At 36.3% G+C, this 70,189-nt stretch overlaps 7 protein-coding genes and 1 long non-coding RNA gene across 11 annotated transcripts; 5 read left to right on the top strand and 3 right to left on the bottom strand.

The window, feature by feature from the left end:
* Positions 1–19,126: 19,126 nt before the first annotated feature.
* LOC110618520 (beta-glucosidase 12) lies at positions 19,127–22,679 on the bottom strand. 3 transcript variants are annotated; one of them, XM_043958552.1, is made up of 13 exons: positions 22,452–22,679; positions 22,293–22,362; positions 21,554–21,612; positions 21,374–21,464; positions 21,208–21,285; positions 20,859–20,946; positions 20,516–20,771; positions 20,321–20,436; positions 20,010–20,224; positions 19,887–19,918; positions 19,678–19,780; positions 19,478–19,577; positions 19,127–19,396 (listed from the first exon to the last, which is right to left on the bottom strand). In XM_043958552.1, exons 1-13 carry the CDS (start codon positions 22,599–22,601, stop codon positions 19,201–19,203), a joined length of 1,554 nt encoding a protein of 517 aa, XP_043814487.1. In that variant the 5' UTR covers positions 22,602–22,679; the 3' UTR covers positions 19,127–19,200. The 3 variants fall into 3 exon arrangements, with proteins under 3 accessions (XP_043814487.1, XP_021617355.1, XP_021617356.1); XM_021761663.2 differs by having other exon boundaries at positions 21,374–21,449; positions 22,452–22,678; XM_021761664.2 differs by lacking the exon at positions 21,554–21,612 and having other exon boundaries at positions 21,374–21,449; positions 22,452–22,675.
* Positions 22,680–25,133: 2,454 nt separating this feature from the next.
* LOC110619175 (probable serine/threonine-protein kinase DDB_G0276461) lies at positions 25,134–30,046 on the top strand. The gene is made up of 8 exons (XM_021762448.2): positions 25,134–25,384; positions 26,364–26,854; positions 27,547–27,712; positions 27,802–27,852; positions 27,930–28,112; positions 28,254–28,347; positions 28,617–29,332; positions 29,424–30,046. The coding sequence occupies exons 2-8, from the start codon at positions 26,391–26,393 to the stop codon at positions 29,760–29,762; spliced, it is 2,013 nt and encodes a 670-aa protein (XP_021618140.1). The 5' UTR covers positions 25,134–25,384; positions 26,364–26,390; the 3' UTR covers positions 29,763–30,046.
* A 330-nt stretch (positions 30,047–30,376) lies between these two features.
* Positions 30,377–33,111, top strand: LOC110619543 (G-type lectin S-receptor-like serine/threonine-protein kinase LECRK2). Its single transcript, XM_043958303.1, has 2 exons — positions 30,377–31,400; positions 31,480–33,111. The coding sequence occupies exons 1-2, from the start codon at positions 31,349–31,351 to the stop codon at positions 31,974–31,976; spliced, it is 549 nt and encodes a 182-aa protein (XP_043814238.1). The 5' UTR covers positions 30,377–31,348; the 3' UTR covers positions 31,977–33,111.
* A 792-nt stretch (positions 33,112–33,903) lies between these two features.
* Positions 33,904–36,566, top strand: LOC110619107 (G-type lectin S-receptor-like serine/threonine-protein kinase LECRK3). Its single transcript, XM_021762361.2, has one exon. The coding sequence runs from the start codon at positions 34,053–34,055 to the stop codon at positions 36,435–36,437; it is 2,385 nt and encodes a 794-aa protein (XP_021618053.1). The 5' UTR covers positions 33,904–34,052; the 3' UTR covers positions 36,438–36,566.
* A 3,324-nt stretch (positions 36,567–39,890) lies between these two features.
* On the top strand, positions 39,891–42,752 carry LOC110619160 (myb family transcription factor PHL5). 2 transcript variants are annotated; one of them, XM_021762424.2, is made up of 7 exons: positions 39,891–40,651; positions 40,757–40,976; positions 41,071–41,147; positions 41,238–41,277; positions 42,036–42,084; positions 42,195–42,264; positions 42,339–42,752. In XM_021762424.2, the coding sequence occupies exons 1-7, from the start codon at positions 40,157–40,159 to the stop codon at positions 42,525–42,527; spliced, it is 1,140 nt and encodes a 379-aa protein (XP_021618116.1). In that variant the 5' UTR covers positions 39,891–40,156; the 3' UTR covers positions 42,528–42,752. The 2 variants fall into 2 exon arrangements, with proteins under 2 accessions (XP_021618116.1, XP_021618117.1); XM_021762425.2 differs by having other exon boundaries at positions 39,899–40,651; positions 42,354–42,752.
* A 3,743-nt stretch (positions 42,753–46,495) lies between these two features.
* Positions 46,496–48,667, bottom strand: LOC110619729 (protein SRG1). Its single transcript, XM_021763280.2, has 4 exons — positions 48,400–48,667; positions 47,937–48,184; positions 47,426–47,756; positions 46,496–47,342 (listed from the first exon to the last, which is right to left on the bottom strand). The coding sequence occupies exons 1-4, from the start codon at positions 48,643–48,645 to the stop codon at positions 47,103–47,105; spliced, it is 1,065 nt and encodes a 354-aa protein (XP_021618972.1). The 5' UTR covers positions 48,646–48,667; the 3' UTR covers positions 46,496–47,102.
* A 3,804-nt stretch (positions 48,668–52,471) lies between these two features.
* On the top strand, positions 52,472–54,137 carry LOC122724092. Its single transcript, XR_006351366.1, has 2 exons — positions 52,472–52,593; positions 53,375–54,137. It is a non-coding gene; the product is annotated as an uncharacterized LOC122724092 (long non-coding RNA).
* Positions 54,138–62,303: 8,166 nt separating this feature from the next.
* On the bottom strand, positions 62,304–64,153 carry LOC110618751 (homeobox-leucine zipper protein HOX11). The gene is made up of 4 exons (XM_021761987.2): positions 63,769–64,153; positions 63,279–63,589; positions 63,088–63,167; positions 62,304–62,973 (listed from the first exon to the last, which is right to left on the bottom strand). The coding sequence occupies exons 1-4, from the start codon at positions 64,088–64,090 to the stop codon at positions 62,574–62,576; spliced, it is 1,113 nt and encodes a 370-aa protein (XP_021617679.1). The 5' UTR covers positions 64,091–64,153; the 3' UTR covers positions 62,304–62,573.
* Between the last annotated feature and the right edge of the window lie 6,036 nt (positions 64,154–70,189).

The raw sequence follows: 70,189 nt of genomic DNA, 5'->3' as shown, positions 1-70,189 counted from the left end.
CACTGTACACTGAACCTGCAAAACTGGGGTTAAGGGAGTGGGATGAGCTCTATAGCCCAGTGAGTAGAACAGGAAAACATCTCATTAAAATATGATCTCATGGAATGCGTCATAACACAGACAAATCACATCAAGAGTAAACCTGTCACCACATAGTCCCAGTAACTCTGTACCAGGGCGTAGAATCGAGCACCTGGTCTTCCTGTCATATATGTATATGTGTATATAACACCTCTGTACTTACCATTGCCAGGGCGTAGTCAAAGGCTCCTGGACTTTGCTATACCTGCCAGGGCGTAGTCAAAGGCTCCTGGTCTTTACTATACCTGTCAGGGCGTAGTCAAAGGCTCCTGGACTTCCTGTCTGAGACTATTGGATCATTCAGCATTCACCCACATCAACAATAACTATGCAATGCAACATATTCGTGGATACTAATGCAATCAACCTTTTGCATAATCATGATGCATGAGATATGCTAAAACATTCCATTGTGCAATTTAAAGACTTAAGTTTAGTTCCACTCACCTCTAGCTAACTGGACTGACTCTGCAGGCTCTGGAGCAGAACTCACTGCTGCTCTCTCTGGTTCCTCTGGTCTGTATAGGTACAGATAAACTCAAATGAGGGACCAAACTAACTTATGAACAACTCTATTAAACTCCCCCAAGAATCCCCTTAAACTCACTCTAACATCCATGCAAAGCATGCAAAGAAAAGCTGGACAGAACACTTTCGGCGGCAAGTTCGGCGGCCGAAAGTCCTCTCCAGAGACGAAACTCAAGCACCTTCGGCGGCCGAACTTCCACTTTCGGCTGCCGAACCCTTTCGGGAGCTAGTTTCGGGGGCCAAAAGTCACTCCAGAGACGAAAGTCTCTAACCTTCGGCGGCACCTTCGGCGGCCGAACTTCCCTCCAGAGCCGAAAGTCCAAAAGCTCGGGGGCAAGCTTGGGCAGCCGAAGCCACCTCCTCTCATCTCCTCAGGGGTTCGGCGGCCGAACCTGAGTTCATCAGCAGGGCAGAAACTTGCCCTGCCTCTCGCCAAATGCACCAAACTCCTCTCCAACTACACACCACACTTCCTCCACTTGCATACACTCATGTATATGCCTAAAGGGGTCAAAAACTACCTAAAAACCCCAAACACACAACACAAACAACACAGAAATAAGCTGTACACATAAAATCATCAAAAACTCTCAAAGAACCCTATTCATGCAACTCTCTCCATCAAACCCCATAAAACCTTCAGAAAACATAAAAACAAGCTCAGGATCTTCACTTACCTCTTGAAAACAAGTAGATGAAGGATCCTAACGTGGAGTTTTGGACTTACTCTTTGTTCCTTTTGCTCTATCTCATCTCTTGCTGCCTGACGTGCCTGAACTAGGGGCCTTAGAACCCGAAGCTTGTGCCCTTGACGGTTAACGACCCCAAAATGGACAGCCACCGGCGCTAGGATTCAGGTCGGCTTAAGGCCGCCAGAACCCGTAGCAAGCCTGCTATACTCTCTGTGTACCTGTAAAACTCATACATAATCATACATTTTTCTGTGAAAATAAAAACTCTTTTCTCTGTACCAAGGCTTAACCTGTGCATGCACTATCTCTGTACTCTGTACTCTGTACTCAGTACTCTGTACTCTGTACTCTGTACCCCTGACTCGAAACAACCTGCTCCAGCTAGCTGGTCAAATAGATCATCAATCCTAGGTAGAGGATACCTATTCTTGGTAGTGACCTTGTTCAACTGTCTGTAGTCGATACAAAGTCTGAGGGATCCATCCTTCTTTCTGACAAAAAGCACTGGAGCACCCCAAGGTGAGGTACTAGGGCGGATGAAACCCTTATCTACCAAGTCCTGCAACTGCTCTTTTAACTCTTTTAACTCTGCTGGCGCCATCCTGTAGGGAGGAATAGAGATAGGTCTGGTACCTGGCAGCAATTCAATTTCAAACCCTATCTCCCTATCAGGTGGGAGTCCTGGTAAATCGTCTGGGAACACATCGAGAAACTTTCGGACTACTGGTACTGCGGCTGGTTCCCTCACCTGACTGTCTAGCTCTCTCACATGAGCTAGAAACCCCTGACAACCCCTCCTAAGCAAACGATGAGCCTGAAGGGCTGAAATCATACCTCTGGGTGTACCTCTCCTGTCTCCTCTGAAGACACACTCTGACCCACCCTGGTCTCTGAGACTCACTAGCTTCTCTCTACAGTCCAACGTAGCACTATATGCAGATAGCCAATCCATCCCGAGAATGACATCAAAATCTGTCAAGTCTAGAACCACAAGGTCAGCTGGAAGGCATCTACCCTCTATGAACACTGGACTGAAACGACAAACTGACACTGCCACTGATGGGTCACATCTAGGTCCACTGACCCAGAGAGAATACTCTAGACTTACCATTGCCAGGGCGTAGTCAAAGGCTCCTGGACTTTGCTATACCTGCCAGGGCGTAGTCAAAGGCTCCTGGTCTTTACTATACCTGCCAGGGCGTAGTCAAAGGCTCCTGAACTTCCTGTTTGAGACTATTGGATCATTCAGCATTCACCCACATCAACAATAACTATGCAATGCAACATATTCGTGGATACTAATGCAATCAACCTTTTGCATAATCATGATGCATGAGATATGCTAAAACATTCCATTGTGCAATTTAAAGACTTAAGTTTAGTTTCACTCACCTCTGGCTAACTGGACTGACTCTGCAGGCTCTGGAGCAGAACTCACTGCTGCTCTCTCTGGTTCCTCTAGTCTGTATAGGTATAGATAAACTCAAATGAGGGACCAAACTAACTTATGAACAACTCTATTAAACTCCCCCAAGAATCCCCTTAAACTCACTCTAACATCCATGCAAAGCATGCAAAGGAAAGCTGGACAGAACACTTTCGGCGGCAGGTTCGGCGGCCGAAAGTCCTCTCCAGAGACGAAACTCAAGCACCTTCGGCGGCCGAACTTCCACTTTCGGCTGCCGAACCCTTTCGGGGGCTAGTTTCGGGGGCCAAAAGGCACTCCAGAGACGAAAGTCTCTAACCTTCGGCGGCACCTTCGGCGGCCGAACTTCCCTCCAGAGCCGAAAGTCCAAAAGCTCGGGGGCAAGCTTGGGCAGCCGAAGCCACCTTCTCTCATCTCCTCAGGGGTTCGGCGGCCGAATGTACCTTCGGCGGCCGAACCTGAGTTCAGCAGCAGGGCAGAAACTTGCCCTGCCTCTCGCCAAATGCACCAAACTCCTCTCCAACTACACACCACACTTCCTCCACTTGCATACACTCATGTATATGCCTAAAGGGGTCAAAAACTACCTAAAAACCCCAAACACACAACACAAACAACACAGAAACAAGCTGTACACATAAAATCATCAAAAACTCTCAAAGAACCCTATTCATGCAACTCTCTCCATCAAACCCCATAAAACCTTCAGAAAATATAAAAACAAGCTCAGGATCTTCACTTACCTCTTGAAAACAAGTAGATGAAGGATCCTAACGTGGAGTTTTGGAGCAACTTGCCTTCAAACTCTCCAAACTTCACAACTTTGAGTTTTTAACTTAAAACCTTCAAAGAATCATGAAAACGGATCAAATCGTTGCATGATTTAATGAAAACATGAAAGAATACTCACAAAGGACAGAGTTTCACCTCAACAAGTGAAAGAAACGATGCTCTGACCGCTTCAACCGACTGAGGGCCATTTATAGGTGGCTGGCCAGACCACCTTTGGCGGCCACACGTGAAACCGAAAGCCATGCATGTTCGGCGGCCGAACCTCAACTTCGGCGGCCGAACCTGGCTTTTCTGCCTTGGTTCATTTCACTGAAAAACTCAGGTCTTTATGCATAAAACTTAATGAACAGATCAAAACATTTAAGAAAAACATAAATCTAACCCTTCTAGAGACTTCCGACATCCCGGACTCCACCGGAAAGTAGAATTCCGATGCCGGACTCTAGCCGGGTATTACATTAGGGTTCTTATAAGTCAAGCTTCTAGAGAGAGAGAGTTAGCTGACACCGCTCATACCAGGAGAGAATCCATAAGATTTTCGGCCTATTCCTGACGTCGCACCATTGTTCCGATCACGCGCGTGACCTGATGCGATACCACAGTTTCTGTGCTCTTTCCACACGCCGACACGTGGGTCACTCTCCTGCGCTCTTCGTCAATGGCACTTCTTTCCGGCGGCCTCCTCTTCACGTCACACCTCTGACTAGCCCATATCTGTGCTTTTTTGCTAGTGAACAATAGTTCTTTCTTTGGTGAACTGTAATTTTTCACTGTTTTTGTTGGACAGAAAAAGGGTGTTCTTTTTCTTGAAATGGCAATGACTTATGTGAGTAATATAAAGACTTTTGATAATACTTTTATTTTGTTTCTTGATTCTGCTCCATAGATTATTGATTCTGGTGCAAATAGACACATGACGGGCTCTTCTGAAAACTTCCTTAATTATCTTTTATATTTATAAAAAGAATTGCAGATGGTTCTTCCGCTCCTATCTCTACCACCGGTTCTATTATTTGTACTCCAAATATCAAACTATCCTCTATTCTTCATGTTCCTTTTTTTCCTATTAATCTTTTATCTGTTAGTGCTCTCACCAAAACACTTAACTGTAAAATTAATTTTTTCCTGACCATTGTATCAAACTGGAAAGAGGATTAGTAATGGTAGACTGCATGATAGCTTATATAGGTTAGAAGGGAATTTGAGTTTGAATTCACCTCAGTCTCTTTTTGAAAGAAATTAGGATGTTAACCAAGAAACCATACAGTGGCATCGACGGTTAAGGCACCCATCTTTCTTTATTTTAGATAAACTTTATCCTGATTTATTTTCTAAGGCTCAGTGTGATTCTTTAGTTTATGATGCTTGTGAGTATGCTAAGCATACAAGAATCTCTTATCTCTCAAATAACAATAGGAGTATGATCCCTTTTGTTACCATCTATTCTGACATTTGGGGACATACTCAAACGGTCTCACTATCTGGTAATCATTGATTTATTATTTTTATTGATTACTGCACTCATATGACTTGGGTTTATTTGATAAAGGCAAAGAGTGATGTATTTTCTTGCTTTCAATCTTTTCACAAGATGGTTTGTACTCAATTTAATGCTAAAATAAAAGTTTTGAGAACTGATAATCGCACAGATTGCATGGATGGACGTTTTTCTACTTATTTGGAGTCTCATAGGATACTATATCAAACTAGTTGTCCTTATACTAGTATTCAAAATGGTGTTGCTGAAAGAAAAAATAGGTACCTATTGGAAGTAGCTCGATCTCTCCTTTTCACCATGAACCTTCTAAAAATCTATTGGGGAGATACAATCTTAGTCGCACTTTATCTCATTAATAGAATGCCTCTCAAATCTCTTGCCTTTAAAAGTCCTTTAGAAGTGCTACAAGGGAAAAATGCTTATATTATTTCACCAAAGATGTTTGGATGCACTGTGTCTTATTTATACTAGGACAGCTGGGAAGCTCGATCTAAGAGCTCTTAAATGTGTGTTTATTGGGTACTCTCCCACATAGAAGGATTACAAGTGTTACCCACCCTCCATCTATAAAATACTTTATTAGTATGTATGTTACGTTTAGAGAGACCGAATCTTACTTCAGTACTACCCCATCACCTCTTTTGAGGGAAAACAATAAGAAGAAAGATGATTTCTAGTCCTATAACTCTAGTACATTTTACTCTAGAGGAGACTATTATACAAAGAGAGACTAATAGTGATCAGGAAAAGATAATTGAGTGTTTGGATAAACCAGATTTAAGGAGATACTCAAGAAGGAAAAAAAGTCATTGTGCAGCCCATTCAGTGTCATGAATCTTCCTCTTCTCTATCTGGTGAGTCATCCCTAAACCTTGAGCTCATTAATGATTTAAATAAACCAATTGTTCAAAGAAAATGAGTTAGGTCTTGCATGAAACTTTATTTCTAATTTTTTCTCTTATAATTCTTTGTCTCCATCCTATAAAGTTTTTATCTTATCTATTTCCTTTGTGTCTATCCTACAGGATTGGAAGGAAGCTCTCAAAGATTCTAATAGGAAGGGAGCAACAGTTAAAAAAATGAAAGACTTGACTAAAAATGAGACCTGAGAGTTGATGTCTCTTTTACCTGGAAAAAAACCAGTAGGCTGTAAATAGGTGTTCACTGTGAAATACAAAGCAGATAGATCAATTGAAAGATTCAATGTCAGACTAGTTGCCAAGGGATACACTCAAACCTATGGAGTGGATTACTAGGAGACATTTGCCTCTGTTGCCAAAAAGAACTCAATAAGAGTATTGTTATTTTGCGCCGTCAATTTTGATTGAGACCTACAACAATTTGATATAAAAAATGCATTCCTCTACAGAGAATTGGAGGAATGAGTATATATAGAAATTCCTCCTGGATTTACTGATGAAAAAAAATACAAGAAAAGGTGTGCAGGCTAAAGAAGGTTTTGTATTGGTTGAAGCAGTCTCTTAGAACTTGGTTTGATCAATTCAACAGAACCAGGGGAGAGCATATTTCGGTCTAAACCGAAAAACTGAACCGAACCGGTTGATTTCGGTTTATCGGTTCGATTAGTCAAAATAATCGGTTTGGTTCGGTTAATATATTTAAAATTATTCGGTTTTCGGTTCGGTTCGGTTTAAACATGTTAAATAACCGATCAAACCGAAAAAACCGATTTAGTGGCTAGGCCCGAGCCCGAGCCCGAGCCCTGACCTCTCGTACCCAACCCAGCACCCCAACCCCCTCCATCCCTTTTGGCCCAAAGCGTTCTCCATATTCTCTAATCTCCCGATTCCACCTCCGAATCCCTATTCTCCCGATTCCTCCCCTCCCCTGGCCTCTCCACAGTCCACACTCTCATAGTCGAATCCCTAACAAATCAATCATCAAATCCCACCAATCTCTTTCTCTTTCACGTCGATCGTAGATCGTCGATCTTTAATCTCTTTCTCGTCGACCGTCGACCATCAACCTCTTTTCCGTCGATTTGCTGAGTATCGCCGCCGCCGTGGACTGTCTGTCCTCTTTCAGTGTCTTCTTTCCCGTCGATCTGCTGAACAAATTCACGAATCGCTCAATCTCTTTCCCTCCCTCCCTATTGATTTGCTGAGTTTCGCCGCCACATGAGCCCAGCTGCTACATGGGTCAGAACCAGACCATCCTAAATTTGATGGATTGCCGAGGCTGTTTCTGAGTTTAAGCATCACGGCAGCATCCTCGCTCTACTGAGAGCGCACAAAAGAGACAAGTCAGAGTAGGAAAAAAGGAACAACTGTATGACCCCGATGATCTGATTTTTAAATGTGAAGTTAAAATGTATTTAAATAACATTTTTAGTTTCCTGAAGTTTCTGTTTTTTTCTTTTTTCTTGTGTGGTGTTGTAAAATTAGGTTCAATGTATAAATTTTAAGCTTTTTTTGCAGGAATTTAGCAACTTCAGTGTTTGGTGTTATAGAAATTTCTTGCTATTTAATTTACAGAAACTAATAATTCCTTTGCAGATTTGGTTTGAACCGAACCGAATCAAACTGAATCAATTTTTATCGGTTCGATTTGGTTCGGTTATATCTTCATAATCGGTTTTTTCGGTTTTTAAAATTTTAACAATTCGATTTTTGGTTTTATCAGTTCGGTTTGGTTCGGAATCGAACCGACCGATTGCACAGCCCTAAACAGAACTATGATTTCCTTTGGCTATCAACAGAGCAATACTGACCATACTCTATTTATGTAACGCCCCGGAAATCCGGACCGCTACCGGCGCTAGGGTCCGGGTCGACTTAAGGCCGCCGGGACCCGTAGCAAGCCTGACATATAACCTGTAAACCTGTATAATCCCATACATGATCAACAACATGCATAAAAATTAAAACTTTTCTTCATACATACTGTCATCAACTAACTCAACCTGTGCATACTCTGATCATATACATAACATAGTCCCTCTGTGGGATCTCATCAAGCCTTAAAGGCAAAACAACCTGTATTGAGTTAGTTTACATAAACATCATAACATAAGATCATGTATATACAAAAGGGATTAACAATATATTATGGTCAAGCGCAACTCTATCCTCAATAACCTCATTACATAATATCCTGAATGTTTTTACATCTCATCATAATACAATTGTCATGTCCACAAACTAACTATTACATACATATGACTTTTTCTCGTCTTGCCTTCTCTATCTATCCCGTACCTGCAAACCTGGGGGTTAGGGGAGAGGGGTGAGCTAGATACCCAGTGAGTAGAACTATAAAAGAAAATATTTAAAACATGCTATCATGAAATGCGTCACTGCACAAACAAATCACACCACGGATGGACTGATTCAAAAATCCCTCAACTCCATGCCCGACCCTATTATGGGCACCACAGGACTTCGTATTGCCCGGCCCTATTATGGGCACCACAGGTCTTCGTACTCGGAGTTATTGCCCGGCCCTATTATGGGCACCACAGGTCTTCGTATTGCCCGGCCCTATTATGGGCACCACAGGACTTCGTATATAGAAGGCTAATGAATCATCCTAATGTCCATCCACTATCATCTATCACAACAATACAATGCGGCATAGTCGTGAATTCTAATGCAAACAACCTATAATATGATCATGATGCATGAAGCATGATAAAAGCATTTCATTTCTTAATTTAAAAGGTTAAGCTTAGTTCCACTCACCTCTGGCTGACTCTGACAAACTCTGTAGCAGCTGGCTCACTGCTGGGGTCCTTGGTTCCTCGGGTCCGAACCTACACAGGTGGACTCCAATGAGGGACCAAACATACATAAACATAACTCTAATATATTCTCCAAAAACCCCTAAAACATCCTGAAAAAATCACATAGAGATATGCATGAAGTGGCTGAACAGGGCACTTTCGGCGGCACCTTCGGCGGCCGAAAGTCCTGGACAGAGACGAAACTCAGGTAGGTTCGGCGGCACCTTCGGCGGCCGAAAGTGCCAGACAGAGACGAAAGTCTCTTTTCGGGGGCAACTTCGGCAGCCGAAAGGCCTGCCTCCCCAGCCATGTTCGGCGGCCGAAAGTGCCTTCGGCTGCCGAACCTGGTTTCTGCCAAAGGGCAGAAACTTGGCTCCTTTGTTCATTTTCGCCTCCAAACCCACAAATCATGCATACCACTCAATCAAAACATGCATACAAGCTCCTAGGGGCCTCAAACAAGCATATACCCCAACTACAACACTTCAAACATACTCAAACATGTCACATTGCTCAAAAATCACATAAAACCTAACATTTACTTAAAAACTCATACAACCCTATACATGTCATTCTACCCCATAAAATCACTTAAAACTTACTTAAAACATACATGGGGCTTAAGATCGGCTCTTACCTCTTGAAGATCGAGAGAGAGACGACCTAAACTCGGAGATCCAAGCAAATGAGCTCCTGAGTTCCCAAAGCTCCAAAACTTGGTTTAAAAGCTCAAAACCTTCAATGCAAGCTTAAAACTCAAGAAAAATGGTAGAGATTTGGAGGAAGAACACAAGAGTTGCGAAGGGAAGGTCGGAAGCTTGCTGTGGCCGAAAATGGGAGAAAGCTCGCCCATTTCGGCTAAGTGCCCCTTTTATAGTTGGCTGGCCAGGCCACGTTCGGGGGCCGAATGTGCCTCCGCATCCATGCAATGTTCGGCGGCCGAACTTGACTTTCGGCGGCCGAACCTGGGTTTCCCTCCAATGCTATTTTCATGCAAAAACTCATTTAGTTTCATACTTTAAAACCATTAAAAACATGAAAACATTTTATGAAAGCATGGTTCTACCCTTCTAGAGGTCTCCGACATCCGAGATTCCACCGGACGGTAGGAATTCCGATACCGGAGTCTAGCCGGGTATTACATTCTCCCCCCCTTAAGAACATTCGTCCCCGAATGTACCTCAACTAACACACATAGCATGGCAAGGAACATAACACATAGAACTAACCTTAAAAGAGATGAGGGTACTGCTGGAGCATAGACTCCCGTGTCTCCCAAGTGCATTCTTCCAAGTTGTGGTGGTTCCACAGGACTTTCACCATCGGGATTTCCTTGTTTCTTAACTTTCTGATCTGGGTGTCTATGATCCGTACTGGCTGTTCAACATAGGTGAGATCCTCTTGGACCTCCACATCAGGCTCACTAAGAACCTTGCTCGGATCTGACATAAACTTCCTCAACATTGAAACATGGAAAACCGGATGGACTCTTTCCATCGAAGCAGGTAAATCCAGCTTGTACGACACATTCCCAATCTTTTGCAAGATTTCAAAGGGTCCGATGTATCGTGGGGCTAGTTTACCTTTCTTCCCGAAGCGAACCACTCCCTTCATTGGAGACACCTTGAGCAATACCAGATCCCCCTCCTGAAACTCTAACTGTCTTCTGCGGACGTCTGCATAGCTCTTCTGTCTGCTTGCAGCAGTCTTGATTCTTTCTCTGATTATGGGTACCACCCTGCTGGTGATCTCTACTAACTCAGGCCCTGCCAAGGCCTTTTCTCCAACTTCCTCCCAGCAAACAGGTGATCTGCACTTCCTTCCATACAAAGCTTCATATGGAGCCATCCCGATGCTAGCATGATGGCTGTTGTTGTAGGCAAACTCCACCAAAGGTAGATGCTGCCTCCAAGAACCGCCAAAGTCTAGCACACACATTCTGAGCATATCCTCGATAGTCTGGATGGTCCTTTCTGACTGTCCATCAGTCTGGGGGTGGAAGGCAGTACTGAAATCCAACCTAGTACCCATGGCATTCTGCAGACTCCGCCAAAATCTGGAGGTGAACTGGGGCCCTCTATCTGACACTATCGAAACAGGAACCCCATGCAGCCTGACGATCTCATCGACATACACCTGCGCCAACTTGTCCACAGAGTAGCCACTCCTGACAGGAATGAAGTGAGCAGATTTGGTGAGTCTGTCCACAATCACCCATATGGAGTCCACTCTGTTGGACGCCGCCGGTAACCCCACTACGAAGTCCATAGCTATATTCTCCCATTTCCATTCTGGGATAGGTAGCGGGTTAAGCATTCCAGCCGGCTTCTGATGTTCCAGCTTCACCCTCTGACACACTTCGCAGGCTGACACGAACTGTGCCACTTCTTTCTTCATCGCTGGCCACCAATAAACTTTCTTCAAATCTTGATACATCTTGGTGGCTCCGGGGTGAATGCTGTATCTTGCATTATGAGCCTCTCTCATAATGTCTCCTTTTAGCCCAATGTCATCTGGTACACATAGTCTGCTCCCATAGCGGAGGATCCCTTTACTGTCGAATCTGTACTCGCTATCCTTGCCTGACTGAACAGTCCTGGCAACCTTCACTAACTCCGGGTCCTCATGCTGTTTCTGAGCCACCTGCTCCAGAAACACGGGTGCTACTCTCATCTGGGCCACTAAGGCACCTGTACCAGACAACTCCAACTGTAGACCTTCCTCAATAAGCTTGTAGAATTCCTTCACCACTGGTCTCCTCTCTGCCGCGATGTGGGATAGACTGCCTAGTGACTTCCGGCTTAGGGCGTCTGCCACGACATTCGCCTTACCCGGATGATACTGAATCTTGCAATCATAGTCACTCAGCAGCTCCACCCACCTCCTCTGCCTCAGATTCAGATCCCTCTGACTCAAGATGTACTGCAGGCTCTTATGATCTGTAAAGATCTCACATTTCACCCCATAGAGGTAATGCCTCCACATCTTGAGTGCAAAGATTACTGCTGCCATCTCAAGGTCATGTGTGGGGTAATTCAACTCATGCTTCTTCAGCTGCCTAGAAGCATAAGCGATCACCCTCTCATTCTGCATCAGTACACAACCCAGTCCCACATGGGACGCATCACAAAAGACTGTAAAGTCCTCATCACTAGATGGCAGAGCTAACACTGGTGCTGAAGTCAACCTCTTCTTAAGCTCTTCGAAACTCTCCTCGCACTGGTCGGTCCACAGAAACTTCTGATTCTTCCTGGTTAGTCTGGTCAGAGGAGCTGCTATCTTTGAGAAGTCCTGAACGAACCTCCTGTAGTAACCTGCCAAACCCAAGAAACTTCTGATCTCTGTTACTGAAGTGGGTCTAGGCCAGTTAGCCACAGTTTCTGTCTTTTTGGGGTCTACCTCAATACCATTCTCTGACACTACATGCCCCAAGAACGAAATGCTCCTCAGCCAAAACTCACATTTAGAGAACTTGGCATACAAGCCATGTTCCCTCAAAGTCTGCAAGACCAACCGCAGATGATGGGCATGCTCCTCTGCATTCCTGGAATACACTAAGATATCATCTATGAAGACAATAACAAAGTGATCCAGGTACTGGCTAAACACTCTGTTCATGAGATCCATGAATGCTGCAGGGGCGTTAGTTAACCCGAACGGCATCACAAGGAACTCAAAATGCCCATATCTGGTCCTGAAAACCGTCTTTGGCACATCTTCCTCCCTTATCCTTAGCTGATGGTACCCCGATCTTAGATCTATTTTGGAGAAACAACCTGCTCCGGCTAGCTGGTCGAATAGATCATCGATCCTTGGCAATGGGTACCTATTCTTGGTAGTGACTTTGTTCAACTGCCTGTAGTCGATACAAAGTCTAAGGGATCCATCCTTCTTCCTCACAAACAAGACCGGAGCACCCCAAGGTGAGGTACTCTGTCGGATGAAACCCTTTTCTACTAGCTCTTGCAATTGCTCTTTCAACTCCTTCAACTCGGCTGGAGCCATCCTGTAGGGAGGGATAGAGATCGGTCTAGTTCCAGGCATCAATTCTATCTCGAACTCTATCTCCTTAGCAGGTGGTAAACCTGGAAGCTCATCTGGAAAGACATCCTGAAACTCTCGGACAACTGGCACCGAGGCCGGCTCCCTGACCTGACTGTCTAGCTCTCTCACATGAGCCAAGTACCCCTGACATCCCTTCCTAAGCAACCTACGAGCCTGAAGAGCTGATATCAGGCCTCTAGGTGTGCCCCTCTTGTCTCCTCTGAAGACGACCTCTGACCCGTTCTGATCTCTGAACCTGACTACCTTGTCCCTGCAGTCCAAGGTAGCACCATGGGTAGATAGCCAATCCATCCCTAGAATGACGTCAAAGTTTGTCAAATCTAGAACCACAAGATCGGCGGAGAGGCATCTTCCCTCAATAAAAACTGGACTGTACTGGCAGACTGACACTGCCACTGACGGGTCACACTTGGGTCCACTGACCCATAGGGGACACTCTAACCCAGAGACTATCAGACCTAACCTCTCAACGGCTCTCGGAGTAATAAATGAATGAGATGCACCCGGGTCCATTAATGCATACACATCAGAACACCCAATGACGAGATTACCTGACACCACGGTGTTGGATGTGTTAGCCTCCTGCTGAGTCATGGTGAAGATCCTGGCTGGAGCTGATGGACCTTCACCTCGGGAACCAGAAGAAGAGGCTACCCCTCTCCCTCTACCTCTGCCACTGCCCTGAGTTGTGGCTGGAACTGCTGGCTGTACCACACTACCAGAAGCTGTCTGCTGGGGCTGGCCCATAAAAGGCGCTCTAGGACAATCCCGAGCTATGTGTCCCTCCTGTCCACATCTGAAACATGCATTAGTCCCAGCTCGACACACTCCCCTGTGCGGTCTTCCACATCTCTGGCATTCTGTACCATCTGAGCTTGAGCTCGAGCCACCGCCGAATCCCAGACCGGATTTCAACTTGTTCCAAAACTTATTCTTCTTCGGCTTCTTGGTGGTGCTATCCCACCTCTTCTTACCTGAGCTCTGAGAAGAGAAACCTGGTCCTCCTCTGTTTGGGGTCTTAACCCCTGAAGACTGGGTCACTGACTGCTTCACTGACCCCTCAACTATAGCACTTGCCTCCATTCTTCGAGCCATATCCACCACAGTGTGGAAACTTTCTCTCTCAGCTGACTGAACCAACGAGGAGTACCTGGAATGCAACTTCATAACATATTTCTTGGCTTTCTTCGTATCTGAATCTAGAGCTTGCCCTGAAAAAGGCAATAGCTCCAAGAATTTATCCGTGAACTCCTCTACACTCATGTACTCTGACTGCCTCAGTTGCTCAAACTCAATCATTTTCAGTTCTCTAGAACTGTCTGGAAAAGCCCATCCAGCGAACTCATTCACAAATTCTTCCCATGTCATACCGTCTAGTCTCGGGTCCACATAACACTTGAACCATTCCCGTGCCTTCTTGCACTTTAAAGTGAACCCTGCCATCTGAATGGCCCTGCTGTCACTTGCCCCTAGCTCATCAGTTATTGTCTTCACTACTCTCAGATACTCAAAGGGGTCATCCCCTGACTTGTATTTGGGAGCATCTAGCTTGAGGTAATCTGTCATCTTTACCTTGCTCCCATCGACTGAGCTAGGTCTAGGAGATTGAGTAACTGGGGCTGCTGGTTCTGTAGGTGGTGGAGGTGGAGGTGCAGCATTCCCCAAGGCAGGGTTTGCCGGGTTTGGATAGAAAGGTGAGGGTGGATAAGCTGGGTATTGTGTGTAAGGTGGATAGAAAGGTGGATAGGGCATGTAGGTAGGGTAGGGGTTAAAGCTGGAGTAATCCGATGTACCTCCCATCGGATACCCTGAACCCTGTGGGAAGGGTGGATAATGGGGTGGAAAACCATACCCCGAGGCCTGAACGCCTCCCTGTGACTCCCCTGTCCCTTCTTCCTGCATGCTCACATCCAGGTTCCCATCCCTCCTCTGATCCTCTTCCAAAACTTCCCTCACATCTGAAGAACTTCCTCCTCTATTTGTCCCCCTTCTGCTAGCATCAAAAGACCTCCTAGGGTCCCTTGACACTCTTTCTCTGTTGGCTCTATAAGACATTGCCCTAGGCAATGTAGGAGGACGGGCGCTCGTGCCCTCATCCTCAGGTGGCACTCCAGTCAATCGCGCAGATCGACGAGTTCCTCTCATCCTATTCTCTGAAAAACAGCTCATAACAAGCAAACATTAGCATCATATGGTTCATGTGGGCACACATGAACCCTCATCACATACATCACATAGCAGAACATATCATGTATGCACATGCATATAATCATGGCATATCACATCATCATGTAAGACAGGACTCCACATCCTATCCTAGTGGACATGACCTTTCCTATTGTGCTTGACCTGCTATAACCTCTATGAGCCCGACACTCTAGGTCCGACCATATGAACCTAGGGCTCTGATACCATTCTGTAACGCCCCGAAAATCCGGACCGCTACCGGCGCTAGGGTCCGGGTCGACTTAAGGCCGCCGGGACCCGTAGCAAGCCTGACATATAACCTGTAAACCTGTATAATCCCATACATGATCAACAACATGCATAAAAATTAAAACTTTTCTTCATACATACTGTCATCAACTAACTCAACCTGTGCATACTCTGATCATATACATAACATAGTCCCTCTGTGGGATCTCATCAAGCCTTAAAGGCAAAACAACCTGTGTTGAGTTAGTTTACATAAACATCATAACATAAGATCATGTATATACAAAAGGGATTAACAATATATTATGGTCAAGCGCAACTCTATCCTCAATAACCTCATTACATAATATCCTGAATGTTTTTACATCTCATCATAATACAATTGTCATGTCCACAAACTAACTATTACATACATATGACTTTTTCTCGTCTTGCCTTCTCTATCTATCCCGTACCTGCAAACCTGGGGGTTAGGGGAGAGGGGTGAGCTAGATGCCCAGTGAGTAGAACTATAAAAGAAAATATTTAAAACATGCTATCATGAAATGCGTCACTGCACAAACAAATCACACCACGGATGGACTGATTCAAAAATTCCTCAACTCCATGCCCGGCCCTATTATGGGCACCACAGGACTTCGTATTGCCCGGCCCTATTATGGGCACCACAGGTCTTCGTACTCGGAGTTATTGCCCGGCCCTATTATGGGCACCACAGGTCTTCGTATTGCCCGGCCCTATTATGGGCACCACAGGACTTCGTATATAGAAGGCTAATGAATCATCCTAATGTCCATCCACTATCATCTATCACAACAATACAATGCGGCATAGTCGTGAATTCTAATGCAAACAACCTATAATATGATCATGATGCATGAAGTATGATAAAAGCATTTCATTTCTTAATTTAAAAGGTTAAGCTTAGTTTCACTCACCTCTGGCTGACTCTGACAAACTCTGTAGCAGCTGGCTCACTGCTGGGGTCCTTGGTTCCTCGGGTCCGAACCTACACAGGTGGACTCCAATGAGGGACCAAACATACATAAACATAACTCTAATATATTCCCCAAAAACCCCCTAAAACATCCTGAAAAAATCACATAGAGATATGCATGAAGTGGCTGAACAGGGCACTTTCGGCGGCACCTTCGGCGGCCGAAAGTCCTGGACAGAGACGAAACTCAGGTAGGTTCGGCGGCACCTTCGGCGGCCGAAAGTGCCAGACAGAGACGAAAGTCTCTTTTCGGGGGCAACTTCGGCAGCCGAAAGGCCTGCCTCCCCAGCCATGTTCGGCGGCCGAAAGTGCCTTCGGCTGCCGAACCTGGTTTCTGCCAAAGGGCAGAAACTTGGCTCCTTTGTGCATTTTCACCTCCAAACCCACAAATCATGCATACCACTCAACCAAAACATGCATTCAAGCTCCTAGGGGCCTCAAACAAGCATATACCCCAACTACAACACTTCAAACATACTCAAACATGTCACATTGCTCAAAAATCACATAAAACCTAACATTTACTTAAAAACTCATACAACCCTATACATGTCATTCTACCCCATAAAATCACTTAAAACTTACTTAAAACATACATGGGGCTTAAGATCGGCTCTTACCTCTTGAAGATCGAGAGAGAGACGACCTAAACTCGGAGATCCAAGCAAATGAGCTCCTGAGTTCCCAAAGCTCCAAAACTTGGTTTAAAAGCTCAAAACCTTCAATGCAAGCTTAAAACTCAAGAAAAATGGTAGAGATTTGGAGGAAGAACACAAGAGTTGCGAAGGGAAGGTCGGAAGCTTGCTGTGGCCGAAAATGGGAGAAAGCTCGCCCATTTCGACTAAGTGCCCCTTTTATAGGTGGCTGGCCAGGCCACGTTCGGGGGCCGAATGTGCCTCCGCATCCATGCAATGTTCGGCGGCCGAACTTGACTTTCGGCGGCCGAACCTGGACTTCCCCAACTCATGCTTTCGGGGGCCTAACGTGCCTCCAAAACGCATGCATGTTCGGCGGCCGAACTTGACTTTCGGCGGCCGAACCTGGGTTTCCCTCCAATGCTATTTTCATGCAAAAACTCATTTAGTTTCATACTTTAAAACCATTAAAAACATGAAAACATTTTATGAAAGCATGGTTCTACCCTTCTAGAGGTCTCCGACATCCGAGATTCCACCGGACGGTAGGAATTCCGATACCGGAGTCTAGCCGGGTATTACAATTTATCAGACATCACAAGGATAAAATTATTTTTCTTATAATCTATGTTGATGACATAGTAATGACAGAGGATAACACTAAAAAGATCACTCGACTGAAAAAACTTTTGGCTCAAGAGTTTGAAATTAAAGATATAGAAAAACTTCAATATTTTCTAGGAAATCGAGGTTGCAATATCAAAGAAAGGAATATTTATTTCTCAGAGAAAATACAGTCTGAATCTTTTGAAAGAAACAAGTATGTTAGACTATAAACCAGCAGAAACTCCCATTGAAAGCAATCACAAGTTACAAGTAGGGATTGGTGAATCAATAGATATTGGCAGATATCAGAAGTTAGTAGGCAGACTGATTTATCTTTCGCATACCCGACTAGACATAGCATATGCAGTCAGCTTAGTCAATCAGTTTATGCATGGTCCTTGTGAATCTCACATGCAAGCTGTTTTTTGCATTTTACGATACTTGAAATCTTTTCCTAGAAATGGTCTCCTATTCTCTAAACACGGTTATCTCATTATACACACATTCACAATGCCAATTGGGCTGAATCCGTTAATGATAGGAGGTCAACTAGTGGTTACTGCACATTTGTAGGAGAAAACCTTGTCACTTGAAGAAGCAAAAGCAAAGTATTGTTACTTAATCAAGTGCTGAGGCAGAATATAGAGAGATGATATAAGGTGTTTGTGAACTCTTATGGTTGCAGAGATTGTTGGAGAAATTAAAAGTGTTGGAGAGGGACAAACTCCTCTTGTACTGTGACAACAAAGCTACTATTAGTATAACTCACAATCCAGTTCAATATGACTGAATGAAATACATAGATTGATCGGCACTTTATTAAAGAGAAATTAATAAATGATATCTTGAGATTAGACCATGTGACTTCCGGTGAAACTGATGTGTTTACTAAAGGGTTCAGCAACAAAACCTACTACATCTTAATTTGCAAGTTGGGCATGCGTGATATCTATGCAACTTGAGGGAGAGTGTTGACCAACATAGAACGTTCCTAATTAAGAGAATTCAGATTTTTGAGATCCTAATTAGACTTGATTATAGAAATTTTATTTTTATTATAATTATTTATAATTTAGATTAATTCTTTATGTATAAATACTCAAATCTTATAAAGATCAATTCAATTAGAATAAATTTAAAAATTCCTCCGAAAATTTTTCACTCAATATAGATGCAACTAACAGCTGATCATCTAATAATCTTGTCGCGGCTTGGTAAGTGAATCGATCCATTCTTTGATTCAACATGAAACACTGAACCTTTCAATATCATCATCACTTTATCCGCAAGAATTGGTGTCAGGAGTCAGGACCAGCCAAATTTGCTTCAGTATTGGTCAATTAGTTAGCTTAATTATAAACCTGAAATTAAGATTCATATATAATCTATCCCAGCGATAGAAGAGGCAATTTCAAATCAACCGACCACTTTATTACCATGAATTGCAAAATCATGAGATGGGTTTTTCCTAAGGCATCATTTTTATCATAAGATTTTACTTTTATGTTGTTTCGCCTGTTTTACTTTCAGGTGATTGCTCTAGTATTAGCTTTGTACTCTGAGTTATGTGAACAGAGTTATTTATGACCATAGAGATGAAGCAAGGGTTGGTGAACAGAGTAGCAGTATCAAAATGAGAAAACAGTTAATAAGAAGCTCATATTAATTCTGAAATTCTTCATATTGTGTGTTTTTTAGTCTTTCAAAATGCTGCTAATTGAGAGTAGTTCCCAGAATGAAGAAATTCCTTGAACCACATGGCTGATTTTTTTAGAGACCTTTCCAATCCATCCTTGTAGTTTACATACACCATTCCAAAACGAACTGCAAAACCATCATCCCATTCAAAATTGTCTAGAAGTGACCATCCAAAGTATCCCTTTACCTTCACACCTTTCCTGTTGTTCAATATTCATTCCTTTAGTTATATATGCATACTCACAAAATATTCAACAATTATGGCACTGATAATCACTCACATAATTGCTTTCTTGATGAATGCAAGATGGTTGTTGAAGTAATCTACTCTTAAGTCATCCTCAAGCATTATCCTATCAGTATCATCAAGCTCACTAACTCCTGCAAAAAATATTTATTTATTTAAAAAAAAAACTATAAATTAACTTTTGATAGTGTAAAATAGACATCTTATATATAGCTGATTCACTGACTGAATTACCATTCTCAGTTATATAGATGACAGGATCATTAAACTTGTTCTTGGTGTAGAGCAAAAGATCATGAATTCCTCTTGGATAAACGTAAAGCCATTCTGATCCTGACTGCAAATTTCAATTATAGCACAACAAACCATAACCCATGAACTATATATGTATATATATGCAACTGAAAAATACTAGTTAGTCCCTCAATTATGTTAAATCATACCCTTGGACCAATGGGAATCCCATTCCGATCAGCTGTGCATTAAAATTGCTTTATATCAGACATGAAAAGAGGTAGACAACTTCTTCTAAATGGAAGGAAAAGTAAGAACATGGAGGAACCTACGTGTGCGCATGACACAAGAGTCGGTGGAGTAGCTCAAGTTTTCAGTTTTGCAGGGAACATTAGTTGCATATTTTGATGTATAATAGTTTACTCCGATGAAATCGAAAGATCCTTTAACCAACAAGGATTCATCTTCAGAAAATTGAGGCAATCGTTTTCCCACATAAGCAACCATATCAGCAGGATAAGAACCAGACTTCAATGGTTCCATGAACCTTCAAAACTCATCATAACATGTCAACTCACATTAAAATATATATATCTTTAAGCTATCTATAAAAGCATAAATGATGTATGAAAATTTCATATACCAATCGTATTCGAAAGAAATTGCTCGAGCTACTGCATTCAAGTCACTAATTGAATCAGTCATGGGTAGAAGCCATTCAGAGTTTATGGTAATTCCAATTTGACCCATTTGAGAAATCTACATACAAGGTTTAGTCTTTAAAAAAACATAATTTAATAAACAAAAAAAAAATCTCAAAGGGAGGAAAAAAGATTACTTGGTATTTGTCCCTGTACACTTTAACTGCAGCTGCATGAGCAAGAAGTTGATTGTGTGCTGCTAAGTAAGGCTCAGTACTTGAATCACCACCAGTGCAATTGAAAGGGAGCCAGTTTGAACATCTCCCAGGTGCTTTTTTACCATTAGTATACCCATCAGTAGCAACAGTTAATGGCTCATTGAAGGTGACCCAGTGCTTTACTCTATCGCCAAACTTGCTGAAGCATAACTCGGCATAATCACGAAAATCATCCCTTCACATGTAATTAAAGAATTAGATAATTAACTAACCAAGGATTTAATTTGAGTTAAGCATAGAACCTATTAATATTATAACTTACACAAGTTTAGAGCTTAAAAGACCACCATATTCATCTTCAAGAACTTGAGGAAGGTCCCAGTGGTATAAAGTCACAAAAGGTTGGATTCCTTCATCATGTAATGTCACATCAACATCCTATATATTAACTACTTGGCAGTATACTATGCTACCCACCACTATATAGGGGAAATATTAAATACACCGGTAGTTAGACAAGGCCTGTCGGAATCAAAATCAGATCTGAATTGATTTGCTTTAAATTGAAATAGAATTTATTTAAAATTGATTTTAATTTGAATCGTAAGTGTAGTTTCCGAGTGAAAATATAAATTTTCATTTAAAAATGAAAAATTTTATTAAATACTGACCATTAGCCAAGAGTTCATTGATGAGATTGTTGTAGTAATCAATGCCTTTTTGATTTACTCCTCCGATGAGATGGCCGCCTAAAATATAGAAATTTAAATAATCATCCCTTATATAAGTTTAATTTTATATATAAAGGCTCAATGAATATTGGGTATGAATACTCACGCGGTAACAATCTCGACCATGAAATGGAAAACCTGTAAGCATCAAAGCCTAAGCTTTTCATTGTAGCCACATCTTCCTGATCAAATACAATCTTTTTATGGAAAAGATGAAGAAAGTAGTCTGAAAATATCTCTCTTTCTATATATATATATCAAAAGAAACATATATATATTTATTTACCTTGTATCTATGATATGAATCAATGGCTACGTCTCCATTACTGTGATCCTTTATTTTATCTGCACTATCATAATTCTTCATAAATTACAGCATTCTATTCTACCGTGATTTTAAATTTGTATATTTTTTAAAATAATTTTATTGTAATTTTTAAATTAAATTTCATTATTTTATTTATTTGCTGAGATTTTAAGGAGATTTTATTTTATTTAGTTAAATTTTTTGCGTAATATAAACAACACAAATGTTAATATTTGAGTTGTAAATAAACTTGTCCCTATTCAATAAAGTGTTTTCCCATATTTTTCTAACAGTTTGTCTCCCAAAAGATATTCATTAATTTTGGTTCAAAACCTAATTATTTCTAGAGTATATGATATTTGTATTTTTTATATAATTTTCTTTTTCTAGAGAATAAATAATTACATATATATCTATAAACTAAGAAAAAATATATATGATTTTGAAATTTGGGTTGCTCTTCTGGCACTAAATTAAGAAGTAATGGAGAGAAAACTTGTTAAAAAAATGAATAAATAAATAAATAAAATGGTGAAAGAGCAGTCTACACATGTGACCACAAATATTAATTCTGATACATTATTGTAGACCCTTGAATCATGCATTCCAATAATACTGTAGACCTCATTTTGTTCTCAGTTTATCCATGGATGCATTATCAGATATCAAGAGAGAGAGAGAGAATGAGAGAGAGAGAGAGAGAGAGAGAGAGAGAAACCGGGGTATTTCTTAGTGAAGGTATCCCATATGCTTGGTCCTCTGCCATCTTCCATTGCTGCACCTTCATACTGTAGAATCACATACACATCAATGACTCATCAATTTCTCCATAATCAAATGTTCTAAAAGTTAACAACACAGGAAACCAAGAACAAACCTGGTAAGCAGATGAGCCAGTCCCAAATATAAAACCTGCCGGAAAACTACTCCGGCGAAGAGGAGCCCAATCCTCCACAGAATCTTCATTATGAACCGCTGAGACCGGCAGAAGAATGAGAAATAGGGAGAGAAAACCTTTAACTTTCATGGTTAGTTCAACATTCAGAACAAGTTTCCTTTCTGTTGCTTATAAATTGTGTTTTCATACCGGATAGAAAACTTCAAGAATATATATATATATATTTCAATTCACATGGTAAATACCATTGTTGCCATCAATATATGAAATACTTTCAGCTTTTTCAAAGGGCAATTTCCGTATATAAATATCTTTCACACCTAAGAAAATCTCTTGGGTAAAAGTCCAAATCAGCCCTTGAGATCAATTCAATGATTTAGCTAAATGCATCCATTAAATTTTAATTTTAGCTCTAAATAAGTTATGACGTTTTTTAATTTAAAATATTAAATATTAAATATTTTAATTAAATTTATTAAATTAAAAAATCTAAATCTTTATGTGAATTTTTAATTATGTCCTTTTTTAAATTTTTGTGTAAAATAATCAAACATTTGACTTTTAGTTACAATTGTATCTATTTTTTAAATCAATTCTCAATCATTTTAGTTTATGTCGATGATTTCATTGTTACTGGTGATGAAATTATTGATTCATTTAAAAATGAAAAAATTTGGAGCATGAAATCACTTTTTAAATTTAAAGTAGAATATACAAAAAAAAAAAAAATATTCTTATATCAATAAAAATATGCAAAAATATCTACTTCAAAAGTATAGAATGCTAAATTGTAAACCTTTTCCTTTTCTAATAGAAGTTAATTTAAAGTTAAGTATCTCATAAGGCAAAAATTTAAAAGATTAAATGTGTACATAAATTTAATCTGTCTAACACTAACAATAATAGATATTGTATTTGCAATTCGAATAGCAAGCTACTTCATGCAAAATTCTAAAAGTATCATTTGAAATTGGTTAAAAGATTTTTGAAATATATTAAAGAAACACTTGATCTCCGATTATTTTATAAAAGTAAAATTGACTACAAGCTAGAAGGTTATTGTGATGTTGATTATACTAATAATTGTGATACAAAAAAATAAACTATAAGCTATATATTTAGTTTGAATTTTAGAGCAGTTATTTAGTATAGCAAGAAATAACTAATTATGCCATTCTCAACCTCAAAAGCAGAATATCGAATAATAATAATATTAATACAAGAAAATACTTAATTGATACAGTTGTTGTTGAAGGATTTATATCAATAAATTAATTATCCAATATCATTATTAATGACCGTCGGGCTTCTTATTCTAAGGTGAGGTTGAACTCTGGAGAAGAATATAGGCTTAAAATCCATTATATCCTTCTGAGTAGATCGATCTTATATCGCACACTCTAGTCCATGACTAAAACAGACTAGACTGACCTCATGCGCGAGTCCACTAGAGAATAGCCTAGTCCGATGATGTGATGGAAGGCAGAAGAGCAGGCCTAACTACCTCGCAATGCTATCAGCATGTGCGCCGAGAGAATTAAATAGCAGTCTCACAAAAAGGGGTACGCTAATACGTCCGTACGTACGAACCTGAATGATAAAAAATAGGTGGTATTTTAGCAATATAACGATTATGCGTCACTAGAGAATAAGAAAAAGAGGATAAAAAATGAAATAAAAAAAAAGGATAAAAGATGAAAGACGTGATTTTTTCAAACTAAATTTATATATACTATAAACTCTATTTTTTGAATACCAAAATATCAATTATATATTATGATAATTTGTCACACATAGTCTAATTATTATCCGATACCAACCTCTACACTCATTTGATTAATTATTCTTAATAAATATGAATTATTGATTTCGATTTGAGCTGACATGTATCAAAGCATGGCTAGATCTATTTATAGCCCCTATGAATTTCTTTAATTTCCTTCATGATGGCAACTTGATTCTGTTCATTTACTTTTCTTTTACTTGGGGCAAAAATAAACACTTCTTATTGAATCACGTTTGTAAAGATAAAATAAAGAGTAATTAAAAAGGAAAAAAAAAAAAAAGAAAGAAATATAATTTTCTTTATGTTATTTAAATATATTATCAATTTTGAAATATATACTTTATTATTTAAAAGTAAAAAAGAAAAGTTGATCATTATATCATCAATTAGTAAATTTAATATAAATCACTTTTATTTTAATATTTATCTATAATTCACTCAATTTGAAAGAAAATATTTTAAGTTAGATATTTTTTAAAATCCTTTCTTATCTAGTTAATACATAAATTAAAAAAAAAAATCTTTTTATTTCTCACAAGATCCAAACAAAGGTAGGAGAGAAGCAAAGAATTCAATGGTCTGACTAGATTAAATCATCATTAACAAACAATAAATAATCCCAAATCATACATTACTGCTTACATTATAATAATCTTAACCCACAAATCCACAATAATTAGCAAACAAAGCTAATCTCGAAGCCAGGAAGAATAAGACACGCGTCCTCCAGATCCAGGCGAGTACGCTTGAAATTTCACCTCTCTACCTCTGTAGCGGGCCAGTCACGTTCACGTACTCTCTAATTCCCACCGAAAGCGTCAGTTTCCTTACCTCCCTGAATTTCACCTCTTACCTCACATCTCTCTCTATCTCTCTCTATCTCTCTCCTGTTCCTATATATACATTGCATACCCAATTCCATTTTCCCGTCTCTCTTTATATACACCCTTCTCTTGCCTTCTCATTTGCCGCCCCTTTATCCCTCTCTGTATCCGTTTTGAGATCTAACGAGGAGAGGACTTAGATCTGTGTTTTAAACCCAGAGCGCATCAGCTTCTGTGGCCTGTTTTTCTTCATTCTAATTAGCTTATACTTTTCTGCTCATCAATCAATCGGATTTTACAAGGTACTTTTTTTTTTGTGGGTTTTATTTGTTTTTCTCGTTTTTTCATTTTTTGGGAGTACATAAAGAGCATACAATGTTTGGTTATTAATGGGATTATGATTTAGATCTTGTTGGAGTAATGGGTTGTTCTGGGATTTTTTACAATCGAATAATGAATCTTGAATTAGGAAAGCAGATCTAAATTTCACGTTAGCTTTTTGTAATGTGATTAAAGATTTTAGCTTCTTGTTTTGTTCATGTGTTGATCTATTGAAATAAATAGTTAAAGCCAATCTTTAGTTGTTGGGAGCATATGGAGGATGTAAGGACGAAAAAGATTGGATCTTGTTTGACGGTGCTGGAATTTGGTTATATGAACGGTATCTGCTTGCGTGTGTTTTACTTTTCAATGGCTAAATGCTTTGAATTCTTTTAAGCAGGGTGTTTTTGGAATTACTGGGATGCTGATGACTTTGATTGAAACTGTATTATATCGTCTTGTGTGCTTATTTTATTTACTCGACTAAAATCCTGTATTCAAACTAGGTCAATGTAATGGGCCTTACGGAAATTTATTTATTTATTTTTTTGTGCGTGTGTGTCATTAAGCTGTATATAGCAGTTGAATTCAAGTTTATCTGGATCTTGTGCATAGTATCCTGCAAAAATTTGTGTGGCCCCCATCTGCTTGTCGCATTTATCTTTTCAAACTTGAGCTAGGACTTTCCATGTTAACAAGAATGAAACATGGTTCGTAACACCAATGGAGTTAGATTGATATCAACATGCATATAAAATGACAGCAATGGAATGACAATCTTCAAACTTTTTTTGTAAAGTGTCTATTCCTTGGTAATCAAAACCCCAAAATCTATGAACTAGTCTATGTTTGATGCCGAGCTTAAATATGAAGTTATATTTTCTCATACTAAATTTATATTTTTCCTTTTCTTCCTTTGTTTTTGTGAATATCGTTTTTTTCTGTCCACTTTATATGCAGTGCTTTCTTGTGTTCTTTGTACCAACTATGTGGAGGTTTAAACCATTTACTCAAAAAGAGCCAGCGGGGCTTGAAGGTCGTTATATGGATGTTGGCAATCTCAAGATTAATGTCAGGAATGCCATTGCTGAGGGAGGTTTTTCCTGTGTTTACTTAGCTCGAGATGCTCTGCATGCCTCAAAGCAATATGCTCTAAAGCACATGATATGCATTGATGAGGAGTCACTAGAACTGGCACTGAAGGAGATTAATGTGATGAAATCACTCAAAGGACATCCCAATATTGTCACACTATATTCACATGCCATCTTGGATATGGGAAGGACCAAGGAAGCACTTCTTGTTATGGAATTTTGTGAGAAGTCTCTGGTTAGTGTGCTGGAGAGCAGAGGAGCAGGATATTTTGAGGAAAAACAGGTCCTTTCCTTATTCAGAGATGCATGCAATGCAGTTTACGCAATGCATTCTCAGTCTCCACCTATTGCTCACAGGTAAGAGGTGCTGCATCTTGACTTCAATGTTGTAATTATGAATTCATTATTTCCTTAATTATATGTTCCCCCTCTCTTAGTAACCCAGTCTCAAGGAAACCGTAGTTTTATTATAGAACTTCTTGCAGCTTATTGTTGTTTTCTGTCTCGTACTGAATTGATTTTATAGGCGTTTTTATAGTTTGTGCATATTCTGTATTATAAAGCTGAGGGTGATATGGATATGGTTTATTATATATATAATTTTATCATTATATGGGAAATGTGAAATCTATAACTAATTATTTCTTATCATATGTCTAATAAATTTTTATAATATTGGCACTCTTAAAATAATTTGGCTTAACTAGATTCTGTTTTTATATTTTTGGATATACAACATTTCCCCTCCCAAAAAACATATAAACAATGAGCAGTGGCCCCTTCAAAAAATTATTTTGGCTTCACCCTTGGATAGATATTTCAATTGTATCTCTTTGTAAGTTATTAATAGTTGCTAATTCGATCTTATGATCAACTCACTAAACAATATCAGGGTTCTACACTTTCTACTTAAATCAGCTAGTGTTGTCCTAAATTAGTAGGTTGTTTCCCTTTTCCTTTTCATACCGGCTTATTTGATGACAGAGGCTTAAGTTTGTTCACATATTAATCTTTTTCTCACCTGTTTCATTCTTCTTTGTAATCTTTAGGGACTTGAAAGCGGAGAATCTTCTTTTGGGGCCTGATGGACTGTGGAAGTTGTGTGATTTTGGGAGTACCTCTACCAATCATAAGCGTTTTGAGAAGCCTGAAGAAATGGGAATTGAAGAAGATAACATCCGGAAGTACACAACACCTGCCTATAGAGCCCCTGAGGTTGAATGATTTGCTTTTGAAAAGAATGTTTCTAACTCATTGTGGTGTAACTGTTTTGATTACAGTCCTTCCTCTTTTTCTTGATTTAGATGTGGGATCTGTTGCGAAGAGAACTTATAAGTGAGAAGGTAGACATATGGGTAAGTGAATTGACATGTCTTCATTGCAATATTCTTCTCCTTAATGGAAACTGAAGTTGATCTGCCCCACATTTCAGGCCCTTGGCTGTTTGCTCTTCCGTATATGCTACTTCAAAAATGCATTTGATGGGGAGTCGAAGCTACAAATATTAAATGGAAACTATCGCATTCCAGACTTACCCAAGTACAGCACACCAGTAGTAGACTTAATCAGGGATATGCTTCAAGCTTCACCAGATAACAGACCAGACATCACGCAGGCAAGCGCTTTGCTTGATTGGCAATTCATCTCCATGAACTTGGGTTAGTTTTAGTTTTAGATCATCCATATCCATGGGAAAATGAGGTGCAAAGTTCTAAGAATCTGTTTACTGATGCTGGGATTTTTCCCATGGTCACAGGTATGGTTTCGTGTTAATGAGCTGTTACCAGTTAATCTGCAGAAGTCATTGCCTGATGGGCCACCTGAAATGCAGTCTGCTGGAGCACATGAAGGTGAAACCATTTCCTTGAATAAAAAGCTTAGTTTCTCTGGAGAAAAAATATATATATTTTTATCTTCTTCAGAATAAAGTGATATGAAGTAATTCTGGGGCCCATTTTCTGGTTCTATGGTGTGACTTATACTTTTCTTTACTTTCTTCTCTCCTTATGTGATGGACAGAGGATCAAATGCTACAATTAAAATGTAAAACTATCTGCAAATGGGACCTTGTTTAGTAGAGAAATGACTTTTTAATTTTATTATTTTTGAACATTAACAGGTACTTCCAAACCTGCAAATAGGTCACATCCAATGCCTCATAGATCTCCACCACCTCCTCCCTCTGGGGGAGGGGGAAGTGGGGGACAACTTGGTGCTTTCTGGTCCTCTCAACATGCAAAGGACTCATTATCTGTTGAAAATGAGAGCAGACCTAAGTTTGATGAAGAACCTAGTTATAACACATTGAGACATGATAGGAGTCGAATGGAGAATAATACTTTATCCAAAAATGCCAACCCTGCAAAAGATGAAAATGCAGAAACTCATTCTACTAGGAGGAATGTGCATGGCAAGTTGCACATTTCTGAGGATGGTACTTCCAAGGACTTTGAAATAAATTTCTTCCAGAAAGACTTAGACCGTGGCACGGAGAGGCCGAAAGCATCAAAAAATGAGAGCACATCTTTATTCCAAGATGAGGCTTTTAATACTTTTGTTGCTGAATTTGATAGCAATAATCTGAACTCCAGAGTTGGTAATAACAAATCAGTAAAAGAAGAAGAATTGGAGGCTGAAATAGAGAGGCTTAGAGAGCAACTGAAGCAATCAAACATAGAGAAGGTGGAAATGACTTCAAAATATGAAAAGCTATCTGCCATTTGTCGATCTCAGAGGCAAGATATACAGGAGCTCAAGCAAGCAATGGCTGCTAGAACCCCATCACCTAATAAGTATCATGCTTCCCCTAAAATTCAATCATCAACAACTCCTAAGGTGTGGCAACGAGAGTCCCTTATTTATTGCTATCTTATTTTTCCATACATCCAATTATGCATGTTGGTGATAGTATTTATTGTTCTTGTAGAAAGGAGAATCTGACTGGAGCTCTCCGAGTCCAGAGACTAAGCCATGGCAAGCATTTGCGGAGGATGCCAAATCACATCAGCAGCCTCTTTCAAAGGGCAATAGTCCCCAATCTGTTAGGACACGAAATGCAAACCAGAAAATGCAGGCTGCTCAGGAACCTTCTGAATTTGAGTCATGGGGTTTTGGAGCAGATAGTTTTACGGTTGTTCCTTCTGCCAGCACTCAGAATTCAAGACCCATTAATGAAGGAAATAGTTCTCAGAACTATGGTGGGACTGCGAAAAAGGTAGTGGAGAGTAATCCAGTTACTCAACCTGCTGGATGGGCTGGTTTCTAGTTCATGCTACTTCTAGGAATCTAAAAGGGAAAATTTTGTCAGAACAATGATATCTTACATTGCAGCTCTACTGCAAATGGATAAGGTATACAGAGACATTAAAAATATATGGCTTCGGGGCTTGTCTTGTTGTATCGAGTGCTTTTGATTTACAGATTTACTTTTGCCATAGAACAATTGCCCATTATTCCCTGGACTAAGCAGCAAACTACATGTGTATACTTTTCTCCATGTCTCAATTATTGAGGTATGCAATTTGGCTTTTTATATTGTCATTTTCTGAAGCGCAACTGTTGGCTGTAGAGACAAGCAGGGTGTTGTCCTTTTTCTTTCTTTTTTCCTGTGCCCAAAGGTGCGATTACCACTTTTGAGGAGACTGAAACCCGGCGTTTTTCTGGAAATCATCTCTCGGAAAGGCAGATGCTTGGTGTTAAATTCGTTGTACCCTTGGGGATTTGCGTGTGGAAGTTTAGTGGTGTTGTGGTAATAATGTCTTCTCTGCATTTACCTATGAAACTATGTGGACGCTTGTTTTAACCGCTGCCTAAAGATGAGTCGATTTATGTTTAAATACTGGTTGTAGTTAAAACTGATGTCTTTAATACAGCAGTTTGGACTTGCAATAAATAATCTCGTGTATATAAATGTGATTTGTGCTATTAATTCATCTCCAATAAGTGAGAGGAGGGGGTTGTAGGAAAGAAGCAAAATCCTGAATTTCATGCAATCCATTCCATCTATAAAGTTAATCAAGCTTGACTTTCTCTAGGCATTTCCTGGTTCGGCTTTGGAGGCCAAGAAGTGACTAGGTGTCATATCTATTTCATATCTGTTTTATGCTTTTAATAAAGCCTAAATGATTAATCATGACATGTCCTCGAGTAAAGGTGTTTTTTTAAAGTCTCCTTGATAACATTGGGGCCGTCCTAAAGAAGAATTTGCGGTGTTTTACAAACTAGAATGGTCAGAAGAGAGTAACATAGCACACTGTCTTCACTAGAAAAGAAAGGGAAGGACTCGTAAAACTTTATATTAAATCTTGAACTTCCTCTTGCAATGGTAGCAATTTGAAATTGTCCATGATGATGGCATTTTTTTAACTCTTCATTGTCCTTGCCTCTGGGTTCCTCTTCTTATAGCATTTCTTGCAGTTGCTCAAACGAGCAAGAATATTATCTTTACTCGCTTCTGATGTCTTTTCTTCATGGAAATTGACTTCAGGTGATTTTGCCTTTGGATTTCACCGCCTTGAAAATCAGTCATCCTTCTTGCTCGCAGTATGGATGACAAAATTTCTGAGAAGACCATCGTATGGATTGCAAATGGACATAGTCCTGTGCTAAAAAGGATCAAGAGTTGAGCTTACCAAAAATGGTCAATTAATACTTAATAATCCGTAGGGCCATACTATTTGGAAAGTTGACTCAACCTCAACTGAGGTTGCTTATGCTGCCATGCTTGACACATGTAACTTAGTGCTTGAAAATTGAAATTCGAGTTATGCCTGGGAGAGCTTCAAAAATCCCACCAACACCATCCTTCCAACTCAAGTACTAGGAATTGGAGCGATTCTATATTCTCGTCAAATGCCAAGTAACTATTCAAAAGAGAGATTCCAGCTTCGCTTCCTACAAGAAGGTAATGTTGTGCTTAATACCATAACCCTGTCTACAGAATTCGCATGCGATGCTTACTATTACAGTGACACTTTTGACAGTGTTAATAACACAAATTCTGGTCACGTGTTGGTCTTTAATGAAACTGGTTACTTCTATATTGTTCGAAGAAATGGAAAAAAATGCTAACTTGACCGTGGGAATTATGGTTCCAAGTAGCAACTTTTATCACAGGGTGACTTTGAGTTATGATGGGGTTCTCGTACAATATGCTCACCTCAAGGCTTCAGCTAATGAAACCTGGGATCAATCTTGGTTTCCTGTTTGGGCTGTTCTAGATAATATATGCACTGACATAATAGGCAGATTAGGCAGCGGAGCTTGTGGGTTCAACAGCTACTGCGTTCTTGGCCCAAATCGCAGGCCAACATATGAATGTCCTCCTGGATATAGCTTTTTCGATGCAGATAACAGATTTGGTGGCTGCAAGTTAGACAGAGTACCAAAATGTGAGGAAGGAGGTCCTGAGCTAGAAGACATATATGATATGCACATGTTATCTAACACCTTTTGGCCTATTTCAGACTACGAACAATAGCTTCCCCTCAATGAAGATGAATTTAGGGAATCCTGCTTACATGATTGTCAGTGTTTGTTGCTATTCTTAGAGATGGAAATTGTTGGAAGAAGAAGCTGCCAATCTTAAATGGTAGAGTGGATCCTAGTACTCCTAGTAAGGCATTTATCAAGGTCATGAAACCTGACATTGTCGAGGGTGATATTAGCAGCACAAAGAAAAATCAAGAATCTCTTGTTCTTGTGGGATCGATTGTGTTCCTCAACTTTCTATTCACAATGGCAATAACAATAATTGCATATTTCTTATCCCACAACCGACACGCCTTTATTCCTACTGTGCTAAGTATATTGAAAACAAGTATCCGGCCTTACACTTATGAAGAGCTAAAGGAAGCCACAGATAGTTCAAAGAAGAACTAGGAAGAGGTTCTTTTGACATTGTATATAAAGGAGTCTTTCCAACAAACACAAGGAGTTTTGTTGCAGTGAAGAAGTTAGACAAGTTGGTACAACGTAGGGAAGAAGAATTCTAGACTGAAGTTGCATTGTATAAACTGGCTTTGCATAAGTTTTATGCAGTTTATGAAAGGGCTTGCACTGTTATATATCCAGAATTGTGTTATTCACTTGTATCTAGAGATAATCCAGTGGCTGATTACTTTTCATTGGATAAAAGTGGAACCATTTTTTATAATGGAGCAGAAAAGCAACTTCCTATATAGAAAATAAGGAAATCCCATTTTAAGTCTAGGTAAAATACATCACTCTAAATTTTAAGAGTAAAAATGGGATTTCCGATCCCAACATTGAATCGTTCTCAAATTAGAGACCAAGTACATATGAAATGCAAATAAAGAATTTGAGTAGAAGGGGATCAGAAGATTCACAAATGAGCAAGTTCTACCAATTAGAATAGAAGCAGAAAAGAAATATGACAGACGAAAATACAAAGAAGGTAGTCCTAAGATTCTGCAAGTCTTCAAAGTCAGAAGTCTTCTCATAAAATAGTTAAATATTTTTCAAATATTAGAATATACAAAATTGATGTTATGTAATTTAAGACTACTTCAAAATAATTGCACGACAATTTCACTTCTCTTGCAAAACACCTTCAATAAGTACCTTTCAAATCAAAAAGAAAAATCAACTTCGCAACTACTTACCAAAAATTAAAGAAAAACAAATATTATTTAGTTTCTATATTATAAAAAATTTTATTAATGACTTATACAATTTTGAAGCATATTTTAAAATATTTATGATATTTTAAAAAGTATATTAATAAATTCTTTCATTAATTTTAAGTGTTAAATATTATAAAAAAAAGTAAAAAATATCCTTAATAAATTCTTTCATTAATTTTAAGTGTTAAATATTATAAAAAAAGTTAAAAATACTCTTGATATGAAGAGATTAATTAATAGACTTTTTGTAAACCATAAAAACTAAATAGTAAAATATTAAACATTTAAAACCAGTAGAAATACTAATTACTAAATTTTTAAAATTTTAAAAACTGTATTTTCTAAATCGAGAAATTAATTAATGAGTTTTTTCATAATATAGAAACTAAATAATAAATTTTTTAAAATTAAATGATATTGAAATAGTACAAATGTATATAAACAAAATATTAAAATGAAGAATTTTCATATCTCGGATTGGTTGCTTTTGATATTTTATGAGGTAGCTTACCATCACGATCGTATTAGGTAGTTGGATTGTTATTTTCTCCTTTGCTTGGTAAAAGAACAAAAATAATCCAGAAATCAATAGCCAACGTGTTTCATTAATATCCCTCGATTCATTCATTAATCTCCCTCTAGATTCATTTGCAAGGAAACATCAGTCACCTCTTTCTTCATTTAGACTTCCACGAATTAAATTTCTTGATTAAAATCCTTGCTAAGATTTCCTTCATATAGGCTCATTGATTTGTTAAACTTTAGAAAGTTTCAAAAAGGCCAAGTTTTGAGTAATTTCCACACGCTATCTTAAAAATAGAAGATTCAACTATACATGTACCAACAAAAACTCTTTGTATATAAAATTAGTATTATTCTTATAAGCTCTCAATAACGACCCATCCAAAGCCATGGCTTCATTATATCTCCATCTCCTTCCTTTTTTCTTGATTCTGCACGTTGCTCTTTCTTTCCTTTTTGCTGCAATTTTCGCTGATACCTGTACAGTAGACCTATTATCTTTATCTACTGATCAGAACTCTTCATGGCTTTCACCATCAGGTGAATTTACCTTTGGATTCTTTAAACTCCAAAATGAGAATCTGTTCCTCCTTGCGATCTGGTTCACCAATATACCTGATACAGTGGTTTGGTCTGCAAATGATGACAATATGGCACCACCAGGGTCTACTGTTAAACTGACCGGTGATGGGAAGCTTGCACTCTATGACCCAAATGGTGAATCATTATGGGAGCGCCCTGAAATTGGTGCCCAAGCTAAACCAGCCATTTGCGGTGCTATGAGTGATAATGGGAACTTCATGCTTCTAGATGAAAATAATGAGCCCATATGGCAGACCTTCAAAGAGCCTACAGATACAATCTTACCTGGCCAGATACTAGAAATGCCCAGTAACCTCACATCACGCCGTTCACAAGACAATTACAGTGACGACCGCTTCCAGCTCAAATTACAATTGGATGGCAATCTGGTGCTTTACTATGTAGCCTACAAGACCGAAGTCAATAGTATGGCTTATTGGGCTACCATGTCGGTTAAGGAAAATGCCTCATCTAAGTTGGTCTTTGATGAGAAGGGATATATATACGTTCAAGCAGGGACCAAACGGATCTACAACCTGACAACAACCGACGTAGGCTCTCCCAAAGATTTCTATCACATGGCAAGGATCGACTCCTATGGTGTCTTTACGCAATTTCATTATCCGAAGAGCGACGTCTGCGAGAAAAAGTGGAGTGCAGTACAAAAAATTCCTGAAAATATTTGCAACAGCTTCAATACATTACTTGGTGGAGGGATTTGTGGATACAACGGCTATTGTACTGAAATAAATGGGGAGACAAAATGCCTATGCCTCGATGATTATTCTTACTTGAACCGATATTCTCCAAACGATGGTTGCAGACCAAATTTTGAACTGCCCAGTTGTCAGCCCGATGGATGGGATGCAGATAGTAGGCTAGTAGATTTTCGAGAATATAGAAACCTGGATTGGCCACTATCTGATTATGAATATCAGTCTGGAAGTGTTGTCGACTTGGAGACATGTAAACAGCTATGTCTAGATGATTGTTTCTGCATAGTGGCTATTCATAATGGCAACGATTGTTGGAAAAAGAGGTATCCTTTGTCTAATGGAAGAAAGAATACAAGCGTAAATAGAACCGCTCTAGTGAAGGTACCTAAAATGAATTCAGAGCTCTATACCAAGAAAACATGCGACACCAAGAACCAGTCAACCTTGGTCCTTGTCATATCAATACTCCTAGGAAGTTCTGTTTTCGTTAATATGCTTCTAATATTAGTTATATCTCTTGCTATCTTCTTGTATAACAAGAAGTTACTCAACTTCTCATCTGCTTCAAGTGCTTCTGCAGCAAATGTTAGAAGCTATACATACAAAGAACTCGAAGAAGCTACTAGTGGCTTCAAGCAGATATTGGGTAGAGGTGCTTCTGGAATAGTTTACAAAGGAGTCTTAGCATCAGATCCCAAGAGGTTTGTAGCAGTCAAGAAGCTAGATAAGGTCGAACAAGAAGGAGAGAGAGAATTCAAAACAGAAGTTAATGTGATTGGTCAGACACACCACAAGAACCTAGTCCGTCTCCTTGGATATTGTGACGAGGGGGAACACCGGCTTCTTATCTACGAGTACATGAGTAATGGATCCTTAGCTAACTTCTTGTTCGGAATAACAAGGCCTGACTGGAATCAAAGAGTACAGATTGCCTTGGGCATTGCAAGAGGCCTGATGTACTTACATGAAGAATGCGTTGTTCAAATAATCCACTGTGACATAAAACCTCAAAACATACTATTAGATGAGTTCTCTACACCAAGGATTTCTGACTTCGGATTGGTAAAGCTATTGTTGGCCGAGCAATCTCGAGTAACTCGCACAAATAAAAGAGGCACAATTGGGTACTTTGCACCTGAGTGGTTCAGGAAAGGTTCAATCACAGTTAAAATTGATGTATATAGTTATGGGGTTGTGCTGCTAGAGCTCATATGCTGCAAATCAAGTGTAGCATTTGGAATGGGAGATCAAGAGGAGGCACTTATGGACTGGATATATGAGTGCTACTGCAAAAAGAAGTTGGGTGAGCTGGTTGAAAACGATGAAGAGGCAAGAAATGACATGAAAAGGCTAGAGAGGTTGGTGATGGTGGCAATTTGGTGCATTCAAGAGGATCCTTCACTTAGACCCACAATGAAGAAGGTGACGCAAATGCTTGAGGGCGTTACCCATGTTTCTGTGCCCCCACGCCCTTGAAGCTATAGCTCAACATGACTTCAACACTGTTTATCCAAATTTTAACTTGATTACTTCACATCTTTTTTTTTTTACTCGGTTAATGCAATAGTATGTTGTTATATGGAAGATAAAATAAATTTGACTTGATTACTTTATTCCACGTGAATTTTTCAGCCAATTTACATATAAACAAATCTTCTACAACTTTTTCTCTTATTTTTAATTTAGTAAATTTTCAAATTTGTTATTATGAAAGATAAAATAAATTTGATCATACTACAAAAAATTAATTAGACTTATTAAAATTTTATTTTATTTGTTTCTTCGTATAAGTTCATTTATATTTTTTAAGTATTTTTTATTTTAATTTTATGAAAACTTACAATATTTAAAACTTTTAATTAATCAACTTATTTTTACCCTCTTACTCAAATTTTTAATTCTGTTCCAAAAATGTGCACAGTTCTTAAAAGTCACTGACAATGAATTGAAGAATCATATCAAAATTTTGAAAAAAAAAAATATTGTAAGAAGTACGTCCTGCGCCTTAGCATTAATGGATGCAATAATCACTCAATTATTTAGATAAAAATAATAAATATGGTATCTAATATAAGTTCACTTAAACATTGACGCCTCTTTAAGCTTGCAACGAGGTTCGGTAGGTTTCGGTTGTGTAATCCGGAAGGATGATGGGAGTTTTGTGGCCGCTAGTGCAGGCTCTTTTTATAGCCAGATGGATGCAAAGTGTGCTGAAACTATAGCATTCCGGGAAGCATTGAGTTGGATTAAAGAGTGTGGATGGGATCGAGTTCTTTTCGAATTGGATGCTCAGGTACTTGTGATGTCAGTTAATTGTGTTTTGTTAGATGATTTATTGTCTTTTGACCTTTTAGTTCAAGATTGTAAACTGCTTCTATCTAGTTATGAGGAAGCAAAGTGTGTTTTTGTTCATAGATCTGCGAATGATGTCGCTCATGTTCTAGCAACATCGGCTCATTCTGAGTCAGGTCAAGGAGTTTGGATTGATATCCCTACTCCTCATATTGTTTCTTTGTTCTCTTTAAATTAATGAAGTTTTCTTGTTATTTCAAAAAAATATAAGTTCACTTAAAAGTGATAGATGGCATTTTTCATTTCCCCGGCTCTGAATGAAGTGGTTAATGCCACTAGAGACCTATTGCTACTAGGGCCGGGATGGGACATTGGCCAATGTTTGTGTTGATTGATTATCAAAACAAGGTTTCAGTTTTCTATTGGATCAGTGAGCATCCTCCGGCAGCCTTATAATTAGTGCCCAAACTGTTATGGACTCGTTAGCTCTGCAGGCCGTGTTACTCTTGGTTTGCTGACACCCCTTTTTAACCTCTCTATATATGTACCCATTCTTTCTCTATCGTTTTTCTTTTTTATTGAAGGATCTGTCTCTATCTTATTATTGCAACTAACTAACATTTTTTAACATATCTATACACATGTATGAATTATAATTGCAAAATAAAATCTTAAATTTAAAAATAATAAGTATAAATAATTAATGTGTAACATTAAATTTTACTAAATACTAAAAAATTATTGTTATATAAAAAGCACATACATATCAAAAGAATATCTTTTTGTGCAAAGCAAGGCATGGCACTCGTACTGCTTTTTTAGTATGGTTGTGTCTGTGGTTTGACATTCCTCACTAAACTGAAAGGCACTGCTTCCAAATCCGACAGCCATACAAAAGAATATGCACAACCCACAATCAAGAATCCCTTCATTTGCTTCAAACCAACCCAAAAAATTCTATTCCTCGCCCTACATGTGTCTTCAATTTTACAGCTCAATTATATCCAAAAAAAAAAAAAAAATTCAGTTGATCCTAATTAGTGTTATATTAAGTGTGGATTGATATTTTACATACAAATTAAGATAAAACGATGTAATATTCAACCAACTTTGCAATTTTTTTTAATCGAAAAACATATAAATTCATTTAGGAGAGTTGTTCAACTATTAATTATCCTTTTAAATTCATGCTTCAAGTATGTTCTACAAATATAATTGATCTACGCTATCCATTGACATTCAATATTACAATTCCATTGCTCCAAATTCTATAGGACCAACCAAAACAGGTCCCATCCTTTTTAAAAAAAAAATAATAATAAATTCTGAATTAATATATGTTTATTAGTGAACCCACATGATCTTTAAGACATCTTAAAATATTAATTATGAGCCAGAAGATCATAATGTGCATAGGCCAAAAAATATTAAGCATTTTGATGGGTTGGCTCTTCAAAGCTCCCAAAGGTCATTTTGCAAACAATGCAATTAATTTTTCATTTAAAAAAAAAAAATCAGTAATGGATAACAATTTATATGTATCCTCATAGTCTAGCTCGCAGCAAGAATTTGTCTTTTTCGTAGTTCATTTAACTTTATACATTCTAATACTATAATTCTTTTTTTATTATTATTATATATATAACACATAAAAAAAGGACATAAAAATATTTATTGGTGAGAAAACTTCAGAATTAAATAAAAAAAAGATTAAATTTATTTTTTACTGTCATAAAATATTGTATTCAGATGTGGCAGATCTGCGAAATTGAATGAAGGATGATTTAGAAAAAGAAGTTTACTATGCAAGAAATAATAGGGTTGAAAAAGTCAGATGCAATTGTGGTATTGTTCCAAGATGACAGATTGAAACAAAGAAAAAGAGATGGAAACTATGGAATCATTCACAGACATCTGTCAAGCACTGTCTAATTCGTTTAGCCACATAGATACATACATTTTTAACTTTTAAAGAAAGTTCAAATGCTATGCCTTCTTCTGAAAATGTAATAACCTTATAAGACATAATTAATATAAGTCGATTCATCCACGTAATATCACAACCAAACAATTTCTTTTTTGGAACTGAATTTAGCTCACAATAGATACTAAATGAATGAAAATGAATGTAGCCTGGACTTTGTTTATATTCATTCCTTCTAACACGTTTACTATTGCCATAGAATCAATCCATGCATTTTGTTATCTACTAAAGTAATATAATTATTGATGAACTTTAGCAAATTGAAATCTTATAATTAGAATCCAATGGCAACATAAATTATACAGTGAGTTGGTGAAAGAATCGTGTTTGTACTTATTCACTTTATAGATAATTCATTCATGTCATAAAACCAGCTTCATTAATTAGTAAATGAGTATAATGGGCATGCTAAATTTTTTCTATTTTTTTTAATCAAATAAAAAAATATAATGGGCATCTTTCACTTTAATCTTGGAAAATTAAATCAAGTTGCACTTTTACAAATAATGGAAATTATTTAAATGAGCTTTGGATGTATCAAAAGATCATTTTTCATCCCTATCCAAGTTGGAAACTTTTTTTTTAATTGAGAAACAAATTTAGTGGCACTATTCAAAAGGGCGACTTGTTGTGAAGACCATCTTCCATATGAAGCTTTGCACATTACTAAAAGAGCAGCAAAAGAATTTTATGGAGCTATATATCTGATCTACCCTACTAGCATTTTATGCCTCTTAAATGCCCCCCTTATCTTCTACATCTTCCAGCAGGCAAAGCAAAACTATATTTAAAGACCAAACCTTTTTGGTGTCCACCAACAAATATAATAATATACAGAAGTTGCAGAAAGTTTTTTAATGCAGCTGCTTCAGACAAATACATATTGTCTTTTTTTAAGTAGAGATCTGTGCTGTGCTTCATGACTCTATATATACATATATCAATGAGCACTCAAAAGGGGAAAGTCCCACAAACCAACCATCAGTACTCTCGTAAAATTCCCAACTCTAAATTTTCTTCTCCTTCTCCGCATCAGCCTCTGAACATGAGAGTATTCTTCCAGTCTGATCATTTACCAATCCCTCTGGGTTGCTCCACCGATGGCAATCCAGGGGCTTCTGATATACCATCTTCTGCTTTCTGTACAATGAAAGGTTGCATGAGCTTTGCACAGGGTGATGATTACGATTTTAATAGCTTATCTGGTTCTCAGGCGACAGAAACTCTTGGTCTTCAATCAACTGTAAAATCAGAGAGCAATAAGAATCTAACCATTAAAGAAACGATGTGTCAAGATTTGCATCCTCATTCATCAGGGGGCGATCTCTTTCTTCCTATACTGCAAAAGTCTGCAAATGAATTGAATCAACCCAACCAAAGCCATATTAATTTCAAGAATCATCAGAACTGTGAGGTGAGTTTACATAACTTTCTTCTTATCCTTCTTTGTCATAGTCTACATATTTATATGTCATTGGCTTGTTTCAAGTGTATATGATATTTTCGCTTATTATTACAGAATGGTTATCAATTATTCAGCTCTCAATTTACCAAACCGATCAACTACAACTTCAAGCCGGCAGCCAAGCAGCCCAAGCACCCTTGTTATGGCATAGTCTCCGCTAATAGCAAATCTGTTACATCAGGACCAGCAGGTACATGCAAAACGCGTATTAGATGGACTAAAGATCTTCATAAGCGATTCGTTGAATGTGTAGATATTCTTGGAGGACCTGTAAGTAAGTGATATTTCAATGGCTAAACAATGTGAAAGGAACGATCATTAGCGAATAAAGATTTTGATCCTAGATTCTTTTGTCGTGCAATGCGTAGAGGCTACTCCGAAGTTGATTCTTAAGCTTATGGGGGTTGAAGGATTAACAATCTTCCATGTTAAAAGTCACTTGCAGGTTTTGATCTTCATTACTCAATAATGGATTTGGTTGTTTAAATCTTGATCGTGACTATCTAATTGTAATTTTCCCCAATTATGTTTACAGAAATATCGCATTTCCAGGTATATTCCAAAATCAACAGAAGGTATATTCCTTTAATTGCCTGTTCTATTGTTAAATTAATATCCTTTGTACCCTTTGGTTTCTGGCGATATGTTAAATGAAAGCATCAAATCCTTGCCGTATATAGCCAACCATTCTACACTGGGTAGTGGTTACTATCTTGTTCTTGATCATAGTTTTTGGCATTTAATAACCCTTTCAAGGATTTGAGTGAACCAAGAAAAAAGTTTTAGATTTCATTTTGAGGATTAATCAATTGATATATCTTAATCAAGAGACCATATTTTAATCAGTTGATATATTTTGTTGTTTTTTGAATCATTTGGTTCCTTTGATTTTCTAACTATGATTAAAATCAATGGCCATGTTAAGTTTTTTCCTAGATATCTACTAATAAAAATTATGCTCGTAATAAAAAAAAAATAACTATGACTAAAATCTGACCTCGCAACTCAAGAAACACTGCAATTCTATTGAATTAAAGCTTATATATTTGTTTTCCGGAAACTTTAGGTAGGAATGGATGTCCTTGCCAGGTACTTATTCTTTGTCTATCTCTATCTTGTATGGCTACAATTGTATTAAAGTGACAGCTAAACTAAGATATGCTCTTCTTCTTTTACTGAATCTTATCTACATCTCTACTTTTTACAATGATGTCAAGCAATAGGCTGGCTTTTTCGTTTCCTTATTACATTTTACCTTGAAAATGATAATGCCATTTCTTGCATCAGATTTGCATGCATTACCACTTCTGAACATCATGTGTTTGATTTGCAGGAAAAACTAACAGGAATCTTACAAATACAATAGCACTTGACCCAAAAGCGTATGCATATCTAACTAAAATTTCCTTTTCTTTTCAACCAAAAAAGAAAAAACTGATATGATTCCCCTCGTAAAATCTTAGACCTGAATTAGTCATCTTCCTGATCGCAGAGGCATGCAGATTGCTGAAACGCTAAGAATGCAGATAGATGTCCAGAAACGCCTACAAGAACAGTTGGAGGTTTTGGTTTCTTTCCTTTTCCTTGTTTCTTTCTCTCTCTTTTTTAATGCTTTGATTTAATCTTGATTTTCCAGTCTAATCTGTCCCAGATACAAAGAAATTTACAGTCTCGGATTGAAGAACAAGGGAGGCAACTCAGAAAGATGTTAGACCTGCAACTAGTGACTAACAAGACTCTCACAGAAACCAAAAACTCGTCAGATTTAGCGTTCCAAGAAGATCCATCAAATGATCCTATAGAAGGACTAGGGGATTTCCACTAACAATCCAATACAAGTATACATGTTGAGCATCTTCTGCATGTTTGTTAATTAATTATTCATTATGTTAATTGAAACTTGAAAGAGATGTGTGAAGCCTTGCAGTAACAACTATCAATTTTTTTGACACAAACAGATACTTCTAATATCTTTAATTTAGCATTAGCTTGACAGCATGTATGGATGCATGGGTGCTTCTTGCCAAATAATATCCTTAACTTGGAAAGATATGTATTTGCAAAGCTTTATATGAGTTTGAGAATATTTGTTTATTGGAGTAGATAGATTACTGTAGTACAACGGATCAGTTAAGAGTTCTATTAAACTTGCTTGGCTAATCTTCGAATATTTAAATGTTCTCTGTCACTGACTTTTCAAAGGTGAGTTGTAAAATTAAGTAGAACAAATTTGGTGCTTCAATAGGCACCGTAGAGAGTGTATTACTGGCGCTTTTGAGTCACTGCGGCTATGCGGCACTTAGCCAAGTCCTATGAGGTTATAGCCTTCCAAGTTCAATCTACTGATAAATCTTGCCATGCTACTTGGTTTTGCCCTGTCTTGGACTCATCAAGGGAGTGGCTCCGGCCTCCGACCAGTTTTTGCAAGTATGATAATCCCACACACAAAGGCCCTTCCGAATAACTCCCCTCCCAATCTTTATAGCAACATCTTCCCTAGCATGGTGTTGCACATTTCCAGAATTTATGGATATGACAACTCTCCTCCACTCAAATCATGCTCGCTCTTGAGCATGTCAGCAATTAAGTACTTTGATCACATCATTGTTTCTCTGATGTGACGCTCCTCCACTCAAGTTATGAGTGCAACAAGCCAAAAGAGTGTTCCATTCCTGTCAAAACGCAGGCTTCATCTGCCTTACCCCACCCGTTGAGGTGATCCTCACTCATACATTTGCCCGCAATTTGCTCTGAATACCACCTTTACTCAGTGAATCCGATATAACACCTCGGTGTGCACAACATCAATCCTTGCTCTCCTCCACCAATGAAACTCAACTCAACTATGCATGTAGTCACTTTACTGGGTCCCCTACACTAGAAAAGATAACTCCTCTCCTCTATTCTTCCAGGATCGTCAAGTGGGATGGCAGTGCATGCCATACGAAAGCTTACCTTCACTCTGATACCACGTGTCACAGGTGCTTTTGAGTTACTGCGCCCATGCAGTACTTGGATAGACCCCTACGAGATTATAACCTACCAAGTTAAGCATATTGAGGAGTCTTGCCACGCTGACTGGTTTCCCCCAGCTTTGGTCTCATCAAGGGAGCGGCTCCAGCCCCCGACCAGTGTTCAGGAATGGTGATCCCATACACAAAGGCCCTTCCGAGCAACTTCCCACTCAATCTTCACGGCAATATCTTCTCCAGCATGGTGTTGTACATTCCTAAAATTTATGGACGTGGCAACTCTCCTCCACTCAAACCATGCTCGCCCTCGAGTATGTCAGCATTTAAGCACTTTGATTCTAGCATCGTTTCTCCGAAGTGACACTTCTCCACTCAAGCTACGAGCGCAATGAGCCAAAAGGGACGTCCCATTCCCATCGGAATGCAGGCTTCATCTGCCTTACCCCACCTGTATACCTGAGAAACCTAACCCTCACTCATATATTTGCCCTGCAACTTGCTCTGAACACCACCTTCACTTAGTGAGTTCGATATAATACCTCGGTGCGCGCAACATCAATCTTTGCTCCTCTCCACCAAGGAAGCTCAACTCAACTACGCACATAGTTACTTTGCTGGTCCTCCACACTAGGAAAGATAACTTTTCTACTCCTCCAGGATCGTCAGGTAGGATGGCAATGTGTGCCATGGAGCCCATCTTCGCTCTGATACTACGTGCCACAGGCACTTTTGAATTACTGTGCCCATGCGGTACTTGGCTAGGCCCCTATGAGGTTACAGGCGGCCAAGTTCAGCCTATTGAGGAGTCTTGCCACGCTGCCAAGTTAGTCTTAAGAATCACCCCCGATACTCTATGAATATGAACAACCTAATTAGTCAAAGTTATATAAGCGAACAATGAAGTTAACAGGCAACATTCGATCAGAAGTCTCACAATAGCCACGAGAGATAAGAACTAAACATGAGAATTCATAAACATGCTACTTATTTTATTATAAGGGCAAAATAGTAATTATACATCATCATCGACACAATTGTTACAATAATTTTTACCTTTCTTGTAGACAGGAGGATGACTTATAAGGAGTGAAGGCACAACTCAGGAACTCCGTAGACCTACAATAGCCAACTAGGCCAACCTTTACTAGTAATCGACTAATCACTCTCTCTTAAAGAGTTTTAGAAACAATGTGACTTGTGATAGGAGGAGATATCAATATGTTTCAGATGACACACTTCCTAAATAAATAATATAAAGGAAATTACAGATATTTGATACGGCCTTTAACTTATTTCTAATTTACACTAATTTATTCTAATATTATTTATCAAAAACTCTATTATTGAAAAATTATAATTTTGGTTTCTAAATTTTAAAACCCTAACTTTCGCTCAGTCTTGGACTTATACACAAAGACCCTTCTAAACAACTATCTGCCAAATGGACATGACACAGGGAACTAGTTCCTCTCTTGTCTGAAATTTCTTTGAAAATAACAAGTTTCCATTATGAAAATACACTAGAAGATTTTAGCAGAAACAATTTGGATTTTTGGAAATATGCCCTTTTTGCTATTAAAAAAATGTTGAGATAACTTAATATCTAAAAATAGAATAAAATTTTAAAAATTTATGATTTTAGATATATTAAAGTAGATATAACTATTAAGATATATGTTCTCTTTTAGATTTTTTATTATATTTTTTCTTATATGAATACATACTTAAATGAATAAAATTATAACACCCTCATATCTCCTCTCTCTCCTCGAAAAACAAACATGATTAAAGTTGTAATCATTGGGCAGAAGAGATAACTGAACCCCAGTGCATACCTAGGTCGGGGCAAGGAGCTACAAGCCTCTCTGAAATTTTTAAAATTTTTTAAATATATATATAATTTTCTTAATTATAAGTAAATAAGAACAAGAATAATTAAATTTTTTAAATTTTAAGAAATTCATTAATTTATTCTACTTAAAAATTATTCAATTAAATATAAATTTAAATATATATTTTTAGTCCCCCTAATTTTAAATATAAAATCTCTATAATTTTAAATTTCCTTTATGATTAAAAATTAAAATGAGTTAATTAATAATTTTTTTATAAATAAATTAAATAATTTAATTTATTTATAAAATATAAAGATATTTTAATAGAATAATTTTAATATAAAATCAAACTAATAAAATTTTTAAAAATTTAAGAGTTTAATAGTAATTTTCCCACAAATAAAATCCACCCGTTAATACTATTTTTGCAACAACCATTCTTACTTATATATCCATCTCCTCCTTTGTTTTTTTACAATTTAAAAATTTTATTTTTATTTATTAAAATTTTAACTCTAAATATTCAACTTAATTTTCTATCTTTTGGATCATTATTATTTTAATACCTCAAATTTAAAATGATTATGTTAGCTTGGATATACATATGAATACAAATTTTTATAAATCAAATGAAATTGGGGGTACTTTTGAAAAAATTGAGCTCTTTTAATTTAAATTTTTGCATGTCACCACTGAACTCAATGTCAGAATCTCATAATGGTGAAATATTTTGATAGGAAGTATTTCTAACGAAAAGCATGATATTCTGTTTTAAAATTTTTAGCTCATTTTTCAAATTATTTAACATTTTTTAAATTATTTAATAAAATAATTTAATTTTTATAAAATTTATTTTCTTTCAAAACTAAATATTCTAAAAATTAATTCTAGTAAGGAGCGCGAAATTTGCATGCACAAACAATCACTCGACATTAAAGAAAAGACAACTAAAATCGAGTCAAATTTTACCACAAAAGCTAATGCAAAGGGACAAAATTGCCCAAATCTTATAATTGAGTCCATGTCTCAATCCATTACGGGACTAAAGATTAGCAAGCCCAATAAAATGTTGTTCAGTTCATATGGCTTTTACTTGGTAACCAATTTTCTAAATTTCACTTGTTTCTCACCATCCTTCCCCTGCTCTTTACACCTAATTGGTCATATAATTAAGGTCTAAATCAATTATTTATGAGAATGTAAAGGGACTGGTTGATCAGGCAGAACCTATACATAATCTTTAGGGAGGAAAAGCCTTTTGTTATCACGGAAACAACAGAAACATCAAGGAACCCTATTCAATTCCAGGGCTTACAGTGATCAATAGCCTAATTTAAATAGCCTAATCCTAATCACCCAAAAACAATTTGGGTACTCATTATAAGCCCAACGATTATGCTCGACCAAATTGGTGCTCGTAATAGTTATAAAAGTTTATGAAGCACAAAATCAATTACCAAAAATAGAGTTGGTTGCCCATTTGGGCGTTGGCTGATACCCCATAACTTCACCAGACTTCACTTATTGCAACATTTTTAAATCACCGTAACTTCTATCATCCTATTGTTTTTCCAAGCACTCTTCTATTAGGCTTTAGACTTTCAGGCAATCAATAAAAGAAACTTCAAGTTTCCGATTGTAAAAGCTCTGAAAATACTCTGCCAGTGTGATAGTCTTGTAAAGAGGTGGACTTCCTGACTTGGTAAGTTCTTTGGCAGGACCAATTTTGACAGATGGATTGGGAAAACAGAAAGTAACTACAGAAAACCTCTCCTTCGATTTGTTCACCACAGCTCTGTGATCTGGTGCTTTGTATATCCCATTGCTCATTATCTGCAAAATTTGAAAAATTCGTCAACTGTATAAGCACTAGCGTCTTACAATTAATACAAGGCCATTAGCACCTGTGGAGTTACCTCTATAATCTGTCCAATATTTACAACTAAAGCACTGTCAATTGGTTCAACAAAGACCCAGTCCCCATCTTTTAGAACCTGCAATCCTGGCACATCACAGGCGTCAAGCAAGAGAGTGATCCCTGACATATCAGCATGTGGGATCATTCCTATAACTCGATCTGGCTGAGGACAAGGTGGGTAACAATTAAATCTCACATCATATGTCCCTTCTTGATAGCCCTGATAGAATTCCTTGGTCTGATCATTTATCCCAAGGCCCATGGCAATGAATTGTGTTATAGAAACTGCAAGCTTCCTGATATCTTCTGAATAGTTCTGTAAGGTTTCCCTAGTGCAAATAGAAAATAAATATGTAAAATAAAGGTGAAGGTGTCAATTTTGAGTCTTGAAGATAAAAGAGTCTGCAATGTGGGAGATCTCATAACCTGAGGCATATTGTCTCACACAAAAGATTATCAACCTTACATGATTAAAGTCAATGGTATACACTGATAAAGTCAAGTATTACCTGAATTTCTCTGGTTTTTGTGGCCAGAATTCCATTTTTCTATTTTGAATGGGAAGAGCTTTGAGGAAGATCATGTCATTCCAATCAAGCTTTTGTTCTTCTGAGGTTACAAATGCTTGACCATAGCCTTCAAGACTTCCTGGTTTCTGTGCCCAGCGTTTCTTCTCTTCAAGGGGAAGTTCAAAGAATTCTTGAGTTTGCTTCTTAATGCTCCTCAGTGATGCATCTGAAACTCCATGGTTTATTAACTGCAAATTAAATTTTATCCTTTTAGAAGCTTACCATAATTGGGAAACAAATTGAGGTATTAAACAAGAAAAAGAAGAAGAAGAAGAAGAAGAAACAAATAAATTTAGATGACTATTCTAAATATATGGAAATCAAAGAACTCAATAAGCTTTTTAATTTAAAGAATTTAGGTCCACTAATCTTTGAATACAAAAATAGTTCTTTTTTAGATCACCTGAAACAGTCCCCAGTCTTTACAAGCAGAGTGAAGCTTGTGAAGCTCTGAAGCTTGGGATTCTGGGTGAAGTAGCTTGGCCATATCAATCCACGGCACAGAAGAAGAATGATCATCATGAGAAGAAGGAGAGATGATTTCATCTCTTATATACCTAAGGGGCACAGTGTGAGGGAGATGGGATACAATTTCTTGAACACTTGGAACAGGGAGAGACGATTCAAGGTTCTCTGCTACTGAAGCCATCTTCAAGAACTACTTGGATCTCAACAAGATCCTTGTAAGGGTGAGATGAACAAGACAATCTAGCTTCTGTATATATAGATTATATATAGTCAATTCTTGTGGCAATAGTTTATTTATATATGTGGGGCCACGTGTACTGTACCTCACCAAAAGGCAAAAAGGCTTTGGTTTGCATACACCAAAATATAAATAAGAAAAATCCAACGCAAATGCATGGAGAACATGGAATAAAAATTATGAAAAAAAAATGTATATAATAAAGGTTTTAACTGTGCCCAACATCATGGAACTTGTAAATAAACGTCTTGGTATTAGATATTACTGAAAAAAATTAAAAAATAATTTGAAATATTGAATTGCAAGTGAACCCTAACTTTTCATAGAATGTTACTAATAAGATTTGTTAAATGGTAAAACAGTTTATGAATTATACACCGATGCCCAACTCGGATTTCAAAACCCAAGAACCATTGGTCATCGCAAATATTTCATATTATAAAAGCCTTGGAAATAATCTTGGACTGATGTGTTTTGACCAAAAAAAAAAACGAACAAAAAAATCTTGGACTGATGTAGACTTTTGGCAATAGTTTCTAAAGCGGCGATTAATACTTTGATTTAGAGAGATACTGTGGAGCCCATTTTACTTGTGGAGATGATTCCCACATCATTTTGCAAATATAATTGAAATTAAATATAAATTAATTAAATTATAAATTATTAAATAATTTAAATTAATTATTTTAAATTTAACTATTATAAATTAACATCAGATTCTTTAAAAAATCATGTGAAATTAGTGGATATATTAAAAAATGACTATTCATATAAAACGAGATAGAATCGTTTAAAGTAATAATAAATCACAATATTTGAGAATCAATGTTGACATAATAATTATATTCAATTCAATGTAGTAAAATTACAACGAAATACTAATAAATTGTAATATTTAAGAATTCAATTATTACGTAATAATTATATTCAATTCAATGCATTACAAAAAGAAAATTATGGAGTTTTAGTGAGGAGAGTTGTGGAGCATACTTTGCTTGGAATGACTCCTACATCATTTGCAAATATAATTGAAATTGAATAAGTTTGCAAATATAATTGAAATTAAATATATATTAGCTATTTGAATTAAAATTTTAGATAAAATAAAAAATGAATTTAAAAATTATTTAGGTGGATTATAAATTAACATCAAACCACTTAGATTAAAAAATTGTGTGAAATTAATAAGTCTATAAAAAAAGAGCTATCCGTATAAAACGAGATGAGCCGTCCGAGATACTAATAAACTACAATATCCGAAGACCGCCCGAGATACTAATAAACTACAATATTCGAAGATGTGATTTTGATAAAGTAACTATATCCAATTGAGCACAATGAGATTGCAACAAAAACGTTACGAAATTTAATGGAAAGAGTTATAATAAAATGTTTTTCACATCGTTTGTAAATGAAATTGAAATTGAATATATATTAACTAAACTATAAATTTAATAGAAAGATGTGTCTGCATCGTGTAAAATGAGTTCAAATAGCACCTTTATTCTCTCTCTAGACTAGACGCTTGATTCATTTTTTTTTACCATGTTATCAAAAAAATTACATTAAGAAAGCCCAGTGGGCTACAACTCTGCTTAACTCAAAACTAGAAAAAAAAATATTGAAGTCCAGCCCATAGCACAATGAGAAAGAACCCAATTCAGATAAAAAAAACCCCAGCCCATCAGCTTCAAGGACGGCTATACACTGCTCGAAACCAACATTGCCAAACGAACTCAGGCGTCCCACCGCTTCACCGACCGCATCGCACTGAGAAAGAGACCGCAACCAAGAAATCTGAAATGCCCGTGGAAGCAAAATAACGAACAGCAACCAACACAACTTGTGCATGCAGAAAGATAAAAAAACAGAGAAATAAACCGAAAGGCATTATGACCGCAAAAAATGACCGGTGCAACCAAGAAGCATAGACACCCAGCACATCTCGAAGCCCACCAGCCGTGTTAACATAGGGAGAGAAGTCATCCAAATATCTATCCAAAACATTACCAAATGAACAACTAGAGGTTCGCTATCTCAGTTGGCCGCTATCGGAGAGAGGGCCGGTCCACGGCATTTTCAGTCTATTATAGCTATCAAGCCACTAGAAAGATTCTCACCAAACTCCGATGTGGAGATGTTACCGACTCTTTGTCCTCTGATAACATGCAAACAGTCAAGGCCAAATCGCAAAACCAAGCAACAAACCACACCCAAATTATACAACTCACTCTTTAAATCAAAAACATAGTTACAGAAAGGAAATAAAATAGAAAAATAGTAAACCAAGGAGGCAGCCACTACCAAAGGGCGGCAGGGGCCACCAAATGGACGTTGTGCTCTTCTCTCTTTCGCTAAATTCCGTCCGCTTCTCTTATTCAGAGTGTGGGCTTCCTTTTCTACTTTTAAACGAGATTGTAAATGCGTTTTCTTTAGTGTGTATTTTACTTTTTGCAAGTGTTCTTCAACGAGAGATATTATAGATCTTGCTTTATTTTCTTTGAGCTGTTGAAGATGAGTTTTTAAGGGGATGGTCCATCTTTAGAGGTGGTTTACCAAGCTTCAAAGACATTAATGGTACCTTTTAATACTTTTCAATTTTTTTGAACTCTAGCCATCAATTTCTTCTCAAACTGTTCATTTATGGGTTTGTTTTCTTATAGCCCTATTGTTGTTATCTTTGGGTATGGCATTTTGGGAGATACATAGTTCTCTTTAATTAGTTGAGCTCTGGCGCCATCTCTGTTGTTGAGTGTCATGGTTCTCACAGCCTTGACACTTTCACCCTGCATAAATCTATGCTTTGGAACCTTTGTGAAACTTTAGTTGGTGTTTTTATCTATATTTGGAGTGGTTTCCAGGTTTTATTTTCACCAAAAACACTTGTAAATCTCTTTTCTTTGCAACCGAAAGCCTTGAGATCCGCAATGTTATTTTTTAAATATTTAGGATAGCAAAGAGAAAACTGTGGAAGGCTGTCTAATAATATTTGTCAAAGCTTGAGACCGTGAGAAATTTAAAACCATTTGTATAATTATATTATCATGACTATTAATTATCGAGGATTTCATATTATCTTATTATAATCAAATTTTATATGAAATTTATATAAAATATATTTAATCCTAATTGATAATTGAGATCCAAAATGAGTTTAGGGTTAAGTGTGTTATTGGTAAGCTTAGTTTTTTCTTTTTTTTTTCTTTTTTTTATATCATTCTCTCTTTTATTTCTATTTCTTTTTATCTTTTTCGGGTGTACCTCCACCGTCCTACAGCCTTATCCGTCTGCCACCTACATATGGATAACCTGTTCGTGAGTACAAGGTTCTAATTCTCATCATGCGGCTATTTAATTTCTTTTGACTCCTTTCGAACACGATCCCTATTATTACGGGCTTTGTTCTTATATGGACATTAATGATTAGTTAGGCTCGACCGCCCTAAGCTCCTTCGAACTTTATTTGGCCCGTGGAATCAGACCTTAGTTGGTCTAAGTCTCATCTTATGCAACACACTATGGGCCTATATTAGATTGGTCGAGGCCTCTTTGGTTTGGGCTGCAGTAGGCCTGACAATTTCGGGCCCATTAGTCATCAAGTGCCCATTTACTCCCTTATCAATTATTTAATGATTAGTGAAGGAATAAATTTCAAGACTCTAATTACTTTTACTCGACTCGAGAAACCCTTACCAGTTGTTTAATGATTAGTGAGGGAGTAAATTTCAAGACTCTAATTACTTTTACTCGACTCGAGAAAGGGGTTTTAGTGGGTGTCATTTCTTTTGTCTTCTCCAGTTTTGAATTTTGCTTTTCACCCATTGCTCTCATTTGCATCGTCTCTACCATTTTGCCTTCCCTCATTCTGTTATCTCGATCCTTCGGTCAGAGGTACGTTATTGCTCTTCTTATTCCTACTAAAATGCTAACGATGAATGATTTGTTCTCTTTTCTCACTTCGTCTTCCTTACTTCAATATCTTCCCCACGACCTAATAGACACTAAAATCTTTAGGATTAGGGTTTCTCTGAGTAATGAGACAATAGTCCTTTCTGACCCATCACTCAAGGGTTTGATAGACACCCAACAGAGGCGTAATTTGGTGTTTTTCCTCAAGCAAAATGAGTTTGGGTTAACATTTCCTTTCACCCCATTTTTTATCGAGGTTTTCTAGCATTTCAAGATAACTCACTGAATGTTGATACCTAGCTCCATTATATTCATGTGCTATTTGAAATCCATCTGTCTATATTAAGGTTTTGCCCCTTCCATCGACTTGTTTTCTACCTTCTTTCATCTGGTTAGATACATTCATGAGTTTTATTATTTTGGCCCCCGAGTCGAGTTGTCTATTTTTACTGGCTATAAAGATTTGATTAAGAATTGGGTAGAGCATTTTGCTATGGTTGAGCTAAAAGAGAGTTCAGGGGTTGAGTGGGACATCGATCTATCTTGAGGGAATATACCTCAAGTTGCAACAATTTCCTAGATTGAACTTTATAGATCAAATATGTCTTCTACGACTGACCTCTGCAGGAAAAAAATATGATGTCGAGAAGTCTTGTTCATGTCCTCCTTGAAGGACTGTCATCAAGCCGGTACTTCTGAGTTTTTTTTTTCCTTTTTGCTATGCTAAGTTCTAACTAAATCTCCTTTTTCTTTTTCTGTGTAGTTCCTATTGTGCCAATGGATAAGATTAAATTTTTTTAAAATTTTATCTTGTCCAAAGAGAACCTTAAAGAGACTATGTTAACCTTTCCAACTAATAAGTCTGTTGCTGATGTCACCCGAGAGGTCTTCCATGCTGTGAGTCCATCATCATCCATCCGACCTTCTACTCACAGCCCTACACCTTCACTAGCCTTGGTCCCGGTTCCAAGAGGCTCTCGTTCTGATACCTCTAGGATATTAGCTCCTTCCAAGATATCGGCCACCTCTAAGACACCTGCTGCCCCTAAGATAGTCCCCAAGGATCCTATCATTGTCATTGAATCAAGGGAGGACAATTCAGTATTGAATCTCCAATTCAGAGTGCTTCTCCTTCTCAAACTGCTGGGGATATAGTCATCAAGGGCCATGCCACTAAATGAGCTAGGACCTTTGCATCTGTAGAGGCTGACCCTCCCCCTTCTGCTAATAAAGGGAAAAAAGATTATAGAGAACCTATCTTCTGCCTCTAATAATGACATGTTGAATTCCGTTGATGTAATTCTAACTTTTCGATAGAATGAATCTGAAATCTTAAAATCAAAATCTTTAGAAGGGTAAAATAGGGTTTCTATAAATTGAATTCGAAGCATTTTAAAATGTGTTAAAAAAAATTTTAGAAACCTTTTAAGATTCGACCACGGAAGTTTGGTTGCCAAATGAGGCTCCTCCAGCCACCTATAAATGGGGCTCTACTAATGGAAAGAATTTTCTCTTGTTGGATGTCATATGATTTGTTGCTCCTATATCAATGATCCATGAATCACTTGTAAATCTTTTTGTACAGTTCATGAGGTAATGAGTATATTTACCAGTGAAAGATCCGTCATAGAGTCCAAAGCTTCTACCAAAACAATGATTTGATACTGATGTGGCTGCTACTGGACTTTTTCCTTTCATTAAGTATATGCTATGTGCCAAGCAAAGTGTTGATCTCAGTGATCTTGCCATTTCTTTATGCTGCATTTTCTTCTAAAGGTGTTTCTGCCATATAAGCTGTGTGCCTATTGTTTTCTTTTGAGAAATCAAGTTTTGCCTGTGGTTGGCTTCCTCCTGTATGTTTCTTTCCTTTATACCAGTCAGGGTATCCAACTAGTCTGAAGCACTTGTCTCGAACATGACCTTCTTGACCACAGTAATGCAGTGTCCCTTCTTTCTTTCAAATCTTTTGTACTCTTTTTTAAAACCTTGTGATTGCACTTATAAAGCCACAGTTTCAACAGTTTATAAAGCCACAGTTTCAACAGTTTTTGTACAAGAATTCATTACCTATTTTTGAGCTTCCACTTTCAAGATCATTGAATATGCTTTGTTTACCAAGGGTAAGGGATCAAGAAGTAGAATCTGATTCTTTACTTGATCAAAGATATCAGTTAAGCCAATCAAGAATTGCATAAGCTTGCTTCTACTAGACATATTCATCATCTCCTTAGCAACACCACAAGTACATGGCGGCAATGGCTCTAGGCTATTCAACTCATCCCAAAGCTTCTTTAGTTTTGTAAAATATACAAATACAGAATCATTACCTTACTGCATCGTGTTGATTTTCCTTTGGATCTGGTAAATGAGAGGTTCATTGCTTTCTCATACCTTTCTGCAATTTCATCCCACAGATCTTTAGCTAAATTTGTATAGATAAAAGCATCGGTCAATTCTTTTGATATCAAGTTCAGAATCTATGATGTCACCATGAAATCGCATTTCCTCCAACCTTCATATTCAGTTGAATCTTTTTCTGAAAGCTTGATTGTTCCATCGATCATTCCGAATTTTTGTTTGGCTCTTAGTGCAATCTTTACCGCTCTATTCTAGGAACGATAGTTGTTTCTGGTCAGTGGCGCTGTTACCAGCACCATTCCAGAATTGTCCGAATTTTGTAAATTCATAAGGTCAGCACTCGTCACCGAATTTTGCGACTGACTTGTTGTTGCTTCCATATTTCTTATTTAAGAAAACAAGTAACTATTTTCTGGATCTTTAATCTTCTCGCTCTGATATCATGTGAAATGTACAGAGTAGAGAAATGAAAAACAGAGTAGATAAATGAGAATAGCGCGCCTTTCATTGAGTTAGAGTCATATGACCAATGACTAGCTGCTAGTTCATTTAACTGATTCTAACGCTAACTATCTCTCCACCATTAGTGAAGATTGACTGCAAAGGAATAAATCCAAGGGATTACAAAAAGTTGAATGCAAAGCTTAAGGTCTATAAATTTTGAATATGCTATATATAGTTGACTTAATTTTTTCTATTCTTAAACGTTTGAACGCATTCTTAAGTGGTGCTTGTTGCACTTCCTGCACAGCAAGTACCACTTGCTGCACTTGCTGGATTTGTGGTGCAAGCAAGCACTTGTTATGACATTTTCAATCAATAAATTGTTACAAATTTACTTTAGGATTGAATACTTCACCATTTAAACCTACGTACGTTCATCAGAAAATCAAGCTTCTCCACATAACCCCGTTTATAATAGTTTTCTTATGTAATTGGTTCCATATTAATTAAACCTGGGCCTTATACACATTTACCCAGATTAATGAATACATTTTTTTTCTTAGATATATATTTGAGAAAATATAAACATACATAATTTATACAACTATTATTTTTTTTATAACACTATATATATTGTAAAGAAATAATATTATCTATATAAGACTAATATTAATAGATTAAAATAAAATTATAATTTTAATGGAACGAAAGAAAATTATATGAAATATTAATTTATTTTATTTTAAAATCAGTTTCAGTAATATTAATACAACAAAATCAATTTAATTAATTAAATAATAACTTTAATCGATTAAAATATATACATATATATAAAGATTCATGTGATTAGTTAAAAAATAATAATTTTAATTGACTGTAATATAAAAATTAAATATAATTAATTTTAATTAAAAGTGAATTATATTCATAAATTTATTATAATAATAGATTAAATTTGATTGATTAAAAATTTTATAATATCATAATAATATAATTTATATAAAATTATAAATTGTATGTGAAAAGTCATGATACGTACAATAAGTTAAATAAACGTGCAAAAAGACGTAAAAGATTAGTAATATTAAGCAGAAAATATAGTAGTTTAGTATAAATGGAGTTTAGTATAAATGGAGTATTGTGAAATTATATTAAATATTGATGATAGTTTTTTTTTTTTTTTAAATGGAGATTGGGGATCGGAGATTGGAGCATAGAGTTTGAGATCTTTTAAATTTATTCAGATGAATTTACTATTAGATTAAATTTATAAGTTTAATATTAATTATAATTTGAATTTTTATTTAAAAGAAATAAATAATTAGTGAGAGACTATGTGTTAAAAATTAAATAAAATTATAAAAATTAATTTATAAGTTGATTATAATATCTATAAAAAAGTAACAATATTTTGGGACAAATAAAAATATTAATATTAATAAAAAATTAAAGTATGAAGAGTATTTTTGTTATTTTGTCATATTCAAAACTATTTAAGTTCCCTTGATTCTGTGTCTTCAACATTATGTGTTAAGACTCATTACATGCTTTTATAAATTAATTAATGTATTTCAACTTGATTATCCATGCCATGACCATATCGTCACCCATATCTCTCCGTCCACACTCCACACTTTTTTTTTTTCTTTTTTTACCATACAAGAGTATTTATATTAAAAATTCTACTGAATAACAGTATAAAATTTTAATAAAATAATAAAAAGAAAATGATCTAAGATTATAGAAGTTCACAATAAGAATTCCAACAATTTACCGGTTTCAACAATTTAACAAACAATTAATCCTTATCCATCGATCAATAAGCACGTAGATCTGTCTAGAGAAAGGAGCCATCACAAAATAAAGAAGGAAAAGTCACTTAATAACAGAAACAAAAACACATGGATGAAAAAGACCAAAACTGCAAACTAGAAAAATCACCAATGCAGACTCCAAGAGCCATCGCCAAACAGTTACTGGATGGACTCCGGCCCAAGACGATTTTAGTCTCAGCTAGTCATAAACAACCGACGGAGTCAATAAATTTTGGTGTCGAATCAATCACCGGTCCACGACAACATTAAAGAACGATCGCTTGAATTCATCTCTAAAATAAACAATTAAATAAAATTTAAAGAAAAATTCAACAAAATCTAAACAAAAACCTTACAGACTAACAACAGCAAGCTCCTCCACCCACAGATAGAAGAGCAGACTGCTGAACCCCACACCGATCAACCGCTGAAGTTTTCTCTTCTTTTTTCTTCTCTCTCCGCCTTGCTCTCGATATCATCTTATGAGTTGCTCTAGAAGATGTCCACACTCCACGCAGCTACTTGAAATCCATCCAACTCTTCGACTTTCAAAGTAGCATCTCGTTTTCGAAGATGATGGCACTTCACCATATGTGAGAAGCCATTTATTTGTCAAACAAATACTTTTTTCTTTTAATTGGAAATAAAAGAAATTACTCAAAACTCAATTGACTTTCAATTATAAAAGGAGTATATATATATATAAACTAGTTACAGGTAGAAGAACCCAAAAAGATTAATCGATAGGCATGGTGATATAGGTTAAGGTTAAAATTTAAATTCAAAGAATGGTGTCGATATTTTTATATTTTTCTTATTAATTTTTTATATTTAATTTTTATGAAAGTGTAGTTATTTAATATTTTAAATTTTTAAAAATTAAATAGTTATATTTTATAAATTTTAAAATTTTAATAATTATATTTTAAGTAGTTTTATGTATCAAATATTAATGATGAGATTATTGATATCACTGATTTTTTTTTTTTTTTTAAAAAAACAAGGTAAACAACTATTAAATAAAATAATTTTTTTATGCATGAATTGAATCAATTCTGACAAATAAAGATAATTAAGGGATGTAAGAGAGACAAATCAACACGATTCAACCACATAAAACTTCAAGTCAATGTCCAAGTGTCAAAACAAGTTGTATAGAAATTCTAGTTGTATCCACAAGAAAATTCATATCTACCCTTCCACTATATACCATCCAATGAATACAGGAAAAAAAACTTATCTATACATATTTTATATATAATTTCCATTATATATTACTAATTATTTCTTTTAAAATTTTATATTTAGTAAAATTAATAATATAAAAATTCAATTCCGTTAAGAGATTTGATTTTGAATTAAAAAATAAATTTTATCAAAATTATTGAAATTTTGTAAGAAATTATTTTATTTAAGATTATTTAAGTTGAAATTATTTACTTAGCCATTGGAAATTTTTTTATTTCCTTTTTTTATCCTTAATTTTAAATTTATTTTTTATTTTTAATGCATAATTACTCTTTATAAAAATTATTTTAATTTAATAGCAACTGTTAATATATTAATAATGCATTTATAATTAATATTAAAAAATTTATTATATTATTTTATTAATTTAAAAAATAATTTTTATATTTTTAATGATAAAAAATTATATAAAATTCAGTTAAAAAATATTAGTAATGATTTTTTAATAAATGTGATAAAAATGATTGTTCTTTATAAAAATAAATATTTATGTTTTGTTTAAAAATAATAAGAATGATAAATATATTAAATCAATTTGAATTTATTATTAATTTATCTAATATAAAAATTTTAATTAAATTTTATTCTATTTAACTTAATTTCAAATAAAATAAATTTTTTTATAAATAGAAATGAATTGAATTCTATTGATAGAATTCAATTTTTTTTAAGAAAAATTACATACTAAATAAAAAATATAAAAAAAATAATATAATTTATCGATCATATTATTAAAAAAGGTTATTATTAAAATAAATTATTAATTATTTATTAATCATTTGAAATATAATAATAAAATTATTAATTTTTTGTAACTATTTTTTTATTTTTTTAGTGATTGATTAATTTTTTTATTTAAATTAGATTAAAACTCAACATTTTATCATTCTGAGAATAATTTCAATATCAGCGGAACCAAATTATTTGACTGTTATTATTAAATTTTTTTGACTGGGACTAAGGCTGCAAGAGATAGAAAATGGGAAGAAACTTCTTAGGAAAAAAAAAAAAAAAAAACAGAGAGAATAAAAATGGAAGGTGGTGATGGGTGAAGCAATGGGAATCGAAGTTGGTAGAAAGTCGCCAATGTCATATTCAACCTCACCTCATGCAGGCAGCGTCCCAGAATTCCCATTCAGCATTTCCTCAATCTTTTTCATCATATAATTATTCAATTATATATATATATTAATCATGCTTACCTAACTAATTTAATCGATAATTTAATAAGACGATTGGAATGATAAGAACAGGATTTGAAAGGTTTTATGAAAGGTCACAAGGCATTTCCTTGGCCAAATTTCAGCTGCCTTTAGGGCTATATCTTATGTAGTATTATATTATATTTTATTGTATTGAGTTCCATATGATTGCAATTTTGCGTGTGGTAAATGCCACTCTCCTCATGTGGGTCCTTGACACGTGTATTTGAATTTTTCAGATTTTGGTTTCTTTTCTAGCTAGAATAGAAGTGGAAAATAATAAAAATGAAATAAATGTTCAAGATGTCATAATTGATTATTCATTTGCAACCCTGCCCTTTTCTTCCTTGCAAAATATATACTGTTATGTTATGGATTTAGATTGCAATATGATTTGAAAATATTTTATAAACTTTTAATGATAAAGCTATTTAGCTAGTGTCAAATTTTAAATAAATTTTTTAATCAATTAAGATTTACAAAGTACTGAGATAATATTTTTTTATTATAATGAAGTTTATTGTTTTGTAATATTTTTTTTTTCTGATTTTCTTATTTTTCTCTATAGTATTAATTATTTATATAAATTTTGTATGTGTTTCAAATATATGTACTTGAATTATAACGTATAGTTATTTTGACATTGTGAGAAAAGTTGATTGGGAATTTGATGTGCTAATGCTATGGAGAATTTTTTTTTTTTCCCCTCTCCCTTTATGAAGATGGATATTAATTATGGTAGATTTATTAATCAACCTTTTAAAGGAGCATCTCGTTGATATTGATGATTAAATTTTGATTGTAAAAAAATAGCTGAGTCATCCGAAATTGACTAGTAAGGAGAAGCGGTAAGAGTTTTCAACAATTGGTGGCAATCTAATCATGAATCAATTCATGCAAACATTAGTCCTATCCAAAATCAAATGAAACTAAGGATTTATTATTATTATTATTATGAAGATTGTTGGAAGAGATAAACATGAGAAGAAAATTAAAGTAATATATATATGGGCAAAAAGTAAAAGTTCTTGACATCATGTTTAATTTCTCAACTGGTCAACATCTAATGATAAATAATTCTTAATATGGTTTCTCTTATTCTAGCTATTTGGGAAGCTTTCTTTGCATCTATCAGGAACATGGAGAGAAAGATATTGATGAAGGGGTCCATTGGGAACAAAGATCTCACAAGATACAAAGCAAAAAAGTAAGTTTGTAGTTTTCTTGAGCCATCATTAATTCAGAGTCTTTGAAATGGTTGAAAAATCTCACACTTAATAATGGGTCTCCTCCACCATATCAACAAGAAAAACCCACCTGCCCCTTTTAGTGAAATGTTTAGAAAGCTAACTCGACAGCAAATTAAATAAAATACATCATGGATGTTTCCATTGAAATAAATTAAGAAATTAAATTAATTGTAAAACATATACTTGCTGTTATTTTTTTTTTAATGGATGCTTATGAAATCACGAGTGAGATAGACACAAAGCTTAGCACAAATCATTGGATGACATATAATAATGTTGCTCAACTTTCTATTTAGGTGATTAGGCCATGTCCCCTTTAACCTTATATAATTCCCAATAAGGATTTGAAGGTGGGTCCATGGTCGGTTACTTATTATTTATATATATCTTCATCATCATCATCATCATATAAATATAATTAAAAACTTATAAAAACGTTTATTTTACCTGACCTCCCATGTTATGTAGAGCCAGCTAATTGAATTATTGGAATTTTGAAGTTTAAGACTGTCGTATATGTACCCTAATGATCATAATTTCTATATTAAACAAAGGTTAGCTCTTCGGATTAATCATTACATTGTATGAAGATTATAAACCTATCTATTAATTATGTTTATCTTTGTATTTCCAGCTTTAACTTGTTATAATACCCAGTAAATTAAGGAGACTAATCTTGATTAAGAATATTCAATGGGGAGAGGGATATATATATTCTGGACATTACTTTGCTGTTAAGGAATTGAAAAAGCCTACAAAATTAACGTAATTATTGACATCGTGATAAGAGGCCGGTGGCATTTTGCATGCATGTATGTCTCCATAAAAAGCAAGTTAATTATTGAGAAATTAAAAACAAAGCTTTATTATTAATTATAATCAAATTAATTTTGATGTTAAAACGAAAAACGCTGTGGTTTAGTTAGCAAGTCACGTGCTGCAAACTATATGTAGAGAAAAAGAAATTAAGGGACGTATTTGGCTCGTGTGTGCTCATAATTGGGAGTGCCTCACAATGTGAAAAGGGCAAAAGGGTACCCCACTTTAAGGAACATATTCATGAAAATGGCAGCCCTCAACCTTACCATGTCCCTGTCCTGTCCCTACGTTCATAGAATTAATTACATTTTTCTTCCCTCTCCTAATTCCTGACAATAATCAACGTTGGCGTTGAATGCAATCATCAAAATGTACCCTTTCTTAAACCAACCCTTAATCCACGCCCTTTCTTTCATTAATCTAATCTTCTTTTTGTCCCGTTTTATTAATTATACACCAACTAATTCAGTCAACATTTATATACCATCACCAACTCGTCTAATTTTCTTCTCTTGTTTTAAAAATTTCTTTCTACTAAATTTCCCAGAAAATCTTCAAGGAAAGAAAACATTTGATAATATAACATGGCTAACTCCTACTTACTGTATTTCTCCTATGAATCTCTACCATATCACAAATTATATGACATACAAAAACCAACTCAGAATTAAGAATTTTCTTCCAGAATATGATCCCAATTAAGTAATTAACCCCATCAAATCAATCAATAGAATCAATTTACCTGTATCAAGATTCTCCCCCAAACTCTGCATATATATGTACAAATCTTCAAAACAAGACGACCCTTTAGTTTTCTCTCCCTAATTTCATGAAGAAGTGGGCTGATGGCCAATGGCTTGTGTCTGATGAGAAAACGGATAGAACAGGGGTCTTGCCAGAGACAGCCCTGCGGCTATGGTCTTAGATGTGGGATCACTGTTATTATCGTTATCTTTATTGTCGTTGGTGATACTGGCGTGCTTCATCGTGGTGCTTGGAGTAGCGTTGGTGGTGGTTGTCGCGGTGGCTGTGGAGGTGGTGGCAACTCGCTCACAAGAAGGGCACATGGTTAGGGTGGTGGCAGGCAGTTGCATGTAGAATGGATTTGAAGTCTTTAAGGCTCTCAATTCTTGAAGCTCCTTATTCAATCTTCTATTCTCTTCTGTTAATGCTTCGCAACACCTCTTCAAGTACTCACAATCCACCTCCGTCTGCTTCAGTTTTGTCCTATGAACAAATATCAATATTAAAATCCAAGCCAACAGTTCCCTAGATTTTTGGTTTCAAAGAAACAAGAACGAAGAGAACTAGCAAAATCATTAAATTTTTGTAGATATATACCTTGCTCGTCTATTCTGAAACCAGACTTCTACTTGGCGTGGACGGAGATTAAGCTGCTTTGCAAGTGCAAGTTTTTGTTTCTGCACCATAATTAACCAACAAACATCTAATCAAAATCACGAAATCAAGGTTAATGAATCGTATTCACAGAATAAATTGCTTAATCTTGTTAGTCTCAATTTTTGACTTACAGGATTGAGAGTACTGTGTTCTTTGAAGCTTTCTTCAAGAAAAGCAGACTGTTCCTTCGAGAGTCTGAGTTTCTTCCTGGCACAACCGTTCTCATCCTCATCACTGGCTCTAGAAGAAGCTCTCTCAATCTCAGCTTCGTAGTTTCCACTTTTTTTACTGTATATGCAGAAATCCATCTGAAACGATGAGGCTGCACTATTAGGCGGCGAAGATGAAAGTGCAGCCCCATCCTCAGCCTGCTCAACAGCCGGGAGCCTATTCACATCTAACCCTCTGGCCAAGTTCCCTGAAGCCGCCGCCTCACAACTCCCTGTAGAAGACAAAGAACACATTCAGTGATGACTTATGGATAGAATAGTTGGGTGAGAAATCTGGATCAGGAAACAGATAAAAGATATAAGAGACGATGAGATTCCAAAAAGGATAGTGAGAAAAACAATTTCTGGGTAAGTAAAGGAGAAAAATGGAAAACAAAGATTGGGAGGTTACCATTATTATTATTATTATCAGCAGAAGAGGTCCAAGGAAAAGCATGGTGGTGGTTGCTGCGTTGGACTGGAGTGTTTGGTAGAAGATGAAGCTGGACTAAAGGTGGACCTACGGGGGAGAAACGATGATGGGTTGGTGTATTGATTTTGGTTGATTCTGTATCTGTAGAATTATCATGGCTGTGCTCTTGTTCTTGGCGTTGATTTGGACCAATGGATAAGGCCATGCAAAAGCCTAAGCTGCCTCTGTTAGAGACGTCTCTGGATTTTTCTCCGCACCCAAACGGCTTTGAAGCATCTCCTAAGCTTAAGCCAAGCTCCATCGTCTTCTTTGCATGAGAGAGAGAGAGAGAGAGAGAGAGAGAGAGAGAGAGAGAGAGAGAGAGAGAGTCTTTGTTGTTTCAGGGTGAAAGCAGTAGAAAGAGTCTTTATAGAGATCCTATGTTCTCCTCTTGTCTGTTAAATAAATATAAAATCATTTCAAACGGTCCTTTTTATTAAACTAAGAAGAAAATATAACACCCAAAAAAAACCAAGAAAAATGAACTTTCTCAATTTTATAAAATTATTTAGGTAAAATTATCATTTAGTCTTTATAATTAATAAAATCTATATATTAATTAAAGATTTAGATTATTTAATTATAATTAAATAATCCAATCGAATTTTTAAAATTTTATTTTTTATTAAATATATATTAAATTTGTTCAGTTACCAATTAATAATTTATAAAATATCAATTTTTCAGTTATTAATTTATTTATGATTTAATAACTGAACTTATCAAAATAACCGAATTTATATAACTAATATGTTTAATTATAATTTTATTTATTAATATTTTTTTATAATTATTATTTTTTATAATTTTACTAAAATTATAATCATTATTTTACTACAATAAGTCATATTTATTATTTTCATAAATAAAAGATTATTATTATTATATTTTTCTTGTTTATTTACATTTCAGACCACCTAGCTAGCATTTTTTTATAATTTTAAATATAACTCATACAAATTTAACTTTTTAACTTTACAATTTTAATTAATTAATGTAATTCTAGCATATCATATTTAATTTTAGTGTGAAAATAAATGTAATCATTTTAATTTTAAATATTTATATAAACATTTGTTCGTTAATAAATAAAAAATTTATTATTATTTATGTAACATTAAACTTAAAGTAATTATAAATAATTTTCTAATAGTGATTTTTTATAAAATATAATAGGAGCCATTTTAAATTAACTTATCTAAACATACATAGTTCCTAAACCCTTCAAATAAAAAAAAATATTCTCAATGTGTATAATTAATTTTTGTATTCATTCAATTGAAATTTAACAAATTATATTTATAATCCTCTTTGTAATGCAATAATAATAATAATAATAATAATAATAATAATAATAATAATAATAATAATTAGTATATGTTAAATACATATACCCATATCTTTTTTTTTTTATGTTAGCATTAAAAGGTATAGAAAGTCAAAGAAGACATATAAGTTCAAAAGTAAAGATCCAACTTGAAATTAATATAAAAATCAACTCAACCTTGAAATAAAATAAATCAACTCAAAATCAATTCAAACCAAACATGAAACTTGCAAATCAACCCGCAATACCGATTCACAACGAAAACAACACACTGCACTGCCAACCAATTATTCCTTTGCCATAGCCACATCCACAGCCGGAGAAAACAGAGAAAAAAAGCGACGGAAACAAAATAAAAGCTTTATGTATGTCCCTAAAAAGTAATCCATGTAGAAGCACAGGGATAGCACAGCAAATGAGCTAGTCGATGAAAAAAAGAGCCCAACAGCACAATTGAACCAATAACAAATCAACCAACAAAAATGACCATTATCCTGAGAGAGGAGATGCGGTAGAGCTTGCCTAAGCATTGATCGCCAAACGTAATGGCGTAATCCCAAACTATCAATGTTAACACTCAAAAATTTTTCTCGGAGCAGATTGAACACACCTACATATAAATTTATAAATTTAAAACCACTACATATAAAAACTAACACAACAATAAATTACGAAAAACATTAAAAAAAATTAAACTAAAATAAAGTAACAGGCGAATGGAAGGGAGATCCAAAGACCGTCCCACCACAGCCAACAAAACCTAGCGTCATTCTTTCTTTCCCTTTCCTTTTTTTTCTTCTCTTTTTTTCTAGATATACACACATCTAGGCAAGGATGAGAAAATAATTTCACCGAGAAATCTCGGGTTAACAAATGCAAGTGAAGCCCTAGTTAGGAGAGAATAATCCCAGTCCCAGTGAAGCAGCGCGTGAGCATCAAAGTTATATATACAGGTAAAATTTTATTTATGTTTATCCACGAAAAAAAAAATGATTGGGAAAATGTAATAATTGGATTGGGAGAAGTAGAAGATTCATCTCTTCCCTTTGAATTAATATTTGATAGTTCATGTTTTACATGAATATGCCAATTATATCATTTTTTTAGAAAAAAGAAATCTATATTTTCATCTAAATTAATATTATCGTTTGAATTAATGATGCTGTTAATCACATTGATCAAATCATTGTCACTTAAAATTTAAGATTTTTACCAATCATAATTTTAATGAATTATATATGTAACGTGATTAATGAATAAAATAATAATTAGTGTTAGAACATTTTTACTTTTTTATAAACTATAATAAAACATGGTTTCTATTTCTAATATCATATCCTATACATATAAAAAACGATTTTGTTTATTTTCCTTCTACTTCTATTTTCTACATTTTCCTCAATTATTTTATTGTTATAATGACATTAATTCTGGTTTCTTTGGCAAAAAGCAAAATATTATATATTTTTTATATACTAGGGTTTAATTAAATGTCCAAACACAGAATAAAATATATTCTGATAACCAAAATAAATATTCACGATCAGTAATAGTATCATGATGGTTTCAAAAAATACTTAAACAATATTATGCGAATTTTTAATTACCTTTTAAAATCTGAAATCAAAATTAAAAAAAAAATTATACTACATTAAACTCGTAATAAATAAAGTTTGTTATATTATTAATTTAATTATGATTTATTTATTAAAAATTGAATAATACTTGTACTAAATTGAAATTGAATTAAACGTTTGATTAACATTTTGCCAGATCTAGGAGAGAAAGGGCGAAAGAAGGAGAGGTACGGTTACCGAAAGTTTTCAAGGTCAGGGTTTTTTTGCTTATCGGTGGAGAAATCATGCCTTTGTTCAAGGAAAAATTTATTCCACCTTCATAATTTCTGTTGATGTTTTGTATAGTTTTGACTTTGTTGTGTATTTTTTATAATCGTGAGATGTTTGTTTGGAATCTGATTTTGATGTGTCAATGGATGTGCGAGTGTATATAGTTGTATTTCTGGTCGCATGGTGTGCGATCTATGTCTCTCGATTTCTTTGTTATTGAGGGTGTTGCAGAGCAGTGGATTACTTAGCATGAGAGTGCAAGCTGCCTCCTTAATTTTAGCTGCTTCATGGCTATTCTAAGACTACGAACGTTATGGCATCGTTTCTCTATTATGATGACCTCGGCTATGACTGATCCCATACTAGGAAAGTCGAGCCTTAAATGTATTAGGACTCAATGTATGGGCCTATTCCATATACAAACTCTAAATCTACTTTAATGAGTCGGGCTGGGTACAGGCCTACATGTAGGGGCTTGGCTACGAATAATATGTTAGTCCCGTGGTACCACAAACCCATGATGCGAGACATGGCATCAGATGGAATTAAATAGCCACATGATGATAAGAAATGACGCAATATGTCCGTACGTACGACCAACGTGATTATGACAGTAGAGTAAGAGCGCAGGATGTCGGTTACATATTATTAGAGGATAAAAGAGGAAAGAAATATAAGGAAGCAAGGGGAGAAGAACAAATTAAACTTACCAAAATACACTTTGAACCTATCCCTTACTGGATCTCATACGTCAATTGGCGTCTTTTATGGGAACCGAAGGAGATCTTTTCATCATCAGAGTTCTCATCCTTATTTCATCCACTGAGATCCACATGGTCAATCATAGTGAAAACCATACCGGAAACACCCCAAACGACCTGATCTCGACCCAGGAAGGTCCACAGTTCTCGGTTTCTAGCCTAACCGCTCCAGTAAATCAGCTACCCATGTTGTTTAATCATTCACTAAGCTCAGCTGGGATCGTGTCCCGAACTACCCTATCTGACCAAGAACTGCAAAGCATGGTTCTCCAGTTACAGAGCACTACCCACTAACTAGGCCAGATGTTATAATAGAAAGGGCTCAGTACCCCGTTGAGCATACCACCTGTAGCCGAAGGGCTCAACACCAATGAGCCCCAACTCACATTGAACTATTATATCCCCCAACAAAATAGTAGGAGGACAGACGGTAGAGATAGAAAAGCCAGTCAAAGAAATGAGCCGACAGCCCGAGCTAGAGGTAGGGTAGTGAGGGAGCTTATCGAGAATGATGGGGTTGAAAGTTACTCTTCCAAGCCAGCAGAAAGGTCAGAGAGTGAAGAGTTAGAAAAAAACTACCGCCTGGAGAAGAGGTCTAGAAGGGAAGATGCAGACGTAGACCAAAAGTTAGAAAGATCGAAAGAGCAACTCTGATGAAATTGAGAGCACGAGACAATGACAGTCCCCTATTGCCAACCTCATCGCCGTTTGTGAGACGGGTTCAATAGGAAATCATACCAAAAAAGTTTATGATTCCAATTATGGCAGCCTATGACAAAACGGAAAACCCCTGAGAGCACGTCTTAAACTGCAAGACATTCATGGAGTTACCCATTCAGACGCACTAATGTGTAAAGTCTTTCCAACCACCTTAACATGACCAACCCGGGCATGGTTTAACAGCTTAGAGTCGGGGAGCATCAAGAACTTCATAGACTTGGCCAGTGTATTTATCAGTAGATTCATTGCTGGGGTTTATGTGGAATGAAAAATAAGCTACTTAAAAACCGTGCGCTAGAGGAAGAATGAATCCCTAAGAGAGTATGTAGCTAGATTCAACTCTGAGGCTTTGCAGATACTCGAGCTAGATGAGGAAAGGGCTATAGAAGCCATGTAGAAGGGCACAACCTCCCCGAAGTTCTTTGGATCGCTGTGCAGAAAGCTCCCTACCACCCTGTCAGAGCTGATGAAAAGAGTAGAGAAGTACATAAGGCAGTATTTCGCCTTAACGACAATCCGATTTGCCAGGGATGATAGAAAAAGGAGCAAGGTTAGAGAGGTTAAGAGACAAGATAGGTCGGAAAGGAGACAAGACTGGGGACCGGAAGCATTGAACAAACACCGATTGGAAAGAAAAGAACAGAGATCTTATCAATCCTGGCTCCCTAACGAAGTCATTCCTCTGAATGTGTCCAGAGCTAAAGTGCTCAGAGCAGTTCAGAACAAGGATTTCATGCAATCCCCCAAGCCCATGAAAGCAGAAGCAAGCATAAGAGACCCGGATAAATACTGTCAATACCATAGAACCCACGACAATGACACAAAGATTGCTATCAGTTGATAAATGAGATAGAAAAGTTGATTAAGTGGGGCTATCTTTGGAACTTTGTAAAGAAGCCAGAGGGCCAAAGGCAAGAACAAGGCACAGCTGGAGAAAGGCCCAAAAGATAGAGCAGAGCACTAATAAATGACGGCTCTAGTGGGATAATCAACATGATCATAGGAGGAACTAAGGGCCGCATGAGTAGGAGAGGAAAGAAGATAGCAGAAATGAGGATGAAAGTGGTGCAGAGATGATGCAAGTCATTAAGCACTCCCTAATAACCATCTCCTTTTCCCTACAGGATGCGCAGGGAGTATAGATGCCCTGCGATGATGCCTTGGACATTGAGGCAGTCATCCATAACTTCAAGATTCGTAAGGTGCGAGTGGACAATGGCAGCAACGTGAATCTACTACCTTATCAGGTCTTCTAGTAGAAGGTACCTGAAGAGCAGCTGGTCAAAGATCAAGCCCCGGTCAAAGGAATAAGGGGAACTCCGGTAGCGGTGAAAAGAAAAGTAAAGGTAGCCCTCACTCTAAGGGAACTACCCTTATCATGGACTCACTATATAGTTTTCTTAGTGGTGAAGTTATCTCTGAGTTACAATGTCATCCTAGGAAGATCGATGCTGTATGATTTTGAGGCAGTGACCAGCATTTGGTACCTGACCATGAAGTTCCCAATAGAGATAGGGGTCAGAATCATCCAGGGAAGGCAGGAGGAGGCCAAAGCTGTATACCTAGCCACGGTAGAGGAATAATGCGCCCAGCCAGAGGAGATAAACGCTAAGATTATAGAGGTGAGAAATGAAAGGAAGGAGGCCAGGACTAAACATGTGGACAAGCTGGAGAACTTCCCATTATTCGAAGAGGAAAGCGATAAG

The sequence above is a fragment of the Manihot esculenta genome, chromosome 7 (genome assembly GCF_001659605.2).
Source record: "Manihot esculenta cultivar AM560-2 chromosome 7, M.esculenta_v8, whole genome shotgun sequence".
Classification (NCBI taxonomy): domain Eukaryota; kingdom Viridiplantae; phylum Streptophyta; class Magnoliopsida; order Malpighiales; family Euphorbiaceae; genus Manihot; species Manihot esculenta.
This window is presented reverse-complemented; position numbering and strand designations above follow the sequence as displayed.

What these genes read in the sequence shown, in the direction of transcription:
- LOC110618520 (XM_043958552.1), bottom strand. Translation starts at nt 22,601, where the DNA reads ATGAAAGTTAAAGGTTTTCTCTCCCTATTTCTCATTCTTCTGCCGGTC. An exon ending in CTTTTAAGCTCTAAACTTGT is followed by an intron (nt 20,772 to 20,858) that starts GTAAGTTATAAT and finishes TTACATGTGAAG; the next exon opens with GGATGATTTTCGTGATTATG. An exon ending in CATCTATATAACTGAGAATG is followed by an intron (nt 19,578 to 19,677) that starts GTAATTCAGTCA and finishes TATTTTTTGCAG; the next exon opens with GAGTTAGTGAGCTTGATGAT.
- LOC110618751 (XM_021761987.2), bottom strand. Translation starts at nt 64,090, where the DNA reads ATGGAGCTTGGCTTAAGCTTAGGAGATGCTTCAAAGCCGTTTGGGTGC. An exon ending in TGATAATAATAATAATAATG is followed by an intron (nt 63,590 to 63,768) that starts GTAACCTCCCAA and finishes TGTCTTCTACAG; the next exon opens with GGAGTTGTGAGGCGGCGGCT. An exon ending in TTTCAGAATAGACGAGCAAG is followed by an intron (nt 62,974 to 63,087) that starts GTATATATCTAC and finishes ATTTGTTCATAG; the next exon opens with GACAAAACTGAAGCAGACGG.
- LOC110619175 (XM_021762448.2), top strand. Translation starts at nt 26,391, where the DNA reads ATGTGGAGGTTTAAACCATTTACTCAAAAAGAGCCAGCGGGGCTTGAA. An exon ending in CTGCCTATAGAGCCCCTGAG is followed by an intron (nt 27,713 to 27,801) that starts GTTGAATGATTT and finishes TTCTTGATTTAG; the next exon opens with ATGTGGGATCTGTTGCGAAG. An exon ending in ACAGACCAGACATCACGCAG is followed by an intron (nt 28,113 to 28,253) that starts GCAAGCGCTTTG and finishes CCATGGTCACAG; the next exon opens with GTATGGTTTCGTGTTAATGA.
- LOC110619107 (XM_021762361.2), top strand. Translation starts at nt 34,053, where the DNA reads ATGGCTTCATTATATCTCCATCTCCTTCCTTTTTTCTTGATTCTGCAC.
- LOC110619160 (XM_021762424.2), top strand. Translation starts at nt 40,157, where the DNA reads ATGACTCTATATATACATATATCAATGAGCACTCAAAAGGGGAAAGTC. An exon ending in TATTCCAAAATCAACAGAAG is followed by an intron (nt 41,278 to 42,035) that starts GTATATTCCTTT and finishes TTTGATTTGCAG; the next exon opens with GAAAAACTAACAGGAATCTT. An exon ending in ATAGCACTTGACCCAAAAGC is followed by an intron (nt 42,085 to 42,194) that starts GTATGCATATCT and finishes TCCTGATCGCAG; the next exon opens with AGGCATGCAGATTGCTGAAA.
- LOC110619729 (XM_021763280.2), bottom strand. Translation starts at nt 48,645, where the DNA reads ATGGCTTCAGTAGCAGAGAACCTTGAATCGTCTCTCCCTGTTCCAAGT. An exon ending in AAGACTGGGGACTGTTTCAG is followed by an intron (nt 48,185 to 48,399) that starts GTGATCTAAAAA and finishes TTTAATTTGCAG; the next exon opens with TTAATAAACCATGGAGTTTC. An exon ending in ATATTGGACAGATTATAGAG is followed by an intron (nt 47,343 to 47,425) that starts GTAACTCCACAG and finishes CAAATTTTGCAG; the next exon opens with ATAATGAGCAATGGGATATA.
- LOC110619543 (XM_043958303.1), top strand. Translation starts at nt 31,349, where the DNA reads ATGCCAAGTAACTATTCAAAAGAGAGATTCCAGCTTCGCTTCCTACAA. An exon ending in GCTTCGCTTCCTACAAGAAG is followed by an intron (nt 31,401 to 31,479) that starts GTAATGTTGTGC and finishes CACTTTTGACAG; the next exon opens with TGTTAATAACACAAATTCTG.